The 51251-nt window shown below is 40.9% G+C and overlaps 1 protein-coding gene across 6 annotated transcripts; it reads left to right on the top strand.

Annotated features, from left to right (window-relative positions):
* The first annotated feature begins 4461 nt into the window (after window positions 1-4461).
* Window positions 4462-39809, top strand: usp25 (ubiquitin specific peptidase 25). Of its 6 annotated transcripts, none has more exons than XM_007556420.2 (26): window positions 4462-4698; window positions 9063-9140; window positions 9377-9521; window positions 9636-9759; window positions 10371-10533; window positions 14127-14213; window positions 15762-15899; window positions 17262-17338; window positions 18169-18242; window positions 19715-19866; window positions 21222-21349; window positions 21437-21532; window positions 21700-21864; window positions 23279-23520; window positions 24139-24209; window positions 24339-24567; window positions 25138-25395; window positions 25566-25705; window positions 27213-27380; window positions 30054-30149; window positions 32128-32306; window positions 33117-33195; window positions 34091-34170; window positions 35069-35192; window positions 37580-37772; window positions 39002-39809. In XM_007556420.2, exons 1-26 carry the CDS (start codon window positions 4657-4659, stop codon window positions 39172-39174), a joined length of 3501 nt encoding a protein of 1166 aa, XP_007556482.1. In that variant the 5' UTR covers window positions 4462-4656; the 3' UTR covers window positions 39175-39809. The 6 variants fall into 6 exon arrangements, with proteins under 6 accessions (XP_007556482.1, XP_007556483.1, XP_007556486.1 ...); XM_007556421.2 differs by having other exon boundaries at window positions 23282-23520; XM_007556424.2 differs by having other exon boundaries at window positions 17265-17338.
* Window positions 39810-51251: the final 11442 nt, after the last annotated feature.

The raw sequence follows: 51251 nt of genomic DNA on the forward strand, positions 1-51251 counted from the left end.
GTAGAGGAGTTAATTTTTTTCACAGATTATCTGTGTTGCATTATACAGTCATGACATAATGATAATTTTAACAAATATGTAAAAAAAAAACATAAAACAAAAAAAAAAACATAAAACAGTAAAATAAAAGCTACATATTGCACCTTTAAGTGTCTAAAACCACTGGCAGCGAGTCAGTCAAATGTAACATTTAAAATGTATTCTGAAACACTTAGGCGTGATTAAAAGCATAATCAGAAGACATCTACAAGGAGCAAACCCATTTCTTTTTAACACAACTATATTCATGCATGTTTTTCCTCCTTCTCGTAATCTGACAAAATGGCCATTTGCCGTCTCTGCCATCAGAAGCCATTAACAATGAGACGCGGCAGCATTTATGTGGCATTATTGAGTCAGGCAGAAAGAGAGTGGGTTTTAAATGTCCCGGTGTGGGTGAAGCTATCATCTTCACAGCCCTCAGGCTAACTTTCAGGATCCAGTTTGATCCTCAACAAACTAGTGTTCCCTCGTCGCATCGCTCAGGCTGCTGTTTGTCTGCACCGGTTGATCCACCGTGTTGCTTTCCTGATCAGGTTCCTGACAGATTCTCTCTCGCCAACACATCAACCTCTTGCTCTAAGGTTGTTGCCCTTGTGTGTGTGTGTGTGTGCGCGTGTGTGTGTGTGTGTGTGTGGTGCGTCTCTTCAGGCGGTGAGGAGAATCTCGGGAACCTGCAGTGAGCAGTTAGAGCTCATTTAGTTTCTCGGCGTAGAATATTGACTGAGCCACGAAGCTAAAAATGAAAAATAGCACGACTTTTATGATTAAGAATATTCAGTTCGTCTAAGTGCAGACCAGCCCCCACTGTTGCGCCACAGGAGAATATCGCCATCTGCTGACGAAAGAGAGCAATAGCAGGTACCGACTTCAATGAGACGATGTGTTTCCACTTTTCTTTTCAGAAGTGTTTGCTGTTGTTGTTGTTTTTTAATAAATAAATAAAAATAGTTTTTACATAAAACTTACAATAAAAGTGGACTAAATCCTATTTTGTATTTCAGACCTTCACTGCTGTTGCCTGTTTTTTTTATTTTTTATTTTTTTATTTCTGAATATCATTAATATTTATTTGCACTACTTCTCCGACCCAGTTCACGTCAGTGAAGGCTTCTGACTGTGTCACTGTTAGATATTACAACAAGGATTTCTGAACATCTGAGGAGTGACCCAGTTCAGCGCTCGAAACTGGGTGTCTTTCATCTTGAAGAATGTTTTCTCTGTTTGAATAATAAGGGCAGGGCTGGGAGAACTGTGTGTTAGGTGGTGTTATTTTCACAAAATTAGTTCAGTGAATGAAACCGAAGACTACATTTCTGTTAATGTGAGCGCTTATGAGTGTGAAAATAAATGTCTACCGTATGGGAAGATGTTTACGATTTCAGAACATATCGATGTTTCCAAGATTCTCTGATGAGACTTTAATCAGTCAATCGACTATGAAGCAAAGCGCCTTGTAAAAAATAGTTACGCCCATTGAGCTTTTTAACATTTCGTCTCTTTAAAGCCACGGACTCAGACGCATTTCTTTGGATTTTAGGTCCTACATTTTATGTTGCAATCCTGCATAAAATAGAAAATCATTGTGAAGTGGAAGGAAAATGATTTATGTTTTTCAGATCTTTTTTTTTTTTTTTTTGCAAACCAAAATCTGAATGGTGTGGCGTGTGTTTCCCGCTGCAGCCCTACTGAGTGACTACCGCCTGTCTTTTGTCGCCACAAGTCCAAACAAGAATTTGTGCCCGTTCTTATTTGCAAAATAACTCTTGCCCAGTCAAAATAGTCTGAACATGATTCTCAGTGGTATTTAGGTATGAACTTTGACTGGGCCATTCTAACACATGATTATGTTTAGATCTAAATCTTTACCTCTATGCTCAGGCTGTATATTTTGTGTCGTTCTCCTGCTGAAAGGCGAACCTACACCTCTTTTTCATCCTCTAACATGTTTTCTACCAATGCTACCCTGAGTTTAGCTCCATCCATTTTTTTTCCCACCAACTCTGACCAGATTCCTTGCTCCTGTCGAATGAAAGGATCTCCAGATGAGGCTTGGGATTCATTCCACTTCAGTCTGTGCTCGACACACCCTGGTGCAACTCAAAGTGGTACATAGCATTCATATTTCTCAAGCTAAACGTGACCAAATGTATCTCGTATTAGTCCCATCTGCGTTAAGTGTAAGACATCTCCTTGTGCTCTGTTCCATATTTATTGGACTTCTCCTTCGCCGTCTGAGGTTTGATCGCCGGTATTTCCAGCATGTCACGATTTCTTAGCCGTCCAACTGAACTCAATCCTTTTAACAGCTGTTTTTGACATTTTCCTAGACTCAAATTTGCCCAGATCAAAGCCGGACATTTTTGGCTTTCACCTCTGTCTTGGCTCGTCGGGTGATTCTGATTAAATGGAGGGACCCCCCTCCTCGCCCCTCCATTCCTTCTGGATTAGAGATATCATGGCGTGCTGCTTGCATCTGGAGAAAATCTGACTCACTAATAGGGGGAGTTATAGCCAAATTCATAAACTATTGAGACCTTTTATGATCATCTTTTAGAATCCAAGAATTACTTTTTTTTTCTGAGTAACACTCTGTTTTTGTTACTAAGTTCAGCGAGTGAGGAGAGGGAGACAGCGAGTTCTACTTCTATTTAAGCGTCTTTGAGTGTCCTAGGAAGCACTAAACAAGCTGTATTCTGTATTTTCCAGACACACATGGCAATTTTATGGTACAATCAAGTAACTATGTTACCTTCAGTTGTTATAAAAATGCTGCATATATCAAATATGACTTAAAAGAATTTAACACCTTGAAATTGAGCCTCTGTCTCTTTAAAAAGAATATTGCTCTTTTTGAGACTCCGCCTTCAGGAAATCATCACAACATTGCTCCTCTATTAACCGTGTCATTTCTTCTCTATTACTAGTGTTGCGCTGAGAAGTAGCTAGCATAATGTGTGCAGTTCCACCAGGTGTTTGCTAATTGCTGCTGGGCAAGGTGCTCTGTGAGGCTCCCAACTCCTCCTAGGAGAAGCTGCACCTCGAAGGCGGGGCTAGGTCCACCCAGGCGTTTTGCACAGCTGAATGGTTGCCAAGGGAGATTAAAGGATTTCTCAAACATGCACGAAAGAATCAAGGCTACGCTCCAGGTATGCTTATGATGAGGGAATAACATTATAACCACCAGATTCCCTTGTCTTCTCTCCTCTGGTCTGGAGTTCAGCACAAACATTCCTACCATTTTCTCTCTTTTACTGTCATTTCCCAGACCTGTGACTCTGTTGGCATCAGAGTCCGTCATCATCACCCGGGCCCTGACCGATTCGGTGCGGCAGTCATTTTGGTGATCTGCATATTTGTTTCAGCTCAAGTTTTACATCAGATGCCCTTCCTGACACAACCCTCACCAATTTATCATAACTTGCCTCTGAGAGGACACGGCATGCTTCCCCCTCAGGCGTGCTCTATGAATATTGTGAGAAAACAAGAAAAAGAGCAATGCTAATTACGGCTGGAGAACATCTAAGAGGTCAAATGGAAACTGTCACGCTAAAGAAAATGGAAATGGGGTCTGGGGTCTCTGTTATGCTGAAGCGTCTCTCTTAATCAAAGATAAGGAATTAAAAGAATAAACATTAAAATTTTGACAACAAAACCAATAACAATGATGGAGATTATCAGTTAAAACACTTTTCATTTCACCATTGTTTAAAAAAAAAAACAAAAACAAAAAAAAACAGTGGAAAAATGGCCGTCCAGCTAAGTTATTAGAAATCTTGTTCACATCTCAGACCAACAGAGACTTTGTGCTTACTTTGTCCTCAGTATTTTCAGGATTATAAGAAGTAAGAGGTGCAAGGTTTAGTTTCAGCTATGTTCGACAACTCGGAATAATTTGACAAACTGAGATGTTCAGAAACCTTTAAATCAGGACGTTACTGCCAGTGTTTCTTAAAGTTCAATTTTATCTGTTTATAAAACAGATCTGTTGAGTTCATTTAATCTGTTTTAGCTGTTAACTTGTTCGTATTTAGTATCGCATTCCTTTTCCCTTCAAATTTAATTATTGTCTGTTAAATTAATTTTCCTTTTAATGGACTTCCGTTTCCGTGCTTTCAGTTGACTGGAGCACGACTGGCTTCCACAAGAACACAAAGCACAATATTTAGAAGGTTTAGTCAGATGATGAGTTTAAAACGGATTTTTTTATTATTTTATTTTAAAAGATAAAAAAGATAATTGTAAAGATGGCGAACGGAATGTTTTCTGTAAAAAGAAAAAAAAAAACTTGCGCTAAATGCATATTTATCTAGCTAATATCTCCGACCGCAGTAAAATTATAATATCAGATCCTGCATGCCCTGGCTAATGGTAATGACGTATTTGCGGTTTAGGCAGACATGAAGAATCGATCCCTGCTCTCTCGCGAGCGTAGAGCAATGTTGTCATGCCTGCTGACGAGCTGCGCTAGTCACTCTGCCATGGCGGCCGTAATGTCGCTGATTAAGGAGGGGACATCGTAGCGTCTTGTTTGAATTCGCTTTCTTGGTTGACGGGTACCGCGCGTGTTTCGTTGCTCTTGGTTTGAATTTAACAGCATTTATCTCCGAAGCGGCCATGACCGTGGAGCAGAATGTCCTCCAGCAGCATTCTCAGAAGGTAAGCCTGTTGTGGAAGATAACTTAACGGTTAGCTAACTTTAGCCTAACTGCATCGCTGCATAGTTTTATGACTCAACAACAAACAGGAGTCCGCAAGTCAGCGTCTCGGTTAGTTAGACTGGCATTTAATTGCGGATTAATTAGGTTTTTTGGCAACCTATTGTAAAGAAAACTGTTTAGAGCTGCTCAGTAATTCCTCTTTAGTAAGGCCCAATGCTACGCAGCTGTCCAATATTATGCTAGCTGTTTGTTAGCTATCGCTAACGGGACCGTGTTATGACAAATTTGAGCTAAGTCCATCTTTGTGAAAGCTGGCTGCTGTTCATAGTGTCATTTATAAAACAATAAATTAATTTATGTCGAAAGAGAGTAAACTCCTATGCCGTTTGTTTTTTCTGAAAAGCAAGCCCAGTGGCAGTTTTGGCTTTATTGCTGGTATTTTTCCTCGTCTTCTTATTAAATTCGTGTTTTAATTCAACCAACGGGCATTGTGCTGGAGAGTCTTCGGGTGGGCTTCCTTAATCAGTAGTATTTATATATGCAGTGCTGCATAAATAGCAACGCTGCGTCTACGAGTGCGAATGTTTCCTTGGTTACTCATCACATAGCTGATGTCTTTGTTTACAAAGCGTGGCCAGCGGCGAAGGCGGCATACAGCCGAGCCCTGATGCGATTGAGTAGTCAGATAGCGAGCCAAGCTTGTGATGGTTCATAGCCGGTAAGGCACATTATTATGTTACATCCCATCATGCTCTCATTTTACCAAGGTGCTTTTAGAGTCCACTCCGTTGCTGTAGATCCTTGTTTTCACGGGGTTTAGCGTGGCCGCCGTGCGTAGCTCCGGTTGTTGAAACGCCGGTTTTACGTTTTGTCGCTCCAGTTACGTGCAGCGATGTTGCATAATCACAGTTAAATGTCCTGCTTCTTAATACACTTCTTGTGAATCTGACGTGACTTGGGGTAAAATAACTACGGAAGCTTTCCACCAATGACTCAAACCTAAAAGTAGCAGCGTAACACAAACCGCCCTGACCTTCACGGGGCCTGCAGTTTCAAGTTGAGTAACAATAATGACATTTAAAACGCACCTTTTTTTTAGTGGTTGGTGTTTGTAAACATTGCAGACCATGCCTCCTAACCCTAATTTCCGATATTAGTAACAATTATTATTATTATTATTATTTAACGCATTTCAAAAAATGTGCTCAGTGTTTGTATTGTCCAGAAGTTTTTTGGAAGTGTCGGGTGTAGAGCCGTGTTTCATGTGATGACCTGTCATAGGAATGGACTTTCCTGTCGGGTTGTTTTGTTTTCTTGTGGTACAGAACCAAACAGAGACTGGGTCCACCCTGCTCTGTAACCCTCTGCTGAGCCCCAGCGTTGCTCTGTTGCCAAAGGTGTTTCACTGAGATTCCCCCGTGTGTGTGCGTGCGTGCGTATCTGTGTGTGTATGTGTGTGTATGTGTGCATGTCTGAGTCACTGCTGTTGTAGATGGCATGGCCTAAAACTGTCTCAGGCTGAACCCACACCATACCTCATTGATCAGGAAGACACCATCCATGCCATCCAGACCTGCACCCATCAATCTTTCTGACGCTGACAGAGTTACATTGTCATGTCAGCCTCTGGCTCTGCCATTATAAACAGATACTGATAATGTATGGAGAGTCAGACCCGTTCCTGCTAGATTTCTTTAAGTAAACTAGTTTGAAACTCAAATCTTCTCCTCAATTCATTTGACTTTCTTAGTTATTTCAAGAATAAATGGTGACAAGAGTCGGCTTTTGCTGTGGGTCCTTCCAGTTGTGTACCGTCTGTGTAAACAAGCAGATTTTCCCAACCCAACAACTGGAGACTTAGATCTACGATCCACAGCTGTGATTCACAAATGTTTTCTCCTGGGGTTGTTCTACTACTTAATTTATTCTTTATTTATTGAAGAAAAAAAATCCAGATAATTTTTATTTAAAATGTATACGTATAAATAAAGGCACTGGTCATTCAGCTGGACATCAGTATTTGCAGCAGAGATTAGCAGGTCGAATTGTTTCACACATCAGACCAACTGCTGGGATTTTAACACTTAAATTTTGAGTAATTAATTACATAGATGTTAAGATGTTTAAAATTTTAGTGTAATTAATCTTTTTTTTTTTTTTTTTTTAACATACAAAAGTCCTGAGTCGGAACCTTTGCATTCGCTTGTTTTTGGTTCACCTGTAAATCTGAAACACAAGAGCCATCCGCAAAAGCACATTTCTCTTGAACCGATGGCTAATGGGATGGGATGCTGTAAAAGACCACTGTGCTAAAAAGGAGTTAGCCTGTCAGCGAAGTTATTCAGGCCCAAAATAGCATCTCGATACTAGACATGTTGCAGCAGCACTTTGCACCGATCTGTTGGTTGAATAAGCTTGATAGCAGAATTGTTGTTGACCTTGTGCATATATTTATTCAACACATTTTCACCAGAAACTGTTGTTTTTTATTGAAAATGTTTTATTTTCTCGATGTAGCTTTGCTTAAAAATGTGATAATTAAATTAAACGACTTGTGTTTATTTTGTTATAAATCAGCACAACAGCAATGGCACATTTTCACTTGCTAGTCATTTGCTGTGCTGTACTTGTTGGCTTGTCTACTCCAAAACTTATGAACTTACACGTTTCATGCTAATGCTATATTTAGCCAGTTAGTCACACAGCAGCAGATGTTCAAACTGGACACTAATGACATCGATCAAAATGCTTAACAATATCGTGATTGCGGTAATTTCCAATGTTATTTTTGCCACTGGATTTTCTAATATTTGTGGCTCTAGTCCAGGTTGCATGTTGCCTTAATGAAACAAAATTGATTAAATATTCATTTTACCAGTCAGATTTTCAATAAACAAACTCTAGATATCTTCTGACAAGTCAAGTTTATGACTCTAACATAATTCCCAAACGGCACAATAAGAATAAAGAAAGGAGATGTGTAAAAAGAAAACATGTAAAAACAAGAAATGTCTGAAAAGAACATTAAACATATAATAGAATCTCATGCCGACGCATTGAAAGAAAAGTTAGAGTGCCGTAATTGATCTCCCTTTTTAACTCGGATCTGGATCATCACATTGTTATTTAGCATTTTACCAATTTTCCCAACACTTGAGAATCCTCTGTCAGCCTAACTTTTTTGTGGCTGTTGCTTTTTTTTTTTCTTTTTTTTTTTCCCCCAGCTGAGATTTTCTAATAACTTTTTGTGAATTTCTTCTACTGTGGTAATGCTGTGATGCTTACCTACATTGCAGAAGCAGCAGCCACACAGTTTTCCACTTTCCACTTGTTGGATAAAAGTTTCATTAGCTTAGTGCGAGAGCTGCTGTGTGACATCACGTCATTTCTCCAGGTGCTAAGTTTTTTTTTTTTTGTTTTTTTTTTACATTTTATTTTAATTACCTTTTTTGTTGTAACTGTTGCAGATTCATAAGAGCACCTTTAAAAAGCTTCTCTACAACAGTGCTATTGATGTCGGTCTCACCCAGAAAGCCATTATTTCCAGTAGAATGTGGCCTGACAACAACAACAAAAATATGACATAACTTTGAACATGCCTCATTCCTTTAAAGGTTTTCTGACTAAAAATAAAATTCTCCACAATTTTCTTAATTTTAGAAAGTTAAGAAATTGTCCTAATTTTAGGAAATTTAAAATGAGGAAACCAAACCAGCCACTGGTCTGTGTTTCCATCGACAATCGACACTTTATCTATTGCATTAGATAAAGTGGACAGAAACTGAGAAATTCAAAGTAACATCCCCAGTTTGCCAAAAAAGTTTTCTTCACTCACTTGATGCGGCTTTTGGCTTTTCCAAGAACAGAGTTGATGCGCTAACGGAGAGATAAAAACACATTTGCTGAAAATGTTCTGGTGTAGTGAAATTTCCCATCCACTGATGGGTCAGTGCCTTACCAGAGGTACAAAATGCAGAGAAATTTCTAAGTCCAAACCTCCAACTTGTCTGCTCCCGTTACTCGAGAGATGCAGCGTTTTGCGATGAAGGCTTGTCTGTCAACAGCTTCAAATCAGAAACAACACAACATGTCGACTTTTGGTAACAGCAAGGAATTAGTCAGTTTCCGTTGAACACAAGATGTAAGGACTGAGTGACTTTTGTTCATCCTGAAATCACAGACTAGAAATACTCATCGCTGCCAGCTGGTGTTTTGCTGTTATTTTTGGACAGTTTGCTGACTTTCTTTGGTCCCCGTCTTTGTTTTCCAATTGTAAAGGGAATAATCGAAGCAATAACTCAACCGAGCTTCGCCTGGAGCCGCATTTTTATCATTTTTCTGTCTCTCTCTCGCTCTCAACAGCACCAGCAGACGCTACTAAACCAGCTGAGAGAGGTCACAGGCACCACAGACATTCAGCTGCTTCAGCAGGCCCTGCAGGTACGGCTCAAAGCAAAGGCCACCTCTCGAGAAATCTGTCTCTTCCCCCCCCCGTTTATGTAAAACCGGGGTTAACATTTCCCCCCTATTTATAGTTTACTGCTAAAACGACACACATCCCTCTTAAGTCAAAATCTCATGCAGTTTGTATTTGATTCAACATAGAAAGTGTAAAATATGTCTTTAACTTTTCCTGCTCTAACGTTCTATTTTTTATTTGTTTGTTTTCACTGCAGGTGAGCAATGGAGACGTGGCTGAGGCCGTGGCGTTTTTAACAGAGAAGAACTCAAAGGTTCCTCAGCAAGATGAGACTACCTACTACCAGACTTCCCAGGTGGCCAGCGACAGATATATCAGCGTCGGCAGCCAGGCGGACACAAGTAAGCACATTACCTCAGAGTGGGATGACTCCAAAATGACTCTAATAGCAATATGTGCAAACGTTTTGTGGAACATGACATTTCCGTTGATGCCTTTTGTTGCTGCTGCTGCAGATGTAATTGACCTGACTGGGGACGATAAAGATGACCTGCAGAGGGCGATCGCCCTCAGCCTGGAGGAGTCCAGCAGGGCATTTAGGGAGACGGGCATCACTGATGAGGAGCAGGCCATCAGCAGGTGAGCTCAGGACAAAGACAGTGGAGATGCATCGATCCGACGTTGATATCTGTATCAATCCAGATATTGGGGAAAAAAATTATTTCTATTCAGTCTAACTCTATGCTTTGTGCTCTCAGCGATGTCATGCTTGATTTGTTTTACGTCATATTTAAAATTCCTATTTGCACTTTCTGAATTATTTGCTGCGGTTTAGTTTTTTACACGTTTGACCGAAGCAGTCAACCTATTGTTTGTCAGTTTGTTTCTTGTTTATTTTAAATTGGCTGTTTATGCTACTGAAAGAACTGACTGAACAAATGAAAGTTGGTTGTTTTTTGTACATGCTTACAAGCTTGTGAAGCTATTGGTGTATTTAAGTGTGCTGTACTGGTGCAGAGTTATCAAATACATTTAGAATTCACAACATTTATGTCTATGTTTTAGAAAAAAAAGTTTGTGTTTATTTGTGTCGGATCGGTACAGGCCGATACTAAACCTCAGATATCTGTATAGGTATCGGAAGTGAAAAAAGTGGATCGGTGCATCTCTAAAAGATAATTTTATATTTGTGTCAATGTCAAAAATGTTATTATTTTTTTTGTAATGTTTCCTGGTTTCTGTTCTTGTAGGGTTTTGGAGGCCAGCATAGCAGAGAACAAAGCGAGTCTAAAGCGTACCCACACAGAAGTATGGAGCGACTCGCCCAACCCTCATGACAGAAAGAGGATAGACAGCTGCCCAGTGGGTCTGAAGAACGTCGGCAATACCTGCTGGTTCAGTGCTGTCATACAGGTAAACTATTGGTCCAAACTAGAGTTGCACAAAAAAGAATGGCATCATCCACATAATATAAGTGTATGCAATAGTAATACCTAATGTTTGATGAGCATTATATTCTAACTGGGAGGAACTGAAATGGTTTTTCAGCCTGTTGTATGAATATTTGGTGGTGGCGGAGATATCTTAAAGGGACAATATTAAATAAAATCGTTTCCTTTTTTTGTTGAGCTTTACATTATGTTATACTGTTATTCCCTCATCAAAAACATACCTGTAGTTTTGCCTTGATTCCTTCATGCATGTTTGAGAAATCCGTTAATCTCCCGTGGCAACCATTCAGCTATGCAAAACGCTAGTAAAAGCTTTGTTAAAGGGTTAATGAGAAAGCCATGACTTCCTGAAAGTGGAGTTTTTAAAGAGGCAGAGGCCCAATTTCAAGGCAGTAAATTATAGAGTCAAATTTGTTCTTAGTTCCATTTTGATATATGTAGCATTTTTATTTACAACTAGAGATGACATAGTTACACACCTGTGCTGTAAAATGATACTTGTGTGTGGAAAACACATAATACTGCCCATTTAATGAGTATTACGACTATATTAAAATACATTCACGCCAGTGATGTATGCGGAAAATGTTTTGTCAGGGCATTACATTTGCTAACATGGTTTCCCCTTTTATCAGCCTTGCTTTCAAATTCAGAAGTAATTTAATTTCTCTTCAGTCTTGGAATCTTTTACACTGAAAATACTATAATCAAAAACCTAAAAACATTTGTGTGTATGCGTGTGTGTGTGTGTGTGTGTGTGTGTTTGTTTTTTTCTTCTAAATCCTGTTTAATGTATTCTTGTTTAGTTCCATGGGGTTGTAATGATGTGAAAATCTAATTACCGGAATCATGCCAGCCGTTATAATGTAAGAAATCCAGGGAAGGTTAATCACATCTCATGTGCTGCTGGACTTGGTGGTAAAATGTGATCTGAGCTTAAATATGCCAAATGAACACTGGATACACCATCACATGATGCTTGGCTTTCGCCTGTAATGTTATCCATATGGCTAAGAAGACGGCACTGCTTGGCCTGCTCACTTTGAAGTAAACAACTTTCTTTTTTTTTTTTTTTCCTGTCGGAGACAAAGTCTCAACCTTCCAAAGACAACACAATGACACAACACTGTAATTTCACTAATTTATCAGATTAGATTAGATCAGTACTTTCATGTGTCAGTGTTTGGAGTTTCTGACTCTTCTCTGCTTTCTGTGCTTAAAATGACTCATTCAACTCTAGTTATCTTACTAATGGTAAGATCTGTCTAAAACAGAGGTGTCACACTCGTTTTCATTTCATGCCACGTCAAGATCATGCGTGTCCTCAAAGAGCAGGTTGCGGCAAAATGTATTGATAAAACTACCAATGAACAAACTGTTAAAACATTACAACTGGGTTTTTTTTTCAATGAAATCTTTAGCACCCTTTCACTTTGATGTAATTTGGCACAATACAAATAAAAACTGATTTGATTTGACTGATATAACACTATTTAAGTGCATTTTGAAGTTCTTTTTATCCATCACTCTAGAGCAGGGGTGTCCAAAGTCGGTCCTCGAGCGCCGGCATCCTGCATGTTTTAGTTCTCTCCCTAGTGGTATAACAACCTCCTCAGCAAGTCAGTGTTCTGCTTAGGCCTTATGATGAGCCATCATTTGATGCAGGTGTGTTAAACCAGAGAGAGAACTAAAACATGCAGGATGTCGGCCCTCGAAGACCGACTTTGGACACCCCTGCTCTAGAGTCTTGTGGGCCAGATAAATGATTATGGCGTGCCACAATTGGCTCACGGGCCTTGAGTTTGGCACATGTGCTATAAAATAATCAAAGTGTGATCACAGGCAGTAGAAGTTAAATCAAAATTAATAAAAAAAAAATCTATGAGTAACATTTGCATTCTCAACTTGCACACATTTCAGTAGAACTTTTAAATGACTTGAACAGGAAATGCTTTTAATTTGAAAAACGGGAAGGTTCTGACACAAACACGGCGAAAATGAAACGAAACTTAACGAGAGAGTATATTCTCTAATATATCACACTGACACTAAGGGACAGACATGAACTCCTGCAGCTCACTTATTCTGATCAGCTAATCAGCCCCACTATTCAGCGTCCTAAAATAAATCGGTAGCAGTGTTTTTCCAGCTTTCCTCCACCACAGTTCGACCTACAATAATTAGCTACGGCACAACATCTGACGCAGCAGAGAGAAAATCAATTTAAATGTTTTTAAGCGGCTTCTGCTTTCCATCTAATTACATATCAATATTTTAGCCGCACTGTTTAGTGTACTGTTGTTTTGGAGCGCTGTTGGATGAGTCTTTATAGAAAGATGACGTGTGAATAAATTAAGCGTACAAATACTTGGCAGTGGGGCTTCTTGTATAACCGCTGTAATGCTATAGAAGAAGTTCTGTTTTCTCATACCGGTTGTAAGTCACCATAGCAAAAGTGGCAAAAACCCAAGCAAATCCACAAGACTTTAGACTTGTACTTTTGGTCTGAGACTCGACTCTTTAACGCAGCCACAGACTTCTGCTGCTGCACGTTTTACTGCGAAAGGATTAGCTTGATTAATAGCTAGTGATATTGAGGGATTATGGGACGTTAATGGCTCAAAACGATGTGTTCACGCTAGCTGTAACTTCAGAATAATGACCACATGAAAGTCTCTCCATATATAAGCTATACGTTCTCTCGCTGATAAGCTAGCTGCAATAAAGGATAGTTTTGGCTAAAATAAAAGCACTTCCTCTTTTGTTCTTTCAGAGGTTTAACATTCTCCTGTATTTGCATTCAACTCCTTTATCTCGTTCATCATGGTGCTATTTGTTCCTTAAATTTGAATATCTTGACTAAAATTCAGAACGAAAGTTTTAAATGTGTATTTAGAAAACAGTTTTTCCAATATTCTCAAAATGTCCTCAGATCAGAGTGAGAAGAAAACTTTCCAAACCATAATTAGTGCAATATATAATGGAGTGAACAATATGAAGACAGAATAAACAAGTGTTAGCTTAGACATTACAAAGACTGAAAAACATTCATTCATTCAGAAATTCAACATTAACATTTTTTTTCCTCATTATTTTCTTAGAGCATAAATGCCTATTTATGTTTGTAAGGAGATAAACATTGCATTTGAACAATTTTCTAAATACGAATCAGTAGATTTTTGGATGGAAAAATGAATGTTAAAAGATAAGTATTCCGAAATATTAAAAGGTTGAAAGATGATTATCAAATGTCCCTGTGGTAATTCAGACTTGACAATAAACAGGGCAGGCTTGGAGACCTGGGTCATGTGGTTTGGACGAGAAAATTTCATTCGCTAGAGACATTACACTCAATTTGGAATAAAACAAAAAAAGACTTTTAAACATATCTGGAATAAAGTCACTTTGTAAATGGTATTTTCTACCTGTTTTTGTGTTAAAGCTCTTGTTTAGTTTTTTTTTTCTCAGCCACTGGCATTGCATCCTCAATTCTACAGCTGCTGATGTTTCACGTGGAACGTTTCTAACACAGCTTCATTTCTTCTTGCTCTCCAGTCTCTGTTCAACTTGCTGGAGTTCCAGAGGCTGGTTCTCAACTACTCGCCACCCGCCAGAGTCCTTGATCTGCCTCGCAACCAGAAGGTGAGTTGAAACGTGGAAGTAAAGCTGAAGTAACATCTTCTAAGCTTTGTTAGTGCAGCTGCTCTTAACTGGAGCTAGCAGTTCCTGTGGAGACGGATGGAGTTCCACAATTCAGAGGCTGTTGTGTTGGGTTCTGGGGACACCGCTTGGGTCATGTCGGCTGAACGTTTCACGTCCTGTATCCATGATAGAACAGCTTTCGGATTAGAGTAAATTACTTTAGCCACACACTCGGCTCCAGAGAGCGGTCCTGTAGGGTCGGCCTGCTGCTGCTGCTGATCTGATCTAATCCTCTGCTACGGAAACGTAATTTGGGGCCGACCCCTCTTCCTCTCGACACCTTTCATTCTAATCACTGGCGCTTTTCTTGCATGTGAGATTGTTGGAGGTTGTTGGTATGTTGGACTTACATCAGCAACGCCGGCCTCCCCCCTGACCCTCACTCCCTCCAGTGGAGGAAAATCAGGCTGTTTGGTCCGCTTCAAACCGACCACAGTTTGTTTTCTAGGATGGTCTGCTTTGTTTGAAATGTAATTTTAGTCTTGTGACTAAAATTCAATTCAGTTTTAGCTGCCTTTTAGTCACCTTTAATCGAGTTTTTCTCGACTTTTCATCCGGCATTTTAGTCGACTAAATTTCCTGTAAATTTAAAATCTGTCCCCGAGGAATTCTGTTTTTTTAAATAGTCACTTGCATATTTATTGGATTCTATCTGATTAAAGCAAACATGTGATGTGAAAACTTTAAACCCGTATTATTTTGTACTCTGCATTCATGTCGCCATGGCTGTGTCTCACTCTCTTGTCTGTTCTGATTCATCATAAAAAGAAAACTGCTATCTATATCTAAAATTAAGGCCTTAAATTTGCTTAAAAATGTAATTTGGTCTTAAATATGTTAATGCCGGGGCTTAAATTTAATCTTGCATGTTATATGTTTTTTGTTTTGTTTTTTTTCTCGTGGGACTTTTCTGCCAAGCAAAAGTTTGAGTCACATGCAGACGTCTTCATTGCGTTGTGGGACTTGAGGCGATTTAGGCTACCGCTAACTAGCTGCTAATATAAACTCGCTAGCTTTTCTGCATCTATCATGAGTTAGTGCAAATGTATCGCCACTGGCTCTCTTCTGTTGCCAACCCCTAAGATGCTGCAGGAATTCTGCGGGGGGAAAAACTCGGCACTACGAGGGATAAGACTGTAGAAAGTCATATGCAATGTGAGAAATATGAAACTGCTTCCAAGAACCACAAAACGCTCACCACTTCTGCTACTACTAGCACTGATCTAGGAGTTCGACACAGACTCTGAAGTCAACGGTTTCATCTCACAAGAAGTACCATTTCTCTCCTTAGTTTTCTATTCTTTTCAATCACAAGACGTGGTTGAAAAGAATCACGTGATTGAAAAGCACCAATTTTTTTTTTTTTCGATTTCAGTTTTCATTGAATCCTGTCATACCTTTAGCTTGATAGATCTAAGATGTTAATCGATTGATTGATTTTTATTTATTTATTTATTTTTTTTCTCCTACTTGTGTTGCAACGACTAGGAGCACAGAAATCTGCCCTTTATGCAAGAGCTGAGGAACCTGTTCTCGCTCATGGTGGGCTCCAAGAGGAAATATGTGGATCCGTCCCGGGCAGTGGAGATCCTCAAAGACGCCTTCAAATCCAGTGAGTCACAGCAGGTAAGCCTCTTTCTGCAACGACCTGCTCACCATAGCAACGTGTTGTCCAGCTGCCAAGTCAGAGATCAGCGCGGCGATGCAGCTCGTGTCTTCTGAGGAGCAACAGGTTTTAAGCAAACTTGACTAGAGCCTGGTTTTAGATCAGATATTTAGAATTACCATGGCAAGCAGTGTAGGCATCTTCTTGCAGTGTTTATGTTGCTTTTTGATTTTCTTGTAAGAAAAGTTTTAGCACGGCCTTGAAGGTTTCCACACTTTCCCAAATTACAAAAACAATTTTAGCCCATTTGGTTCTGATAGCCCTAAATAAAACCCACCAATTGATTTTGGTTTATTTATACGGAGCCAATTTGCATCAAATTCAAAACTACTTTATTGATCCCAAAAGGAAATTAAATGATGTTGTAACTCATATGAATTGAAAATTTGTCAAAGACTTATTGTACATGGTGATCTTCAGCTCTGACTGAAGAAACACTGTTTTTCTATCAGGTTTGTCCATAATTTTATTTTTTTATTTTTGTCCATCTTAAGTCACTTTATAAGACAAAAGGATCTAAATAATAAACATAAATATGTTATATCAGTCCAGCTTGTGGATAGCTTCAAATTCACTTACATACGTTCCAGTTTGATCCTGTTTTTAAAATGCAATTAGGCCCAGTTTATTATTTCAATTGTTAAAAGAAGTTATCCATCTTCCATAAGCCAAGTTCCAAGGAGTCATTAACTTTCCAGAAATCCTTCCCCCCTCTTATCGACGTGTGGTGACAGTGGGAAGGAACAACTTCCTTCAAACGGCGTTAGCGGCAGCTACAAGCTTCATGTCTGCTTCGTGCTTCTCTGTTGGAGCAAGCGCACTTAACCTCTTTAATCTACATACTATTAATCTTCATCCCCTGTGAACTCTTCCTCCTTACAGGACTCTTCATTATTGAATTTGACAAACACGTTAAATGTGCATAACTGTTCGTTTTGATCCTCGCTTGGCCGTTTGATCTTAGCCAGCGCTTTTGCAGAAGCAAAGTGAGGTCGGCCTCCTGGCCTCTGCTCATCAGTCTCCTCTCTCCCCTGAGTTTTAGCCACGTCTGATAGGCACTGACCTGAATTACCAGTTGCTACTGACGACTAAGAGAGAGAAAGAGAGGAAGAGAGAGAGAGAGAGGCCCCAGGGAATGCAAGTTATCTGTGAGGTTCACCAGTCTGTGAACTCCTTGTCAAAGATGAGTCGTCTTATTTCGAAATCTGATGGACGTTGTGTAAAGCACAGGGATTGCACTGGTTTGATGGTTATAGGGGTAAATACTGAAAATGTTTACCTGTGTGTGTGTGTGTGCGCACGCGCGTGTGTGTGTTTAACAGCAGGATGTCAGCGAGTTCACCCACAAGCTGCTCGACTGGCTGGAGGACGCCTTCCAGATGAAGGCTGAGGAAGACAGGTAACCCATCCTCGCCGTGGTGACGGATACTTCCTGAACCCTTTCACGTGTTTTCACGTTATAACCACAACATTAATTTTATTTTATTAGGATTTTATACAATGGATCTCTGCAAACTTACTCGTGACCTAAAATACATTAAAGTTTGAAGATATATAAAGTGACAAACGCACAATTTGCGGTCTCGTTTTATGCTGCGGTTCTCTTCTGACTCCAAACACACACCTCAGTGTAATAAGCAATTAGTCGAACTCTAGAGTTAGATTCCTTTTTGCTGTCATGAGAAGATTCAGTTGCTTTTCACTAACACAGCTACTTCACAATGTGGTGCTTGATATTTAAATTTGAACAGTAAACAGCAGAGGTGCGCCACAGTTTTCTTCATTTTGGGAGATCGGCCAATACTTGGATGTGAATCTGATCTTATCTTTGCCAAATTACTAAAACCACCCAAGTTACATCTGCCAGGGTTAAAAACAGTCACCGCGCTGTCAACAACTTGATGAATTTGTCGCCTAATTATAGACTTAGACAAAAGGTATCAGCCAAAATCAGCCTGAAAACTGCAACCTGTGCACCCCTAGTGAACAATCCTCCCCCACCCCCTCAAGAAATTCAGGCTTTGAATATCTAATATTTTTATTCAGACTGTCCCATTCACTACACACGTATGCTTTCGGGTTTTCTTTTTACCACTAAATTATCGGCGAACGTTTGAAATCTGCCCCGTTTTTCACCTCAAACGAGCAGATGTGGTCACTGGGCGATTAAACGAGGGAGACGCTTCACGCTGAGGCTTGTGTTTTCTGAAATAAATATTTCTTTTACAGCGTGGGAGAGAAGCCAAAGAACCCGATGGTGGAGCTTTTCTACGGCCGCTTCCTCGCCGTGGGTGTGTTAGAAGGTGAGAGCGAGTTTGTAATTTAAAACATAGTTAATAGTAAAGAATCGGACATAAATAAAGCTTTGGCGTGGGGTCTGATGTCGGCGTCCACAAAGCAGGCGAGTCCTTGCCCCCAGTAATGAAAGGTGCCCTTGTCGTAATGAGATGAGCTCCATGTAAAACAGCAGAGCAGTTACATTGATCGCGGAAGACCTTGATGGCTGATTGACATTGTGTTTATTATGCACGACACGCTGGCCCAGAGCCACCAGAAGCCGGGTCTGTGGACTCTGCTGCTCGTAAAATGTCCTTCAGCGCCTCATCTGTATGTCTGCTAGCACGCTCCCTCCTCTTTTTTTCTGGCTGGACTGATATCAGTATGTGACGCGTGCTTCACGGTATTGATAAAACGACAATACAGACCCTCGGTGATAATTGTTACTTTTTAAGTAGATCCTAAAATGATCCATCACAATACCAGTCCAGTTATCTTCAATAAGAGCTGCTCCATCTTTACTGCCGGCCTTCAGGAGTTTTGGAAGTACCGGTGGAATCACAACTTAAGTTTCAGACACCGGGTGAAACGTATATTAAGAATGTGATAATTTTTTTTTATTATTATTGTTTTTTGAAATGTAAGTAAGGTCCCTGAATGATTTCTGCATAGCTTTTGCTACATTAATGATAAGTGGTTGCTTTGTTGTTTTTATGCAATGTCTTCCAAATTCCAGCCGGATGAAGGAGGAATTAAGCATATCTGGTGAAATGCATTTATGTAACGAGGGAGGGTGTGGCCAACTCTACACCCAGGTGCTTATAATTATTAGCCGGCTTCTATCCCTCAACATGGGCAAAAGGAGGGGATGAGATTGACTCAGAAAAGTTCAAAATTCTTTTTAAGAAGTTGCCAGGTTATTGGGGTGTAGTCGCAGAATGTCTTGTTGAGTCACAGTGTGCTGAGAGAGGGGGAAAAAAATGCAGATTAACTGCCAAGGATTTAAAGAGAATCAGCTGTGGAGCTGCAGGGAACACGTTCTCCTCCAGTGCTGCGTGATTCCAGAAATGCTAGCATGTTTGGGTGGAACAAATAATTTTATTTTGCATTATTCTTTTTTTTTTGTACAGTTGCAACCAGAAGACATAATCCTTCTGTATATAAACATATTTTGAAGAAATTATTAAATGGAGCCGACATATTCTGTCATTATTGTGGTGTTTAGACAACAAAAATAATTTCAGTATTTCTATTCAGTTTATGTCAACTTCTGGTTTCAACTGTATACGTTAAACTCTGTTGGAATTAATTAAATTTGTATCCAGATTAGAAAAAAAATGATCTGCCATTGAAAAGCATGAAAAGTCAGTTGCTTATGATGGAAAAAAATATATAAACATTTTTTTATCGTCCCTTGTCAGAGGCTAGAGTTTTGGACCAGTTTTACTAAGAGAGTCTGATGACTTACAGTCTGTCCCCTCTGTGTGGAATCCCTCAGGGAAAAAGTTTGAGAACACAGAGATGTTTGGCCAGTACCCCCTGCAGGTGAACGGCTTCAAGGACCTCCACGAATGTCTGGAGGCGGCGATGGTGGAAGGGGAGATCGAGTCCCTGCACTCAGCAGAGAACTCTGCCAGATCTGGTCAGGAGGTAAGAGATGAAACAAGGTGGACATTATTATTTTCACAACTGTGCTGAGGGACAATCCATTATGCTGCAGTTATAAGTGTCGGTTTAAATGTAGACCAGCTGGTTGTATTTCTTCTCATGATTTCCTTTGCTCAGTTGCTGAAACTGAACAGCTGAAGCAATCGGTCGGATTGTTTTCCAAAGCCCTTGCTCTTTTTCTGACACTTGTTCTATTTTGGATTTGCCCTCTGCTTTGACACAGTCTTCACTTCACTATCCCAGAGCAGTTGTGAGCAGCTAATTATCAGGTCAAGGTACAGATGGGTACAGCCCTGTGGAACTGGGTGGAGGGACCGAGGTGGGGGTGAAGTAGAGACAACTCCTTTGACATCATATCGGATCAGACGGTTTCCTGCAAAGCATCATAGAAATGTAAACCACCAAAAGCCAAATGTATCATCCTGTGTGATTTAGTGTTAAATAACTGACAGTTTTTAATACAACCTTTAGATACAATTATTAAACATGTGTAAGACTTGCAGTAGAAATGGTAATAGTTTACATAACCAAGAAAAAAAAGAACTAATCATGAGAGAAGCTGCATTGTGATACTTGTACTACCATGCTGGACCAGTAGGAGGCGATAACACCCCCGCCCTCATTTAAAGGATTCATATTAAGGCCCAATTTCAAGGAATCAGAAGATACAACTATTTGATATGTACATCATTTTCATAATCACTGAAGGTAACATAGTTACGTGATTGTTTGGTTTTGTAGCAGAATGTGCCTGGAAAATGCACGATTCCCTCCCTTTATGGTGAGGCTTCATCACGGCTTTACAAACTGGGTTATTACCAGCAGCCTGACAGGTGTTTGGTTTTCTGTGCTGATGGAGTCCAGCAATAGCTTAAGAGCCACTTCCTGTCATATTTGAAATATCCAAATTTTCAAATTTGGATATTTTTGGATATTTTATTGGATATTTTAAGTTCACAGATTGTGAACTTAAAAGCCTCCACCTTCATATCAGGGCTTATTCCATTTTAGAACGATACAGCAATTGGGCAACAATCACAAGACAGACTTCACTTTAGCAGGAAACATTGTTGTATTTTTATTTCGATGTTTAGTGCATAACAGTCAGTTGTGTTGCTTTAAAGAGTAATCCAAGACTGTTTGCACTCAGTAACAAGGGAAAATGTGTATATTTTTAAAAAAGTAATTCTGGTATTTATTACCATCTCCTTACAAAATCCCACTGTTCCTTCCAGAGAGTAAAGACACTTAGTTGTCTTTTTTTTTTTTTTACTTTTATCTATCCTTCAATATACAACAGCAAAGCAAAATCACCTTAATGTGACATTTTCTTCCAGCACTGGTTCACGGAGCTCCCTCCTGTGCTGACCTTTGAACTGTCGAGATTCGAGTTCAATCAGGCATTAGGACGACCTGAGAAGATCCACAACAAGCTGGAGTTTCCCTCCATGCTCTACATGGACAGGTGATGGTGAAATGTTAACATTTACCATTATTAAACCGTTTGCTGACATGAAGTATAATTGTAAATAAATCCTGTTCTGTGCTTCAGATACATGGACAGAAACAGGGAAATAACCAGAATCAAAAGGGAGGAGATCAGGAGGCTGAAGGAGCATCTGACGGTGCTGCAGCAGCGCCTGGAGAGGTACGCTCTACTAAAACCTGTTGACCCCTAGCAAGGTCGGCAGAGCTCCCCTAGAAAGCCCTGGGCGGAGGTTACTCTCTCTGACTGGAAGCTTTCATCATCTTCCCTTTATTCCCCCTCTCCTCCTGCGTTTCCCTCCATCATGGCTCGCCTCTGTTTCCTTTCAGATATCTGAGTTACGGTTCAGGCCCCAAGAGGTTTCCTCTTGCAGATGTCCTGCAGTACGCCATGGAGTTCGCCTCCAGTAAGCCAGTGTGCACCTCCCCAGTGGAGGACATAGACACATCAGCCCCCCCTGGTGGCACGACAGGGCAACAGTTACCGCCACCGAGGCAAGTTCAGCTAAAAAAAAAACCCGAGGCGCTTTTCAGCGCGCTGGGTTTTTGCTTTTTGGGAAATATTCATGGGTTGAATGATTATTGGATGGATGGATTTTACTTGTCAGAACTCAAGGAGAGTTAAAGTATGGAATTCATTTTAAGCAGGCAAACCCAAAAAAGATGACGTAACAACCACTATTTCCAACTGCTTTTCAACAGAGTTTTCTATGAGGGTGGAGCAAATGCTTTCTTAGAACGAACGTCATTGATGTGGTTTCCAAAAAACATCCTGATTGCTTATTGAACTCTCAGGGATTTATTGGGATTTTTCCACAAAATTTGCTCAAAAACTAAAACATTTGGGAAGAATCACATTTAAAATGTATTTTTAGTTACAATTATAGTCAGGCAGCTTGTTTGGACACCATTTGGAAAGTTCACGTGAAAACTCTGTGGATTCAGCTCTTAAACAGTCTAAACCTGCTTGTATTAACGTTGGTGTGGGAGCAGCTTTGTGCAAACACGACCTCCCTAAATACTAATCTGTGTGTTACTTCATTCTGGTTCATTCTGTGTCGCGGCTCTGCGGCTTCACAGAACCACCAGAATGGAGGTAGTTGCATATCTGACAACCAGGAAGGAAAATAACTTGGGTTTTCAACGATTTTGCACACGCACAAAACAAAAAAAGGGGTTAAAAATTGTTACTACTGCGGTTCTTTGCGCCTGTGGAGGCTGAAAGTTTTCCCTTTTGTCTCTGTTATATTCAGTCAAATAGGAGAAAGATCTCTTGCCAATATTGATTTTTCAATACCCAGATTTTCTATTGATTTCAGGTTTAAAGGATGTCGTACAAATACATAAAAAAACTATGCCAAAATATTAGACTTCTACATAAACTATCAACAACATTATATTATTTATTTGTTGTTCTATCTCTGGAGAAATATGGGGCAGCACATATAAAATCAACACTAAACCTTTGTGACAAAAAGCTACAAGAATTTTATATAAAGTGAAGGCTAGAGAACATAATAATAATCATTTATTCAATCAAATATTTTGAACCTAAAGGATTTAGTAAATTTAGAAATGCTATTAGTCACGTTTAGAGCTGGAAAGAGATTATTGCCCATTAATTTCCAATGGTTCTTAAGCTCAAGTGACGGAAATAACAGAAGGAAGTACAATTTTAAAAGTAAAACTGTGCATACTACTTCAAAGCAAATGCACATTTTGGTGCGTGGACTAAAATTATGGAACAGCTTTGAATTGATTTATATTCATTTTTTCAACTCCTCATCCAAACACTTGATGTCATAGACACTTCTGAGTTAATGACTTTTTATTTTATTTTTATTTTTTATCTTGCTCCTCTTCCATAAAGCTCGGACTTATTGGTTGTTTGTTTTTTCTTCCCTCCCAGCAGCACAGCTGAGCCGGACTCTGTCCCTCCCCAGGAGAGTTCTGGCCCTGCTTCTGCTCCCGCCGCGGCGCCCCCTGCAGCCCAACAGCAGAGAGTTCCTGTGCACAAGCCCTTCACCCAGTCGCGGCTGCCGCCCGACCTCCCCATGCACCCCGCTCCGCGCCACATCACAGAAGAAGAGCTGAGGGTGCTGGAGGGCTGCTTACACCGCTGGAGGAGCGAGGTGGAGAACGACACCCGCGGTACGTTCCCGTCACGTCTCCGTCGCGGCTTCCTAACTAGAGACGCATCGATATTAATATTAATGTCTGTGTCGGTACCAATGTCCGAAATAAATTCTAGCTCGGATATCGGTGACAATAAGGGTACATCTAGTCAGGCTAATTCTATGACGCCACTTTATTATTTATTTTACATCATATTTAGAATTCCCAGTTGCTTTTTCTGAACCATTTAAAAGGTTTGTTGCAGTTTATTTTTCCACATTTAACCAAGGTAGTGGACCTTTTGTTTTTGTCAGTTTATTTTAAATTGGCTTTTATGCAATTAATTTCACTGACAAGTTGTGTTGTTTTCACATGTTTGACCAAGCTTGTGAAGCTATTTAAGTGTGCTGTACTGTTGAAGAATTATCAAATAAATGTGTATTTCAGTGCTTTTATGTGTGTTTGAAACATTTGAAGTCAATTCAGCACCGTTTTTCTGTATCTGATTGGTATCGGTGGATGCTAAACCTCAGATATCTGTATCGGTATCGGATGTGAAAAAGTGGATCGGTGCATCCCTATTCCTAACAAAGCTTTATGCTGCGTGTTGCATTAATTTATCACAATATATTAACGTCCTGCTCTTCTCATCAGATCTACAGGGCAGTATAACCAGAATCCACAGAACCATTGAGCTTATGTACACGGACAAATCTATGATGCAGGTGAGCGGAGTTTTATTTTTTTTTAATCAAAACAAAAAAATCCTCATCAGCTTCACGCTCCGTTTTCTCGTCTGCATTTCTAACGTCCTTGGCTCTTTTTTTTTTTTTTTTTTCCCTTCTTCTTCTCAGGTTCCATACCGGCTTCATGCAGTGCTGGTCCATGAAGGCCAGGCTAACGCCGGCCACTACTGGGCCTATATTTACGACCCTCACCAGCGCTGCTGGATGAAGTACAACGACATCTCGGTCACCAAGTCGTCCTGGGAGGAGCTGGTCAGAGACTCGTTTGGAGGCTACCGCAACGCCAGTGCCTACTGCCTCATGTACATTAATGATAAGAAGCCGTTCCTCATAGAAGGTACAATCTGCACTGGTGTCATGTTTGACGAACATTTCTAGATTGTTCCTGTATTATAAATAACCAAAACTCCAAGGCATCAGAACTTCACACGCTTGTTTACGTAATAAGTCATTAAAAAACATGATCCTCCAACTACTTCCTGTTGTCTTCTGCTTCCTGGGTGGCGCCACTAGCAACATCCAGTTGTTGATCACATGACTTGTGTGATGCAAAAAAAAAGTCATTTCCATTGCAGCTTTGCGAAATAAAAAATTTGAATGCGACCTCATCCCAGTGGCGAAACTTACCAATAAAACTAGAGTGTCTTTAAAAAATATCCATGTTTCCATTGAGCGAATTTATTTTCAAAATGTCAAATTTGCGTGTTTATATGGTCAATGGCAACACATCTAGTAACTTGTAGCATTCAGCCCCCCTGGAGGGGCGCGCAGCGACAATCGCAAGCGTTGTTGTTGGCGACAGTCCCTCATACCGAGGATGCATAGAGACTTTCTCTATTAAACCCTCCATTTAATAAAGCTTCACACCTTTTTCCCACATGATGATCAGTACCCCACTGTTTTGCAGAGGAGTTCGATAAAGAGACAGGCCAGATCCTGAGCGGCATGGACAAGCTTCCTCCAGACCTGAAGCAGTACGTGAAGGAGGACAACGAGCAGTTTGACAAGGAGATCGAAGAGTGGGACGCCATGCAGGCCCGCAAGGCCCAGCAGGAGAAGCTGGCTCTGGCTGCTGCAGCCGCGTCTGCAGCGCCGTCCAGCACCTCCACCTCCACTTCCTCCCCACAACCCATGAGCATTGAATCCAGCCCTCCAGATAATACTGGTAGGCGCCATGAGACTCATCAGAGCGGATTTGAAATTAACGCTCATTAGGAATTTATTAAAAGAGTTTTACCTTACGCAGTCTGTTCGCTTCCTTATTTCCGTTTTTTTTTTTTTTTTTGCTAAGCCAATTCTCTCCTGCACTCTCATTTATCTGTTGCTATCCTGCAGTAGCCCAGCAGGATCCAGAGTACCTGGAGCAGCCGTCGCCCACAGGTGACTTCAAGCACCTGCAGGAGGACACGGAGAGGGCCATAAGCAGAGCGGCCGCAGAGCAGGAGGACCGGAGCCCTGAGGTCCTGCTGAATGCTGTACGTATGGGCTGCAGGGCGGCGGTGTCGCGACTAAAGCTTCTAGGAAACGTCTCGTATCACCAAAACGTTCCATTTCAGGTCCCTCATTTAACGCACAACGTCAAGAGTGTCAAAGAGAAAATCCACCATCAATACAAACCTTTACACACACACAGTGTGTGGGTTTTAATAACCAGTGTTTCACCAAATTGGTTAAATAAATACTCAGCAGATTTCCTGCACAGCATTGAAATGTGTGGAATTTTTTTCTTTTGATTTTCCGTGTCTGGCTTGGTGGAGGGGAAAAGAGAAAAGGAAATTCCTTTTTCCATAAATTTCTGTTTGAACAAGTCTTTTAGTTTTTGAGTTCCATGCTAAGAATAAAACAAAAAAAGTTTGACAAAACCTCAAATTATGGTTCAATAAATCAAAGCTGATAACATCATAATTGTGTTCAATCTTTAGTTTTTACTCTTTGTTTTTAAAGTTAAATGAGCAAACATGAGTTGTTACACTGAACCTCTGGCTTTTAAATTGGGTCTGGATTAGATGGTAAAACATTAAAATTGTTGTTTTGCAAATGTTTATACACAGAATAAGGGATTTGTACTAAAATAAATAGTTTTATTTTAAAGACTCCACAAAATATACCTGGCATAGAAATGAAGATGGCAATTTGAGACAATAATTCATGTCCCTTGATCAGCACTTCTTTTTTTTTTTTTTTTTTGCCAAAGCAAAATAAATGCGATAGAAAATTGGATAGTTTGTCATTTTTATTTATTTATTTTTTACCATTAAACTTTAAGCGAATGTTATTTGCCGTCATTAGATGAATATGAAGAGCACTTGTAGTTAAGTCTAATGTTCATTTCTGTACAAAAAAACATTCTGAAGCTAAAAGGCATTTCACTTCAATCATTTTTCAAAGAAAACCTTAAAGTTAACTTCTGAAATTTTTAATCGGTTTTTTTAACCACCTTAATTAACAGCATTTAATGATTAATGCATATCCAGCTCCACTCATGCCATGTATTTGAATTTTCCTCGTTTTCCCCAGTTTTGCTCATCATTCCAGAGTTTCTAGTTGGAAAACGGTGGATTTTCTCTTTGTTTTCGTTCCAGCTGCTGATAACAATGTGTTTCTCTCCACTGTTTGTCTTCAACACTAAAAGAATAATATACAGATATTTAACTGCACAACGCGTGTCACTGGTGTCACAAGTTCCAGGCCGTTATAACGTCTAATAAAAAGTGTGTATATGCAGCTTTCACTACACTCCGTATCCCCGGCAGCCATATTGGACACTAAAATTCAGGGCCGTTTGATGAGCTGTTTTAAATCCTGCACTATTATTGATGAGGAAATATGAGTTTTCAGTTTTTATTGGGCTGCAACTGAAGATGTGTTCAGATTATGAGAGCTGCATTCTTATATTTCACCTAGTTTTTTTCCCCTCCTCCATCTAACATATCTTGTCCTTTCATCTGTCCTTCCTGTTCACCTGTTACACTTCCTCTCCAGTCAGCCCCCCCTCCCTCCACCCTTCAGCCTGAGGCCCAGATGAGCCCCGCCCCTCCCTCTGACCAGGTTAAAGAGGCCGAGGCCCCTTGCCAGCGCACCGTAGAGGTGGCCATTCCTCACGTGGGCACCTTTGTCATTGAGTCAGAGGAGGGGGGTTATGATGACGAGGTAGCTGCAGCTCCATCTCGGCTTCTCTTCCGTCTCTTCCTGCTCGCAGATGTTAAAAGGCTGTTTAATGTGCCTCCTCTTCACGTGGCTATGTATGACTCTGAGCTGTACTTTGTTCTGCTGACTGACTCAGGTCTTGGCATCAGGCTGAAAACTCGCACTGACACTAACCCTGCGTTGCCCTATCCGCAAAGCCTTCACATAAAAAATCTCCACTTCAGCCAATCTGTGTTTTGGCTCTGTGGCAGGAAGCCGTTTGCCTCTCTAGGGAAATGTTTTCATGTTGCTTTCCTCAGCTTTTATGTCTTGGAAGTCTTATTCTATCCTGGCTGTTAAGTGTTTTTTTTTTTGTTTTTGTTTTTTTTTTCTTCTCATTGATACCGAGGTAAGACTGCAATGGTTGTGTAAACACAAAGACGCTCGTTCCTCCTACAGCTACTGCCTGAATTGGTGTTGGTGCTTCAAGCTGGAGGTGCAAATCTTTCAGCGTCTAGTGATTCGATTCCGTCACTATTCGATACAGAAAAACTTTTCGATTCAGAAACCAGTCATTCAGAAACCAGTCTTTCTATTCAAAAGGTCCAGAGATTTTTTTTAAATTGTGACTAGCAAGATTAAAAGACAGTGTAAGCAAATGTAACATTTATTTAAAATGATTCTAGAAGATTTCCCATCAGTTTGTGTTAAAACAAAAATTGGTTTGTGAACCATTTTTTGTGCTTAGCTGTCTGGCCCTTTCTTAGTCAAAAAGTATCAGATACTTTTTCTATGGCGGCCAGGTGGATACGTAATGCGATGCAACTTACTCGCAAACGGGAGCAGCAAAGACAGGCAACTTAACTAATTTCAAAATAGATTTTTGAGCATTTGAATTGATTCAGAATTCCCAGCAGTAGGTGTTGCAGTTCTTTATAGAATCAATTTTGTTTTTGGAGACGGTGGCGACATTTCTTAAAGGCACAGGATTCTGTCTAGCTACAGAAAGAGCAAAAATATGATTAATTTCAATTTGATTTCCATGTTTGTTCCTCAGTCATTGATACGTACGTTAACCGATTGTTGTCGTTTGTCATAGACACATACCGGTGTTGGTCTGATGAGATATTAACGACCAATATTGACTTCAATCTTGTTTCCGTTTGTTTTTCTGGAGCGTAGGAGGTTGATCATATGATGCTTATTTTATCATGCGATAGTGATTTAGTGCCAGATTGTTGGGTGTTTAACTGAAGCAGAAAAGCAATGTCTGTGAGGATCAGGTCATTTTGGGATGTTGAAAGGACAGGGAAATGTATATAATATCGGTTAATATCAGTTACCGGCCATAACATTAATATTGCCATCGGCACAAATATTCATATCTCTGCATCCCTAAGTAATTAATATCCTTTGCTGAACATTGATTCCAATTTGTCACTTTGATGTCAATACAAATAAATTTTACTACCTGGGGGCCAAATAAAGGATCATTTTGCACTAAAATAAATTGTGCTTCCAACAAAATATGGATCTGGAGCATACAATACATAGTTTCTGCAGTGTAAACAAGAATCAGAACCATTCAGATGTATTCAGCAGCAGCCCTGAACAATTTCTATATTTGTGATTATTTATGCAAAAGTATTGTCTTTAGTGATCAATTACAGTAGGGGGGGGGGTTACTGTGGATTCCTATGTCTTTTCCTTCAATTGTCTACTTTGGTGTGCCTCAACCATAACATATTATTGGTCACGCATTAGCCTCCAACTAAACGGAAGATTAATGGAGAGGATGGTTGGTTGGTTTCTTTTCTTCACTATTTAGTAGTTGACTGAGTTGGCTGTTTTCCTGTGCTAATTCATGCCGCAGTAGAATGGGGTGTTTGGATTTTTAGAGAACTCGGACCGACTAAACCATGTCAAATTCTAAAATCTGAACTGTAGAAAAGCCGAAGTGACATAATGCTGAGAAAAAGCATCCAAGAAGAAATGCTCAGTACTCTCCCTCCACAAAACTTCCCCTTTAATTCAAAATGCTCCTTTCTAAGGTAGTTTTCTGGGATGAATGTCCACCCTGAAACGGTCAAAATGCTGTTTGAAGGAAGAAGAGAGGACTTATCATGTGAATCAGTTTGAATGATCTGACTAGAGATCCCACACACGACCCTGACTTTATGCTCTTAGTTTGTTTTAAAATCTCAGATTTTCTTTAACCCTCCTGCGGTCTTAAGACACAGGGTCAATAAGACCCCAAAAGTCTTTTACTCTCTGCGTGGTTCGGCAGGGTTGCACTGCGCTTTTAAAAGTTTTTTCTTTTTTTTTTTTTGCGTGCGTGTTGTTCTGGAAACTGACGGTCTGACAGGAAAACCCCGCTACCCCACCGTCTGACTGTAACATTTGCCAAGCTCCTACTGAGATTCACTCTGAGACAGCAGGAAGGTTCAGCCTTCATCCCACGTCAGTTGCCTCGGTTTTTACACACCGTCCTTTTTGAGGAATGTGCATCCTGCCCCTGAACACACTGGCTGTGGTCCCTCCTCGTCACTAACCGTGCATGCGGTGCTGGCTAACCAATAGCATGCCCTAACTCCTGTAGGCTCTACTACACTGCCTGAGAGCCATGAAACGTGTATATTTTATCATATTTTTACTTGAAAGATATTTTATTTAACATGGTTCCTGCTTTCTGGGTAGATAATGATGACCCCCAACATGCAGGGTATTATTATGGCCATTGGCAAATCCAGCAGCATATATGAAAAGAACGGGCCTGAGGCAGCCTTTTTTAAGGTACCATCTCTCCTTATTCCTCTCTTCATTCCACTATCTCTCACTTCATGCAACCATTCAACTCCTATTTTATGATCGTTTCTGATTCATCGCAGTGACTTGAATCAAAATGTGGAACTGATATATAATGACTTATTCCACCCAGAGTCATGGAAGTCCAAAATTCAGCTTCTCAGAATATGGGAATATTACGTACGATCAGTCTTTTCTTTTTTAGAAATTGAAATGCAGAAATATTGGTCTATTGAAGTGTTTGATCAGCTTGACTGATCCGTTGGGTCAGGGGTCTCAGTGCTTCATAGAGTCTCTGCGGGGTGAGGTCAGACAGGTTTGCTGTACATTGGGCAGTGTGGGCAGGTGCCAAGTCCTGCTGAGTGGGGAGAAAAAAATCAATATCTGCATTGTGCTTGTCGGCAACATTTCCTGGTGGATGCTCCGACTTTGGCCTCGATAAACTTGATTTCTAAAGGTGTTTTCACACCTCATAGTCCAGCAGACTAGATTTGATGGGAGACTAAAATGTAAGCAAAACGGAGTGTCGTCAGATTTTAGCGGTTTTAGGATTTCTCTTTTAAAATACTGTTTCTCCTGCTAGCGCTGGACCTGTACGTTTGTTTTGGTTGTTTTTTTTACCTAGAATCCCACGTGCTATCGTCCACTTTCTGCTTTCGGAGCAGTTTCCAGTCTGCTTGGCATTTACATACATTCATTCAAACAAACGGCACCGGCGTTCACTGCAACCAGAACCTCGGTTTGCCGGCGGGCCAGAGTTTTCTTTTTTTGGTCCGTTTAGTTGAAGCAGACGAAACAGGTCTAGTGTCAACGCACCCTGAATTAAACACATTTACTTTAATCTAAAATAAGGACTTCGAGCCAATCGGCAGCAGTGTAGTTTCTCCTGAACTCGAGTAAGACAGTTCTGGTGTTGTGTAGCTCAGGAGTGGCTTGACATAAGGATTATGACAGTCGGAGCTAACGCTGCCATGTAAGCAATAAATCAAATGGGCTCAAAAGTTTCCTTTTGCATGCTTGTTTTCCTCGTGTTTCTTTCAACCAAAACTAAAATAAAAAATATTCCTTGACGATGGTCTCAAAATGACAATATTGTGATTTATTCCAATCATTTCTGGGGACAATTTATTGTTTGGTAAAATTTGTTATCATGACTCCTTGTAGGGTGTCAGATTTCCTGCTGGATAGCTGCCAAGTCAGCAGCCTTCACCATGATTTAAATAGGCCACGTTATCCGTTTTCATCGGTCTGACGAAATATTCTAATTCTGTAAGAAACTGAATTTTGAGGACAGCTGTTAGTCATAATGATTACAAAATATATCACTCTGTGTACGATTAATCTTTATATTGGTTTCACTTTTTGAATCTAATTCCTGAAATAAATTAGCTTCGGGATACCTTAACTTACTGAGATTCACCTAAACCATAAACCTCTCAACCCTTTAATAGAGATGAAATCCTTAATGTGAAACACACATTTGTATTTGTTTCTTAACAGTTTAAAAAAAAAAAGAGTTTTATTTCAAAATGCAGGCTTTTTGCTGATTTTAAGTCTATATAGTATCGGAGTGAAAGTTTTCTGTAATTTTTAGGGGTGCACCGAGAAGCCGGCTCCAATTCCTTTAATTTTGGGAGATCTGCGATTAGGCAATACTTAAAGGTGAAACAGATTTTTATCCACAATCTTCTCTACTGTCACAAAAGTCTGAAAATCAGCCACTGTTGCCTTTTGTTCTGCCATGAAAGAAGGCATATGTGCAGTTAATAGTCACCCCGCTCTTCAGACCAAACAAAACAAAAAAAATCAGTATGGTCAGGCTTTGTAAAGATCTGTGATCGGCCAGAAAACTGCAATCGGTGCACCCCTAGTCATTTCCCAAAGTGGGCTAAGTTGGAGAGAAGCGGTGGCCCCCTGCTGTGTTGAACTTGAACCCTGGACGTTCCTGTGCTTTGTCTCCGGTCAGGCCATCAAGCTGGAATACGCCCGTCTCCTACGGTTTGCCCAGGAAGACACGCCGCCCGAGTTGGACTACAGGCTACACCACGTCATCGTTTACTTCATCCAAAACGAGGCGCCCAAAAAGATCCTGGAGAGGACTCTGCTCACACAGTTTGCTGACAGGAACCTCGCCTTTGATGAGAGGTACGCAACACCGTTCAGGTCCATGGATTCAAATCTTATTGCACTTCTCCAAGATCGGCAGAAGCATTCAGACGACTCAGACTTTTCCCATGCATTGTCACACTATGACCTCAAAGCTTCGATATATTTTGTGATGATGCTTAAAGAGACAGATTAACACGCTGATGAAACATAAGATACTTTTTGATACCGAGCTTGGATAAAGAAGGAAGCTGGTAGTTGCAGGTTTAATTTAATAGCGTTTTACCCAATGTTGTGTTTTTGTTGGTGTCCTGCAGAGGGCAGCAAAGTCCTTAATTTTGCAGAGCACATGTAGTCCTTTTGATTTGTCAGCACAGGCAACATTTTCTTGTTTACATGAACATTTCTTCTATGATGTAAAGCAATCTAGAAAAACACGTGTATAGAAATGTTTTACTAATTTAATTTTATTTTTTTAATTACTCACCCCTCCCTTTTTTTTTATCTCTTGCATTGTTAAAGTCATTTGGGGGCGTTGTGCTTAGCTATCTCTTAAAAAGTTTTCCACTGTGCATGTTGGCCTCAATCCATATTCATGAGCACAAAATTGATTTCTCCCTTCTCCTCTATTTTGAGCAAGATAATTAGATTTATGCGTGCATGTGGCCTCAATAGGGGCCTCCGGAGGAGCGTTTCACTTCTCCTCTCGGCAGTTAAGAGTGATTCATTAGGCCGTGTTAGGGCCTTGGGGCAGCGCCGACCGTTTCATTTGGTATAGCACCTCGCCATGACTCAGCGTCTCGCTGCTCACACCGCTTCGTCTTCCTCTCACTCCCACCTCCCGCACAGATGTAAGAGCATTATGCAAGTGGCACGCGCTAAACTGGACCTGATTAAGCCGGAGGAGGTCAACATGGATGAATATGAGGTGAGAAGTGACTTTTTTTTTTCTTCTTTTTTTTTTTATCCCATTTTGTGCTGTCATATTTACACAATCTCACCGTTTCACACTGTTTGAAATGAGAACACAATTATTCCTGAATACCAGCCATTGAGTTGATACAAATATATAGTATACAACTAAATTTAGTAGCACTTCATGTGCTGAATGTGCATGGAGTGATATAGGGGACTTTCTGCCTGTTCCACTTGTTGCATGCCGAAGATTTTAAAGTCTGGATGAGTATGGAAAAATCAAAAATGAACAAATGGGGGAGAAAAAGTTTGTCTTCAATCCAATTCTATTATCTACAGTTAAGAACTAGAATATCTGAAAAAATAAATGGCTTTTTACTTTGATTTAGTTTTGGTTTGCCTCGTCACAGCTTTGGCCAACTTGGTGATCATTGTGGTTTTTGTGATCAAAGATACCCAGTCGAGATTTTTCTGACTTTGTGATCTTAAGGATTAAAAAATATATATATTAGTTATGATAACTATAAATTAATAACAATAGTATATACAAAATAAATCAATGCAGACTAGTAAACAGCAATATTGATCTACAAAATAACCGATTAGAAAAGCAAAGAGAAACAAAAACCGAATCTGAAAGAAAAACAATAAAATGCAAATTAAAAGGGATTCATTCCAAATACAAACATAACCAAGTGTCTTCACAACAAAATTGAATTAACTTTTTCTTTTCTCCTCTTGCTAGCTGTTTTTTATTCTTCCCTTTTTGCCAATATTACTGGTTTTGACCAATATGGAGTCACCTGATGCAGTGTTAGATCCTCCACTGTATTTTAACAGAATATTTTCCGTCTTTGTGTTCCACAAATCTAATTTGTTTGAACTTTTTTTTCCCCCTCCTTTGGCAGATGTGGCATCAGGACTACAGGAACTTCCGTGAGACAACGGTGCTGATGGTGACGGGTTTGGAGCTGTTCCAGAAGTCAAAGTACGCTGAAATACTCTCGGGTTTCTCTCTGATTTCTTTGCAGTGAATCAAAAAGCAAAGCCACTGAGTCGGATACGAGTCGGGGTTCAGTAACTGTCACCGTGCACTTCCGAATTAAAACTCTAGACTCTAACATGGCATCTGCTTCAGTCCAAACTTGGAGAACATTTTGAAGTAATTGATAAAATATTAAAAACGGCAAGGATTTATTTTCTGAAACTGTATGGATGACTGATGAAAGATTCTCAACACAGTTTGCAATCTCTTCTGTCGTTCTGCCTGTCTTTCTTTTGTTCTTCTTTTCTTTCTATCATTCTTTTTAGTTTATTTTTTCTTTGTTTTGCCTTTCTGCCTATTTTAGTTTGGGTTCTTTCTGTCATTCTTTCGTTCTTTTTGCCTTTCTGCATTTATTTTTGTCTTTAATTTTTCTTTCTCTTTCTTTTACTCTATTTTTTTCTTCTTGGTCTTCATGTCCTTCTGTCATTTGTAACTTGACAAATTACAAACTTGTAATTTGTCAAGTTACAAATTTAAAGCCTGATCATTTTAGGCTTTTTAAAAAAAATATGCTAGAAATAAATGTCAATATTTTGTATTTATTTCTTTCAAATTCTATTAATAAAAAGTACAGACAGTTCTTGAGTTTACCTGCTTTAGGACAGAATACAAACCAGAATGTCATGGGACCGTTGGGTCGGCAAAGTGTCCCGTCCCAGTTTCTCCTGCAGGGGGCACCGTTTCACAGTCATTGCCTCTCCCAGTTTGATGGCAGTGCAGACCGGGGTCACTGAGTTCTTCACTTGGATCTCTCTTTAGTTTCCAGCGTTTTCTCTGATCCAGCGTTGTTATCTGACCAGAGTGTTTCTGTGTGTGTGTGTGCGTTCGTGTTCCTGTGCAGCTACGTGGAGGCCCTGATGTACCTCATCTACTCGTACCAGTACAACAGGGAGCTGCTGCTGAAAGGCCTGTACCGCGGACACGACGAGGAGCTGCTGGGTTATCACCGCAGAGAGTGTCTGCTGGTGAGACGCTCTCCCGCCGTCCCGTTTGGAACATTACCGCAATCGCAGGACGTTATCTTCTCCCTGAGATCTGCGTGTGAAGTAGTTCATCCCTCTGATCCCCGCCTCCTCTTTGTTACTCCCTTTCCTCTCTATCAGACCTCCGTCGCTAAAGTGACTCAGCAGAAACTAACAAAGCTGGATGTTTTCCCCTCCCTGCACCCCCTCAGCGATGAGCTTGGTTACTATAATCAGATTGCTTTCACTGAGATATTGCTTTGGCTTGCTCCAAGCCCACAAAGATTCCACAGAAAGTTTTTTTTTTTTTTTTTTTTTAATCTGATACTGACTGATGAAAATCCTTTCAGCGTCGTGATGTGAGCCTCTTTTCATTTCTCCCCCACAAAACGGCCTGCGCTTCGGTATTATTGGTCAGGGGTGGGTTCCCCCCCCCACACCCCCTCAACCCGATCCATTCTGTCCTCAGAACCTCTTCTCTCTCTCTCTCTGCTGCTGCTGCACTCGGTAACCTTACACCAGCATTGTGCTCATAATGTAATCATTGTAGTGGGAATAGGAAGCAGGAGGCCCAGCAAGTGTAAACACATTACCATGAGACACAAGCGCGTCCTCAGCTAACCTCCCGTCCCGGCCGGTCAGCTCAGATCCCCGGCCAGAGCGCCGTCCACGCAGCTGTTTACCTTCGCCTCTTGTTTTAATCGAAAACACAGCTAACGTTGACACAGTTAATGGACTTGGACGTTTTGCAAATCCAGCCCCGCAGCTCCTGATTCCAAACTGGCTCGCAGGAAGAAAAAGAGAGAGAAAAAAAAGGGAGAAAAAGAAAAGCTGGTCGTTCCTCGGAGAAGGTCAGCGAGTTTGTGTGTGACGACAAGACGCTCCGGGGCCAAGAACGGAAAGAAAAAAAAAGAAAGAAGAAAAGCTCGTATCTGCATTCAGGCAAGGATTTCAAGACCCGCTTCAGACCCAAATCTAATAAAGGAAATGAAAAACATCTCAAGGAGGAGACAAAATAAAACGGGGCTCAGAGAGACGAGGAGGGAGGAGGAGAAAAAACTGCGAACATTAACAAAGTGAATCAGCCTCGTTTTCTCCTGCGTCGTTCAGCTGCTAAACGTTCAGATTTCATTTTTTCTCGTACAACAATCGGATTTCACGTTTCTCTTTTCCATCGGTGACGTAAAGCCAGCACGTTTAGAGCTCGTCGGTAATATTTAAAAAAAGCTGTTTTGTTAAATTAAATGAATTATATGGCCACTCAGAGTAGAGCCACAGCAATTAATCAGCGTAATCATCGACTAAAAACTGACGCCGGATTTAATTGTCAGCATGTTGTGAAGGACGGCGGCGTCTGCTGCGTCCCCGCCCTGTTGTCTGCTAGCAGGCTGAATGCAGAGCTCTTCTTCTGAGCTACACTGACAAATGGAGTCATTAAAGTGTCTTTTTCTCATTTTTGAGTTCTGAACACAGCGACAAACTTTTGACCAATCCAACGCTCTGCATGGAGCCCAGGCAGAGGTGCACCGATCGCAGATTACCGATCTTTGAGAAGCCTGTGCTGCTGATTCCCATTTTGACCGATACTGAAGAGGCTCAGACGTGACCCGGTGGGCCGGTCTCTCACAGCGGAGCACAAGAGAACCGTGTTTGATTTTTAGGCCTTTTCCGAAGTAGATGAGGTCAGTGGATGATATCGGCTGATCGCCAATCTCCCAAAATGAAGGAAATTAGGGCCTAATCTCTTGATGCAGCCCTGCTCTGCTTTATTGGCTCCATCTGTTTGCAACGTTCCTGAAGTGCTCAGGGCTTCATTTTCCCAAAATGACTCAATTAACATCACGACCAATTAAAATCATTTTGATAATGTCTGATTAACACTTTAACATTTATTTTAATTACTTAAAATAAAGGTGTAAAAAAAATAAAAAAATAAAAATCTTGAGGCGTAGTTTACTGCTAAAATAACCAGAAGTTGTATCCCTGTTGAGAGACAGGCTGATGTTTATGGAGTGCAGCAGCTGCTGCACATTGCAGGTCAGCTGGATTAACCTCTTCACTGTCACCCTTAAAACACTTCCATGTTATCCAGTGGATCCATAAAGACGCCGGTGTCCTTGATGACAGTGAAGTTGGTTTGAAGAACACCACTAGCTTTCTTCTCGCTCCAAACAAATACAACCTCAGCTGCTTGGAAACCCATCTGGTTGCAGGGGGGGAAAAAAAACAAAACACATTCCGTCGTTCTGTGGAAACCGAAGGAGCGCCACCCCTCGCTCTCATTAAAGCAACTCTGTTTAAACTCCAGTCCGAGCCGGGTTGCATTCGAACCGTTTATCCACCCAGTTAAACTTTTGTGTTGAACTCACAGGCTTCTCTCCTCCTTGCAGAAACTGAACGAGCAAGCGGCTGCCATGTTCGAGTCCGGAGAGGAGCCGGAGGTGGGCACGGGCCTCGGCATCATGAACGAGCTGGTGGTGCCGTGCATCCCCCTGCTGCTGGCGCAGGAGGCCGAGAAGGACCTGCTCGCTGTGGAGGACATGAGGAACCGCTGGTGCTCCTACCTGGGCCAGGAGATGGAAGGTGAGCTCTCCAGGGAATGACTTCTGGAGGTCTGAAGGGTCGGACGGGCGGAGGATGCAGATCCGGTTTCAGAGCAAACGAGCCAAGCAAGATCAGGAGACGCGCCGAGACGGGGATCAGAAGTTCGGAGGTTTTGGATCAGCGGTGACGTACCGTGGCCCTCCTGTCCATCAGAAACACTTTCAGCTGTGCAGATTAACCCAGTGTTTTGTAAGCTGCATCAGTCATGTGCACAGTTCTTGGACTTTTACCGTCAGTTAGGATGATTGCAGTAAAGCATCACCAAAAAAAAAAAAAGCTACTCCACTTCAAAAAAGATTTAGATTAGATTTGTCATGTTACCTCCACAGACTTCAAAGTTTATTACTGAGATGCTCCTATTTAACACCACAGCACAACATGCTGCATAGTCGAGGTTAAAGGAAAACTTTAAAACTTGTTTAAACACAAAGTGCAACGTGAATTTGAACCCGCAGAATCAATCTGGGGTTTGTCTCAATCAACTGTAAAGTTTCTGCTGGAGCTGAGCGAGGTTTGGATGGAGAGCATCAGCTGACATCCACTTTTAAGTTTTGCAAATGCCATTAATGATGAGTTCAGTAGCTGGATGGGTTCAGAGTTACCTTGTGACAACGTAATGTAGAGCTGTGCATCATGTGCGCATCTATGGTGACTAATCGTATTTCTTCTTATAACTTGAGCCAGTGGAAGCATATAGACATTAGATAGAGGTCCAAGGATTCAGCCCTGGGGAACATCACATGCGTCATTTTCCTTCTATTCTAGTTACTTACCGCTTATTGTTGGTTGATCTCCAGGTGACTTCAGTCTCACAATAAAGTAGTGAGATTTGGTTATGAATTGAGAAAAATGGGGGGGAAAGTTCCAGAGATGTCCGTTTCTAAAAGGTCATCTCATATAGTATAGTATAGTCATCTCATGAACAGAAGCAAATGTTTGGGTGAAGATCCAGATACACTTTGCTCTGGATCGTCGGTGGGAAAGTTTGGACCGAAGCGTCTGGAGCTTTTATCTGTCCCCAGAGAGCTGCTTGTCTGATTTCCTGTCCTTTGTTCATGAAAAGCAGAAGGCAGAGCAATATCACCCAGAGCAGTCCGGTCCAGTCCCGCTGACCTCACCCGGCTTCCGCGCGGCAGAAATCCGCAAATATTTAGCTCGCGATTTCAGCCCGACGTTTTGCTCACCGCCTTCTCCTCTCTGTCTCCCAGCCAACCTCCAGGAGAAGCTCACCGACTTCCTGCCCAAGCTGCTGGACTGCTCCACGGAGATGAAAAGCTTCCACGACCCCCCCAAGCTGCCCAGCTACTCCACCCTGGAGCTGTGCGAGCGCTTTGGCCGCATCGTGGCCGCCGTCGGCCGGGCGCCCGGCGAGGGGAGATGAGCTCGGGACGCGCCGCGCCGCCTCTCCCCTCACGGACCTCCAGTCAGCCCACGCCTTCCTTCTTAGCCCAGGGGTCGCCGCTCGCTTCTCGCCGTTATTCTTCTGTTACTCTATTATTATTTTTTTTTTTTTGCTGCTATAGGTTTTATCATCCTAAATATTATTTCCACACTTCTTTTTAAAGCAAAACAGTAGAGGAAGGACGAGGCGGGGAGGGAAAACAATATTGTGAGAAGAGTTGAAAGCAATCACATTGTGCTTCAGCTTTGCAACATAAAAAACAAGAAGCTTCAAGGTTTTTCATAGTTAATATTGTCGTTGCTGTTTGATTCAAGCTTCCCTAGCCACACTAATAATCCTTTCTGAAACCCCCCTCCCCGCCCCTCTTTGTGGAATGGACCCTCCGGTTCTCTTGCCACCTGTTTGGTACAGTATTACCATGTTTTATTTTTCTAAGAAAGTAAGGAGGAGAGCCTTCAGATGTCTCCGAGGATCTCACATGGGTCTCATGTCTTTGTGAACTGTGCCAGAACGAGATGTTTTAAGTGCTGTGGTAGACGGCCGCAGGTTTCCTGTGGCTTGTTAATAATTTGAGAGAATAAAAATTTTATTTATGGCCCTTTTAGGCCAACTAAACGATTGTTTTTCGCCTCAATTTGATCTTTATTTTGCGTCCTTTGTCGTTGCTCGTTGCGGTCACAGACGTTTGCCAGGTAAGTAAAAGTTCTGATTCTAGGTTCCTATCGGTTCTCACAGAGGAGCGGTAGAGTTTTCTATAGCTGCTCATTGGAAGTAAGTATCCACACAGACAGAAACACATTTCAAAACGGTTTGTGGCGCGAATAATAAAAATGCAAAAATAATTTCAGCCAAGTACAAATTTTAAGTCCATTGGTGGACTTCCATGAATGTAGAGCAACAGAGTCGGGCCAGGATTTTTGCTCAAACTTTGATTTTTCTACCACTTAAATCAGAATTCAAATACCTCTCCATCTTTTTCACGTTTTGTTGCGTTCCAACCACAAAATTCAACGGAAAGAAAAGAACTGAAAAAAACTGCAGCTCGGAGGAGGAGCTGCGCCTCAGAGGCGGGGCTTGGTCCACTCAGGGGTTTTGCACAGCTGATTGGTTGCCACGGGAGACTTCTCTATCCTACACGAAAGAATCAAGGCAACACTCCAGGTATGATTTTGATGAGGGAATATTATATAAATCTCAAAAATAGTCGATTTAACACAATACTTTCCCTTTAAGGGTTTTGCAGATTTCCCCAATAAAAAGGGAATATTTGTCAGGGGTTCATTGAAAATAAATGGCAACAAATTTAGTCAGTTTGGAGCAACAAAAGCAGAAATTAGATCATTCTGTTGGGAACTGGATAGATTTTGTCCTTTCAAAACAATGCAGAAGGTGTAGTCATTTACAAAATGTATTTTGATGAGATTTCAGTTTGTAATCTTTCCTCCCAAATTGAAAATAAAAGTTGTACTGTGGGCCAAATTTGAGTCATTCTTGAAAGGCGTCAAGGGTCTGCAAATGGCCCCCGTGCCACACATTGAGCACCCCGAGGAAACGGGGGTCCTAACTATTGCTTTTAATACGCAATTTTTTTATTGTAATTAAATGTCTTTTCTGGAAATGCGACTTAAACATGTACTTCTATGTAGTAGATTTTTTTCACGAGTGTAATCGGCGGCGTGAAGCCTCAACAGCCAATCAGTTCCCCGTCCTTTCATCGCTTCACCTCTCTCTCTCTCTCTCTCTCTCTCTCTCTCTCTCTCTCTCTCTATGAACCATGGAGGTTTTTCTGAAGCTTAAGGGGAATTCACGCCGCCTCCGTTGGCTGATCTCTGTTTATCTGAGCATCTGCAGTCGGCGTGTCACCCGACACTCCCTCCCTGCGGTGGGCCGCATCTATCTGCAGATCAATAACCCACCGCTGTGTGTGAGAATTTAACTGCCGCTATAAGATCCAGCCAGTAACATGAGGTGGAGATCTGTATGTTGTCCTTGTTTCACCCTTGTTTAGAGGGAGAGAGAAGGAAAAAAAAAAGAAAAGCTGGAGTCCTCATCTGCTGAGCTGTGCTTTTGGTTTGTGTGTAACCACCTTTGACTTTGCCCATGTGGAGAGATAGGCATGTTTAAGTGGACATTGTTGGCTTGAAAATGTATATGAGGCATTAATTATCATTTTTTTGGCTGTGGCGTCCCCTCATTTTGTTCATTATTTCTATTGACTTGACGTGGGGCACCAAGCAAGGCGCGGTGCTGATTATAGAGTGGAAACAGAGGCTGTTTAAATGACACTGATAGACTCGACTTAATGACTGGTTTGAACTGCTTTCCCGGCTACATCAAGAATGACCGACATATGGACCCATTTCATGACCTGCAGTTTTAACGGGGCAAACGCACAATCTGATTATGCATCAAACGGAGAGCGACGTGACGATGTTTGAACCGCAGCTTGATCAAGACGAGTTCGAATGTTCGTGCATGCCATCGTTGCTCCGTAAAGAGCCATTTTCTAGCTTATTCGGACTTTTTTCAATTCGCAGAAGAGACGAATTCAAGACGTGTTGGGGTTCAGTGAGGGGACTGTCTGTCTTCTGCTGAGAGGAATGCTGTGGCCACCGGTGCAAAGCTTTCCCAACAGTGGCAGCAGGTGGTTGTAAGAGCACCTGCACATTTTGTGAGGTAAAGACTTGTGGTTGATGCCTTTGAAATAATAAAAAAAGCCACTTTTGTCCAAGAACAAACTGAAATTCTGTCTAAGACCCAAGCTGAATGCTTCCTTGTAGACTGATGATTATCCTCCTATTAGCCTAATATTAAAAATATTCTCTTTTATGTTGTCTTCTTATACCATGTCTCCAAGTTCCTACAAGTACCAACCACAATTGTTAATAAAAGGCTACATGTGGTTTACTATTCCCCCCCCCTCAAATATGGCAGTTCAACAATATTCATGAATATTAATGAAAAACCTGGAAAGCTCTGAATAACAACTTAATTTAGTTCCTTTGTTCTTTTGTTTGCTTTTAACTAACAAACCCTTTAACTACAATGAACTACTTCAGTTTAATTTAAAAAAATACTTTCTTTATTCATCCCAAAGGGAAATTAGATGTCATAACTCATATCATCAAAGTGTCTTCAAAGAGTCGCTGTGGGCAGGAAGGAGCTCCAGTAGCAGTCACTCTCTTGCAACAAATCCAAAGAAGCCTCTGACTGAAGCCGCTGCTACTGCATGACAGTCATGGCATGCTAACAGCTAAACTTCCAGGAAGGAAAGACGATATTCCACATTGATGTGTCCATCAGACTTTGGCCAGCTCTGCTAACTCGCCTCATTTGCTTTTGCTGCAATTCTATAGAACTGATCAGATTTTAGTCAAAGGAATGATGAGCTGGAGCGGTTAGTAACTCCAGGACAATGTCTGAAGACTGAACCAGATTGTGTATCAATAAATCCAGAAACGAGTTTTTAAACTGCTGAAAATCTCTAGAGATTTTTCATTTTTTTGGTTTGAATTTTGTCCCCCGAGAGAAAATTTCATAGAATCGCATACAACTGCAGCTACATCTCTAGGTGTGCAGGTTTGCTTCTTTACTTGCTTTGCACAACCCTAGACTGAAATTCTTTGCCCAGTCATCTTTGCAAAATTAGCTCAAAGTGAGTCCGATTGGATAGAGAACGTCTGTGAGTTGTAAATTGGGGGAGGGGAAACCCAAAAAGCAGTACATTTCCTAGGGGGGGAAAAAACCCATGTTAGTAAACTGATCTTTATAGAAAACAGAATATATGTTATTTTTTTTAATGTCTGGTCATTTTATCTTTCTTCCTTGTTGTTTTGGAAATAAATCAGGACTGAATCGGTTCCACTGCTGTGCCACCACAGATGATTTCAGATAATCTTTTCTTGTCTGTGTTTGTTCCTCCTAAAAGAGACATGACTTTCCAGCTGACTCAGCATTTTGTGTTTACACTTTCAGGCTGCAAAGCAAAAAACACAAATAAACCTGCAGACATGCAGCAGGATCTTGGCCTTGTGCAGCTGCACTGCTGGCTCATTCAGACCAAAGCCCCTCAAAAGCAAAGACCAATTCATGTTCAAACTGCCGAAAACTCGTAGACGTCCTGTAAAAAAAAAAAAAACGACATTCTTCACATTCATTTTTTCAACCTCTTTCTCCATGTGGGTCTTTAACGGCTCCCTGCACTGAATATCCGTCAACAATGACCTCTTTATAGTGCGGTCTGAGAAAAGCTGATGGCAAAGAAGGGATTCCAAACCGCTGCTTGTTCGTTTAGCATTTAAAGGCGCTTTCTGGGAGCCCTTCCCTGCTTGGCCTGTGTTTTATGCTCACATCAAAGTTGTTTGTGGAGAACAATAACATCTGGGCCCCGTGCCAGCCCAGCGGCTGGTGTTTCACAGCAACCGCTGCCACATGGGGGTGAGACGGGGTGAGAAAAAAGTTGGTGGGAGAACGAGGGGACTGAGGCGAGGAGAGGGGATGGACGGGTGAGGGAGTCTCTCAAGGTGGCACTTCCATGGAGACGCAGTTGGGCCAAACACGGCTTCCATCGGTGGACAGACAATAAGAGCGGCCTCTTCATTACTGGAAGCCCAGGAGCCGCAGCTGAAAGTGCTGAGATGTGCTTCTTTGGGCTGTCAGTGGGAGCACTGCTAATCACCATTTAGTGGTAATGACTGATGTTGAGCATAAATCTCTTCTCACGTGGTTGGATGTGTTGTGGCTGTTGGATCGGCTGCCCAGGGGGATAAGCAGAGCAGACTCCTGAGTTTATTTTTCACAAGAAACTTCAATCTTTGGTCTTGGGTTTAATGTGCTAATGAGCCATGCTTTTGCTCTGGGAACGTAAAGATGTCCCTACAGCGTTGCTTGAACTCGTCGAGTTTTTTGTTTAGTCAGGCTGAGGTCTGTATTTTTCTTTTTCATCCATTGTGTTTGCAGATTTGATGCTGGGTTAAAACTCTTTCTCCTGTAGCTTAATCCAAGCTCAAGCCGATGACGGATACTCCTCTGGTGTAACGTTGTAGAGCAGCTACAGAATTTATTAGGTGTGCAATGATAAATTGGCCCAATTTCTTTAACTCTGGTAGATTGGCCGACACTTCCATGAGAAACGGATCTTGTCTACCTCCACAAAGGACTGAAAATCAACTAGTGCCTTTTTGCTATATATATATATATATAGCAAATATATATATATATATATATATATATATAGCAAATATATATATATATAGCAAATATATATATATATGTATAATGTATCAGCAGGTCTGGCTTTTGAAAGATCGGTTATCTGAAAACCCATTGAGGACTTCGCCCAGAATGTGGGCTGTGGTTTGTGGCACCCAGTTATCAGCAGGAGATTCTTTACATCCTGTATGTCGTGAGGTTGGTGGCCGAATGGATTGAACTTATTTCCCCGGCACATCCTGAAGATGCCCAAACGGATCGAGATCTTCACCTCACTGTTGTTGCCGACTCAGCAGTACGCAACAACTCCTGAGTGGGCGGTGAGTATCAAACTAACATCTACATGGATGGCAGAACGCAAGTTTTTGCCAGAAGAATATAAAAACATTGCACAACATCACATCTCCAGCAGTCATTTGGTGAGAGGTGGGGTAGACCCTGGACAGGACAATCGCATCACACACATACGTTTATGTGGCTATCTTTGTGGGGACTTTCCATTGACTTCCATTCATTTCTACAGCCTAAACCCTACCCTAACCCTAACACCTAACCAAAACTCAATTCACACCTCAATCCTAAATCTAACCCCTGACCCAAAAACAGCGTTTCCCCTTGTGGGGACCAGGCTTCAGTCCCCAAAGTGGGTCCCCACAGCATAGTATGCATCAGGAAAATGGTCCCCACAAGGTATTACAAATAAACTCACCCATACACTCATACCTAAGGACTATTTAGAGAGCCCAATCAACCCAACAGTGAATTTTTGCGACTGTGGGACAAAGCTGGAGTGCCTGGACTCGCGTGCAGTGAGAACATGCAAACCTCATGAATAAAGGCCCAATAAAGACCCTGCTGCTACCAACTGTGCCACTGTGCAGCCCAGCCCGCTGCACCGGGATATCCACAAAGAAAACAAGAATCACAAGACCACTTTCTTGAGTTTTCCTTTTCACTGTCTCCACATGCATTCCATATAAGAGATTTCTGCAAAGTTAATGACCGGATGTAATCATCTGGGTTCTCTTAGAAACGCTGATGCCCAATGGCATGAACTGAACTTCACCGCATCACTGAATCCACGACTCTCTCACTGGGTCGTCACTGCTCTTTTTTGTTAAGGTTTGTTTTTAAGATGTGAGTTACTTTAATACTAATGCAGGTGACTGATTGTAAAGACCAAGGCTCATTATAACCAGTCTATCCCTTCATGTATGTCTCTTCTCTCATCAGACAGTAGATTTAGAAAGAAACAGATACAAGCTGGATACATCTGACCCCGTAGCCATTTTTAATGACCCAGAATCTGCTTTCTATATCACAAAAACCTGGTCACTACCTCGTGCCATCACTTCCAAGAAGTCGTCTTTTTCACAAAAATACTGAAATCCAGCGACAAAGTCCTTTTCTTTGAGAGGCAGCCAACGAGGAATGAAGGGAGAATGAGGTGTGAAGGATGCAAAGCAGTAGCAGCAGTGGCAGTGCAAGAACTCTCACCAAAATCACTCCTGATGCGCAGCACTCAATTTTCCATTTAGGCCAGCTCTCAATCAGCAAAAAGAGTCTCTTGGCTCCCAGTCAGAGGAGAAACGGACTGATGCATTCAATATATTTTAAATTCACTGGAAGCCAAGGCCGTAAATCATTACCTAAGGCCTTTCGGTTCACAGTTTTCTTCTTCAAATTGCCCTCCCTCCCACCACTTCATGGCACAGATTACTGAGGAACTTACTGAGAGCATTGTTCCCCTTGCCAGCTCACTTGGCATATGTCGCCCTATTTCAAACCCTGCGGCTGCTACACAGGAGGAGTCAATAAGCAGCACTGAGGTTATTTATGAGGTTGTCCTTAAATAACCTTTTTATACCCACAGTTTGACCAATGTGTCTGAAAGTATGGGTACTGTTGGCACTTACTAATAGGAAGTCGACTACATGATTAGACTACATATATATAAATTATTAGAGTAATAATTGTATAAATATATAAATCATTATATATATATAATGTAAGCATAAAATCATGTAGTCTTAGTAATTTAAAGGTATAATCCAGCAAATTTTTTATTTAGCAATTTTGCACACTTAGCTTTCCCTAAGCTAAGTGTAGGGAAGCTAAGCTACCCTAAGTGTAGCTTCCCTTACCTTATAAATTTATTCCCAGATAAATTATAAGATTCCAACTTACTTGGCTGTTTTGTAAAGTTTTCAGTTGAATAAATATTGACATCTGTGTTCAGGCTTTGGTCATCGACTGAAAGTTTCATTTCCTCTCCTCTCGTTCCCTCTCTTCCCCATCTCTCAGTAGCATTTCAAACGAGACAAATTCACAAACAAAGTAAAACTTTGGAGAGTAGAGAGCTGAATTTGAACATAAACAAAAACTATAAGGACATTATAGAACATGTAAGTTCTAATATAAATTGGTGCTCCAGGTTTGTAGTCTTTTAAGGGTATGTATCATTTGAACTGAAGCTAGCGCTTCATCGTTAGCTTCCATTAATAACGTTTGCGGAACTAATGTTTGAGAAATGACTAAAAACTCTGGTGAATGTACAGCTCAAGACGACGTGTGGCGATCCTTGCTTCGACCTTTGACTGGGATTGGTCACGATGGAGGGTTGTTTGTTGAGTGACTTCCTGTCCCTTACTGATTCGAATGTCTCCAGGTTCTGTCCAGTGATTTTCTGGCCATACTGATGAGTTTATTGAGTCTGTTGGCATCTCTTGGCAGTGATGCTGCTCCCTGCAGCAGATCACAGAATAAAAGATGGCACCTGGCTGCCAGCTCAGACTGGGAGGACATCTCCAACATCTCACTGCTTTACATTAGAGAAATGAGGTCAGCGTTGCTGTTGAGATGCTCAGCCAAGGACTTCTATAAGTGCAAACTTCTTTGCAGAAAGTGAGATTTCTTTATCTGACCCCAACAAGTTGGTATGTTATTACATCAGCAGCACACATGCTACTTTACAAGGTGTTAGCAAACATGCACCTGCAGCATTGGATGTGGAAAATGAAAACATGTTGGCATCAGTTAGCCGACGAGTACATTATCGAGATCTTCTGCTGCTAACGGTAGGTTAGCACAACATTTAGCAAATCCCAGAAACTCTTCAACAAACAAACTGGAGCAAGAAAAAAATTGGTTAGGATGTTTTTCTCGGATCTGAGTTCTATTTTGGGATTGTTTTTGTATAAGTGGGGTTGGGATTATAACACCATATTTGAAGAATTACATAATGGTAAGACATAAGAATACCCTCTGTCCGTCAAATATAAAAACAAAATGTTTTCTTAATAAAAGATGAAGCACAAATTGAAAAAGACTGGGGAAAATCAGGTTAAAAAAAAAGTAAAACCCCGAAATTTAAAAGCCTCGACACTTTCCTTCAACTGTGGCTCTGAACAAAGAGGAACAGAAATAGCACATAATTTCACCCACCTGTAGATAAGGTATTTACTTCTATTTGTGGCGCTGTAAGTCTCATTTCTGTGAGAGAGCCTGTCAACACATTAAGTAAGAAAGCGATGCATGTGGAGCAGGTACAGCAGCGTACACACAGTGCAGATGAGACATGCTAGAGGTGTTGGGAGTGAAGGTGTCATCGGATATGATGAGTGCTAAGAAAAGCAAGGTGAGACATCCCTCTATGCCTCCGTCTATTTTAAACACAGGTGGCAGGATGCAGGAAAGGCAGTCAGCTTCAGAAGAAATCAGTGTTTGTTTATGCTTTAAGTTAGCTTACCTCTGAACAGCAGAAACCTAAAGTATGCATCATTGATTACCAATAACTTATTTCTTAAAGTATAAAAGGAGACGGCTCGAATATATATTTAGCTCCAAAGAACTTCAGGAGACGATGGATCACTGAACTTGAAGATATGACTTTAAAGTATTTGTTTGCTATTTGTTGTTAAAAATAAATATTTCTTCTAAGAAGGAAGTTTTTTGATTGGTTGATTGAAAAATCTGGGAAATTTCTTGGTTTGAAAACCCAAAATTTTGCTAGAAAAAATATAGAAAGTTTAATATTGATCTCATAAATTTTCTAGAAATACGTGAAAATTTCTGGGTCTCAAAAGACGAACATTTTTGACTTTTGAAAAACAGAAAATTTCCACGTTTTTCTGAGATTAATTGATCAAAATTAATCAATATTTGAGGGGTTTTTTCTTGCAAATTTTCAATTTTTTAATCTTAGACATTTCCACTGTATTTTTCTCAAATTTCTGAGATTAATCTCTAGATTTTTGACAAATTTATTCCCTACATTTTTATACCTATAATCAGTCCAATACACCGTCATATCTTGCCAAACATCGGGTGGATTTGTATTTTGTTTCAAATAGAAGCCTTATGTGCTAATGCTCAACCCCAAATAGATATATATTTTTTAAATTGCTGCAAATTGATTTTATATATATTTAATTTCACACAGTGTCATGTAAAGCCAAGAAAACTTGGCTGTGCATCTTAACGGGCTGCAGGATCACCAACACTGACCTCATTTCTCTAATGTAAAGCAGTGAGATGTTGGAGATGTCCTCCCAATCTGAGCTGGCAGCCAGGTGCCATCTTTTATACTGTGATCTGCTGCAGGGAGCAGCATCACTGCCAAGAGATGCCAGCAGACTCAATAAACTCATCAGTATGGCCAGAAAATCACTGGACAGAACCTGGAGACATTCGAATCAGTAAGGGACAGGAAGTCACTCAACAAACAACTTCTCCAGTATGAACAATTCATCCCACAGGCTTCAAGGAAAACCAGCAGAGACAGCAGAGCTCTTTCTTCAACAGACACTCTCTGCTCTACTGTCGTAAAGGAGAAGAACGCTGTTGTTTACCAGCCCAAAGAGCTCAGAAAGCTATCAAGCTGTAAAGTATCCAATTTTGTGGGTGTTGAAGTGGTAATGCTGTAATGGTGCGGTTGCAGCATTGCTGCTGACCATTTCCAATTTCCTTTATAACTGTGTGCCCAACAGTAACAGAGCACCTTGGGTATGTGGTGGAATTGGATTTTAGCATCATGAATAAGCAGTCAACAATTTTTCAGTGACTGATTAATGCTATATGTCTTATTGATCACAATGTATAGCTTTAATAATTCTGAGGAGTTTTGAGTCCAAAAGGGGAGGGGGGATCAGAACTGGCTAGTCCAATAGTAACAACAACAAGATGTCCCTAATTAAACGGGAAGCAAGACTGTTAATTCTGACAAGTCATTTGCAAACCTGCTTTTCTATTAAAAAACAAACAACTGTCTTAAGTACTAAATATAACATTTTTGGGGGGTCAGTGACACAGAGACGGTGTCTAGCTGACACAACCAAAGATAGTTGATGCATAAATCTGATATAGTCCAGAAAACCCAGAAGCGCCTCATACTGGTCAGTCATTCACTGAGAAGGTGTGTGGGCGGGAAGGTCGTTATTCAGGTAAATTTGTACCAGAAATTGTTTGTTTCTTCCTTTTACATTATGATATTCAGAAGGAAGCGAATTACCTCGCGAGGTTAACAGCGAGGGGGCGGGGCCAAGTGTCACTGGGTTTCCCACCCAGGTTTTCACGGGTCACAGGTGTTTCAGGTAAGAAAAATGAAAGACGTGTATTTTGTAAAAGTGCGCACTTAAGCGCTTTATAATACCATATATATTGTAGCTGAAAAGCTTGGCCCAGTTTGACTCTATTATTCACCGCCTACAGGATGAATAAATTCGGGCTTCCCGCCTCTGACGCTTCCTTCCGCGGGCTAATTAAAGGTTAGCAATCAGCGTTTTGCTGGTTACCAGCAAAACTTCTGGGTATGCATGCTTTTCTCACTCTTTGGTGCTGCATTTATTTATAAATAAATTAATTTGCGTATATTAAGAGGCAAATATTATACTACACATGCAGTTATTAGACTTCTGAATTTGCAAGCTACATTAGCACCGACCTTATTTTGGGAAAATTTCACAGACCTCAGGCTAGCCATATGGTTTAAATTTTACAGTGAAACAATATTGCGGCGAGGTTAGTTTTATGTTGTATGGAGCCCTCTAGGGACATTTGGAAAAATGTTTATTTTGCGTTCCCTCGCAATATCCTTACGGCAATATTTGCTGATCTGCTTTGCATACAGTCACGGATGTAAATTTAAAGTTTTAAATACACATTTAAAGAGCCTCGGTGAAAACGTGTTTATTATTAACTCTATGGTGCAAAAAACTGTTTTGAAAATCGATTTATTTACTGCATTTTTATGTCTGTTTGTGTAAAGCTGAGATTGAACTGGAAAACAGCCCTTTAAACCATTCAGACTATCAACACAAAAAAGACGCGATCAAAACTGCCAGATGACTGGTAATAACTCAGAAATAGTGCAAACAGTTTGGTGTATTTTTATTTCTTTCCTTCTTATGGAAAGTTTCGATTTATATTATAGGTTTGTGGTGCATTTCCTAAAGAAAAAGATATGTAACTTTAGATATTTCACAAGATGTTAACACACATGGAAGAACCTTACTACGGAAACCTTATGTAATAGGAGAAAGTACAATAAGAACCGTAAGAAAGGCTTACAGTATTCAATTATGCCACATGAACATTTCAGTACATTATTGCGTGCGAGGTAGTGCAAAAGTTTTGAGAGGTAAATCAAAGGTATTGATAGGCAACTCAAAAGAAAAATAAATCCTCCATGTCCCCTATGGGCTCCGTAATGTTGGATGCTTTTCATTAAACAAGGGAAGCTTTTTTGCTGTATGTTTAACATAAACTGTAATGAGAACAATTTCTTCCCAGCCGAAGGTGAGATTTAGATGTAAACTCTTGCTGTGTGTGTTTTACGTTTCACACTA

This window comes from Poecilia formosa, unplaced genomic scaffold, assembly GCF_000485575.1.
Source record: "Poecilia formosa unplaced genomic scaffold, Poecilia_formosa-5.1.2 Scaffold79, whole genome shotgun sequence".
Taxonomy (NCBI): domain Eukaryota; kingdom Metazoa; phylum Chordata; class Actinopteri; order Cyprinodontiformes; family Poeciliidae; genus Poecilia; species Poecilia formosa.

What these genes read in the sequence shown, in the direction of transcription:
- usp25 (XM_007556420.2), top strand. Translation starts at nt 4,657, where the DNA reads ATGACCGTGGAGCAGAATGTCCTCCAGCAGCATTCTCAGAAG. An exon ending in ATCTGCCTCGCAACCAGAAG is followed by an intron (nt 14,214 to 15,761) that starts GTGAGTTGAAAC and finishes TGCAACGACTAG; the next exon opens with GAGCACAGAAATCTGCCCTT. An exon ending in CTGAGGCAGCCTTTTTTAAG is followed by an intron (nt 30,150 to 32,127) that starts GTACCATCTCTC and finishes GTCTCCGGTCAG; the next exon opens with GCCATCAAGCTGGAATACGC.